The following is a 68,579-nucleotide window of genomic DNA, read 5'->3' as shown; positions in this document are numbered from 1 at the left end:
TGGTGCTGACATCCTCACCGACAGGCCATCTCCCCTGACACTGGCCCATGGTTCTTTTCACTGCACTCACTCTTTGGGGCTAGACCATGGGGGTGAGGGCTTTGTTTCCCGAACACACTGAGGGTGCCCCCAGCCCTGCCCCATGCATGAGCTCCCAGGCGTCAGCCGATCAGACTGGCACAGAGCCCTTTTCTTAGCAGGGGCCTGGAAGGGGCAGGGTGGGACTGTGAATCCTTGAGCCCTGGGCCGCTGGGGAAGATAAGTGGAGAACAGTCTGGGGAAGGGATGGGAAAAGTAAGCAGCTCCTGGAGAAGTGAGGATAGCACACAGAACCCAGGGGGCCACTGAGCGCTACCGAAGCATGCACCAGGGTCCCAAGGGAGGTAAGTGCTGTGAAGGCCATGGGGATTCTCTCCCTTCCCTGCTGAGGCATCTGATGGGGACAAGTCGGGGTGATGGCAGAAAGCATCCCAGCCCGGTGCACTGTCATGTCAACTCCGCCTGCCCCTCTCCACAATCCCAGCCAGCACCAGCCCCTCACATCATATTCAAAATGGGGAGATAACAGAGTCCAAGCCATTGCGAGAGATACGTAAGCCCCATCAACCGAGTACAAGGCCATTCTTCTTAGCATTCGATATGAGGGATATCAAACCTTTAAGACTCACAAAAGTGCAAATTGAGATCCAGAAATTGATTCCAAGAAGCACTGTGGCCAGTCTAGGTTTTGAACTCAGTTGCTCAATCGTCTCGAGCGTCCTGACTGGCCAGACAGGTATGTCTGACCACCATAAGCTAATAGCTTTTCCACTGTTTGTTTTCTACCTGAGTGCAAATGACAGCAGCAGGAAGAAAGCCTTCCTGTCCAGCAACACTCTCCTACTCCCATCTTGCTTCTCCAGCCTTGCTCCCCTCTATATAGCCTCCAGCTCAGGTCGCCAAAATTCATCACTGGTGGGGCTGAAGCAACAGTGTTGTTCCCTGGCTCTGGGCCAGGCTCCCAGGATGTGCGTCAGAAAGAGACAGTGAGTGAGATTCCAAAGCAACGTGAGTCACCAGGGAGGAGGAGAGGCCGGGAAGAAGTCGGAATGAGAGCCTGAGGGCAGACCAGAAAAAGGCCCTGGGGGCCAGAGGCTGGGCCGAGGTATCAAGAATGCTCACCAGTCCAAAGCTGGGAGTGGGGCCTCCGGCCCAAGTGGCTTATCTCTGGGCTCTGCACAGACCTGGACAGGGAGGCAACTGACCAGGAGGCTGGCCTGCTAGTCCCACCCCTGGATACAGTAACCATGACCCTTACCTGGCTCCCCATAGGCTGGCCTTTGGATCCCAGCCCTTAAATCCATGTATTGTTTCCTCACACATTCCCTCCCCCTGACCTGGCACAGGACATTGCTTCCGGACAGGGAATGGAGATAGGCCAGCTGGGCCACAGAGGCAAGGCAGCAGGTAAGTCTATGACCTGCCATCCCGAGACACCCCCCGCCCCCGCCACCTGGACCCTTTCTCTGTGCCTGGGGAAAAGAGAGGAGCTCCAGGTCTGGCTGCTCCACTGGTCCTCACCTGGTCCCTTCCAGAACTCCGGACAGCGAGCGGTTCTCAGAATGTGATCTCAGAAGGAGGAAGATGAGAAGGCAGGAGGAAGGTGGGTTAAGAAATCGGGTGTCTTATCCATCAGGGTGCAGCAGCCCCTTGACTGTGGACCAGCAACACAAGGCAGCCGGTGCCAAGGCAGAAACTCTGTGTGTGTGTGTGTGTGTGTGTGTGTGTGTGTGTGGCGATTCCTCACGCAACGAGAGTATCAAGGGGCACTGTCTACAGGGGCCAGGAGTCAGGGCAGGCCTGGATTCTACTCTCTCCTTGGAACCTCGCCAGGAGGGAGGGGGAGCAGTGGTCTCTCCTCCAAGAGCCCTTATGGTCCTACTCAATCAGAGCTGCCAGTGGCTGGAGTGGAGCGCAGCAGCAGCCCGTGCTGCCGGGGCCAGCTCAGCCCCCAGGCCTGCTCTACCTCGGCCCTTCTCTGGCCGCAGTGGCCCCTGCCAAAACCCGGGAGATCTCCGCTCCGCTGGTTTTCCTGCACCTGGCTTTTCCTCACCGCTCATTCCGGGACCCTGCGCAGCCCCTCGATGTCCCTCCCCACTCCGGGAGCTGTCTGATCCTGGCCGCTGTAGGATCCATTTCTCAAAAATAACTGAGCAGCTTCCCTAACTCTAACCCCCACCCTCTCTTCCTCCCGCCCACCCAATCTGGCTCTTCTTTCTAGTCCCACCTGGCCAAGAACCCAGGCTTGCACAAGCAATGCCTTTCCGGGCAGTGGAGAGCCCCCAGCCAGTCTGCTGTCACCTCCTTGCAAAGCAGTAGCTGAGTGAGGGAGCTCCTTTTGCTTTCGGAAGGGACGAGGCTGAGACTGAGACTTCTCGGGGCCTGCGGATGCGGCTGTCCTGCCAGGTAACTCAGACGAGGGGCCGATGCAGAGAGGGGGGTGGCTGTGGACCCAGCGAATGTGAAGGGCACAGCCCTGCGCAGGGAGTCAGACCGGCTGAGGGGCTCTGTGAAGTGACCATTTAGGGCTCCAGCTGCCCCTGTTTACAGGTGACCTTTGCCCGGGGCTCTAATTCTGTCTCCTCCTTGTGCCTCCACTTCCAGAGCATACTTCTTTATCTGCAGCTGTTAAGACCTGTCCGTGTCTCTGACATATACGGAATATATATATACATATATTCCATCAGCTGGGTTAAAAGCCCATGCCTTGAGGCATGAAAACATTCCCACATTCTTGACTTCTTCTGGGGTCGGGGTTGCGGGGTGAGTGGGGGCTGGAAGGGACTGAGGCCAGTCCCAGCTGGTCCATTTCTGCCTCTCTGCCTTCTGTCTCCCTATAGCAACCCTCCCTGATGGCAGAAAACATGTCACACGATAACCGCCCACGGTCAGAATCGCAAATCCGTGGGGATCGTCCACCAGCACCACCTGGCCTCACACATGAGTAAACTGAAGCGCAGGGATTGAGCCGGGGAAGGGGCCGCAGCACTGGGCGCCCCACGGCCACAAACTCCCCATGGGACTTGGCACATGCCGTTGTCTGGTCTGCCTCAGTTTTCTCAGATAAAGAGTCATTTTGATATGAATTAAGATCAACGCCTTACGTTCTGGGATCGAGCCCCACATCAGGTTCCTCCACTGGGAGCCTGCTTCTTCCTCTCCCACTCCCCCTGCCTGTGTTCCCTCTCTTGCTGGCTGTCTCTCTCTCTGTCAAATAAATAAATAAAATCTTAAAAAAAAAAAAAAAAAAAAAGAACAACGCCTGAATGCTCTCAAGTCAGTGCATGAGGTTGGACGGCTCTCCTCTGAGGGGCTCGGCCTGCCGGCTTCGTGACAGTGGCAAGTCACACGGCTTCTCGAAGCTTCAGTTTCCTTACCTGCCAAGTGAGGCTCATAGCCCCTCCTCAGAGGATTGTTCTGAAGTGTAAATGAAGCAGTACAGTAGCCCGACACTGGCCATATAACAGGCTTTTGCTAAATGATGATGATTATGATTAGGCTTAAGCTTCTTGACGACCGGGATCCATCGTTATCGTTTTATAATCATCGCCATCTCTAGCGCAGCATCTGGCACTAGGTGGAGTTTAATATGTAGGCGATGCTTAAAATGAAAGGTACATGAATGAACAAGCAAACAAGCCTCATTTTGCCCCGGAGTCTCAGCGTGAGTAAGCGATGTGACTGGGGTTGCATGGACAGGTCATACGCCTTTGGCCTGGCCAGGTGGCCCATGCACTTCTGTTTGCGGCGCGGCCGCGGCCTAGGCCCCAGAGAGCCGGAGTGTGGTCAATGCTCCCAGCCCCGTGGCTCTGCGGTCCCGGTTCTGCGTGCATAGAATGGTGGTTGGGGCGGCTGTGAGCCACGGTTTGCTGGAGCCGCTCTGCCACCCCAAGGCTTCCCTGTCGGGGTGTGGAGATGGCGGTGCAAGAGTGTCCTTTTGGGGGCTGCCTCAGGCCCCAGGATTCCACCCCAGGGTGGAGCTCAAGCTCCCAGACAGCTCCCAGCACATGTCTCCTAGGAGAAAGAAGAGGGTGGGTTGGGAGAAAGGTAGGGTAAGCAGGGGTGAGCTTGTCCGGGCATGTGGTAAGCCCCAAACTACCAGACGAAGTTGAGGTGTACATGCAGTGGACTTTGAGGTGGCCAGACTGTGTGCAGGCACCCCACCGCCCCTGCCACTCTGTCCAGGGACCAGTGCCACAGGCTCTCTCTCTGAAGGACTGCCTGTTCTGTGAGAAGCTTCCAACCCTGAGCACTGGCTCCTCTACCCTCTGTCTCTGTGTCAGCCCTCACCCCCGCTTCACTTCATGCTTTGCCCTGGGGGTCCAATAAACTGGGAATGGCCACGCCCTTCGGAGCAATGCTTTGGCTGAGACCAGGTGTCCTGGGCTCTGTGCTCAGCACCCTGACCCTGAGAGGGGCTGAAATTTCCCAGGATAGCTGGCTACTGACTCTGGCTGGTTGGAGCCTGAGAGAGGACTTTCAGGTCCAGAGAAGTCCAGAGACAATGCGGTTGTCCTGTTGGTCCCTCACCACTTCAGGAAAGTTCTGCCAGCTGGCCATCCTCCTCTATTTGACCAAGCCAGAGCTGTGTGCAGATATTTTTCTAGAAACCTCTGCCCAGGAGGTGGGGGAAAGGAGAAGGAAGAATGAGGGGGTGGGGCAGCAAAGGAAAGAGAGACTGAGAGGCAAGGAGGAAAGGAGGAGAAGAGAAAGGGGGCCTTAACGGCGGACGGAGTAGGTCTTGAATGGTCCCAGACTTCGTGGAGGACGTGGAGCTTTGGGAGCTGGGGGAATTCTCCTCTTTTGGTTATAAAAAGTCAGGGCCAGAGGCTCCTTAGATATCATCCAGGTCAACTACCTGATTGTCTTGAGAACTCCAAGGGGACAGGAACCCAGTTCCAGAATGCACTCCAGCGCTTTTGTATCCCTTCCTTTCTCGTGTTGTTAGAGGTCTGAGTACCTAGAAGGCTCCAGGGCTAGGGCAAAGGGGTGCCGGTGTGCTCTGCGGGATCTGGCCTGGAGCCCTGCAAGGGGAGCCCAGAGTGCAGGTGAGGGCCAAGTCTCTTCCTGGGAAGCCCCACACGATCCTTTAACCTGGGTGCAAAGCAGCTACAGCCCGAAACTCATGTCTGGTTACTGACATGCAACAATGCCCAAGGCAGGGTCCAAGTTCTGGCTAAGCTGGCCTTGACAAGAACACTGAGCCTAAGTGTTTACTAAACAAACCCTGTGCTCTTCTCAGTTTTAATTAAGATTCCCTGTTCCATGCCATGCATTCCTTTATCTGGAAGCAGTAAACAATAATATATACTCACAGTGGACCACCTCTGAGGGTCAAAATCTTTCCCATCCCTAACATGGATTGTTATCCCCGTGAGCTCTAGCAGGACCAGCTACGAAGGGTGAAGAGTGGGTCAGAAGAAAGGGGACTGGGGGCTCCTGGACACACCTCTCCCCTGGCCTCCCTCTCAGCCTCCGCCCTGCCCCCTCTAGAACACCGCAGCCACATGGAAAGCCACGGGGAACAGTTGGGGCTTTTTATAATCTTTATTTGTTAACAGTTCAGGCTATTTTTTTTCCTTGCTTGCAAGAGATGTCAATGCCTCATGAAAAAGTTGTGAAAAAAAACAAGTCTATTTTGGGGTGATCGGCCTCCTCAGAGCTTCTCACTTGCAGCTCTGCAGGGCTCCAGCAACGAGCCTGTCCTCTCTCAGAAGGTCTGCAGCCTGCTTGAAGTGAAGGATCTTGGGCCTGGCTGCACTGCAAGGGGGGTGCATTTTTGCCCCCCACTTGTAACTTTTCTGTCTACAAAGTGGGGCAGAAGTAACACCATGTGGCTTCTTTCTGCTGGAGGCCTGCCTAGTGTACTGTCCTGAGAAATAGCAGTGCAGGAGACTCGGGGTGGATCACGCATTGCCCCTGCGGCATTAATGGTGGTGGTGCTTGTAGCTCTGAAAAGATAGCAGCCCGAAAGCGCTCCCGCGTGTCCGCTGAGCAAAGAGCTGCCCCAGAGCTGCAGTATACACTGCAAGGAGGCCTCAGCCAGCTCTGGCTCCCTAGGAGGCAGGGCCAGGGTGGAGGGGCTCGGGTGGGTGGGCGGAGGGGTCTGCATGCTCAGATCGCTGCCCGCAGGGGCTGGCTGCAGCCTGGCCAGGCCAGACTGGGAGTGGATTCTTCCGCTCCTGCTTTGAGTTGCGCCGCCAGCCCCACGGTGTGGTGTAGGAAGGCTGCAAGCGGCCGGCTGGGCTTTGAAGATCCCAGCAGAATTCTCGTTTGTGTTCCTTTCTCTGCCTCACCTGCTTGTTCATTTTCTCACTGGGCACCAGGGCGAAGGTGGGCATGGGGTTTCCCGACCCTGGTAGGTTAGCTGGTCAGAACTCCACACCCTCTGTGCTGAGGGCTCGCCATAGGCAGCTGAGGTAGCCTAGGCACAAATGGGACATGGGCCCCCACTACACAGGGATACTGAGCATAAGTCTATGAGGGGGAGAAGGCGGGAATGAAGGAAGAGTTAGAGGAATCACACAGTCTCTGATCTCAGCCCTGGAAGAGGCCGTGAATAGATCATCTGGTCACCCCCTGTCTTCAGGCAGGTAATATTATTATCCCAGTGGAAGACCGGAGAGATTAGTTTCCTTGCCCAAAGTCACACAGCCAGTTCCTGGTGGAGGAGAGACTAGAACTGAGGGTGGCACCTGTTACTGCAATGCTGCTCCTCTGCTTTGGTTTCTTTTCACTCAGGGCTCTTGGGGCTCCTATTGTCCACATCCCTGCCCACACTGGGCTTGGGGGGGTCTCCTCTTGCCTTAGCTTTCTTCTGCCTCATTGTCCCCTGCTCCTGGAGGGTTGTCACAGAGATGCCCCTCCATTATCCTTTCACAACACAGTACCAACTGCTTCCATAGATATCCAGCAGGCCTCTCCAAGCCCTTCCTTGATCATTCCCTATCTCTCCTGAAATTCTAGAATTTTCTTTGGCTGAACTGGTACCAAGATTGTGACTGACCATTTAAGGAAGCTGAAGCTGAAGATCTCTGCTTCTTACTATGTTTCTAATCCCTCCTTGCTCTGCCCCCAAATATTTCCTTATTCCATTCTCAACCTTGGCGGCCACCAGCTGATATTCTGCTGAGTCCAATTTGGGTCAGGAGCTTCTTCAGTGAAAAGGAATGCCAATAGAATATAGGCCTTTCATGCTAGGAACCCATAATAGATATCCGTGCTGGATGAACTGGACCCAACCCTTGTGCATGAGAAAACAGGCCCAGAGAGGAGAGGGAATTGTCCACCGTCACCCAGCTGGCTGAGGACAGAACCCAGGCCTCCTGATGGACAGCAGACTTCTCTTTTCAAACTACCAAACCAGTTCAGAAGGTGCAAATGCCTGCAGCATGAGATAAACCATGCGCCCAGTTCTTGACCCTCAAAGAGCCCCTTGGTTCCCTGAGGTAGCCTCTGTCTTGGCCTCAAGGCTGAGAGCCCAGCCCAGTGGGCCTGGGCAGCAGGAGCCACGATCTTGCCCTGAATAGACCCTTGTTTGGGCTAAATGAGCTGGTGGCATCTCTTCGGGTAACTCACAGCATGTTTGTTCCTTCTCTCGCTGTCTTCCCCTGCCCTCCCCATTCAGTTCTGTCCAGCTCTGCAGGAGCCTGGCGGGGAGCATAGAGCAATGGCGACTCAAAGACAAGGCCCGTACAGCCTGTGGAAGACCTCTCTGGACAGCATGTGAGTAGCCAGTGGGTGGTGTCAACTCCTTCCTCCTCAAGTGCCCCACCCAAACATTCATCCATCCATCAAGCACTTGTTGAGCTCCCATTGAGTACTAGCTGCCAGACCAGCAAGAAGGAAAGTCTCGAATAAACATGGTCCCTTCCTTAAACAGTTCTCAGTACTGTGAGGAAGAAGGAGACCTAATGACAGAGCAGTGTGATTGGTATTATTAAGGGAGCACAGAAGAAGGGCAGAGAACTTTCCTGACTTTGTAGGGGGTATTCATGGTGGGCTTCCTGGAAGAAGCGACCTCTAGGCTGAGACTTGAAGGACGAGTAAGCATTATCCAGGTGACGGGGTGGGAAGAAGCACAGTGTTCAGGCTGAGAGAACTGTTTGAGCAAAGGCCCAGAAGCATTCTGTCTCTTACGAAGACCTGGCGGTGCCCCCTGAGTCCTAGACTAGGAGGCTGGGAGACTCTAGACTTTCCAGATTTGGCTCCTTCACCCTGACAGGGCTCTGCATGTTGAGATCCTCTGCTTTTGCTCTCAGCTGGAACCAGGCACAGGGTGGCGATGCCATGTGCCCCAGACTACACGCTGCTGGGGAGACGGGCAGGGATTCATGTCAGAAGACCTGTGGGCCAGAGGCTCACGTGTTCCAGGAGAGGGTAGAGAGAAGAGAGATGAGTAGCCTGCCAAGAGGAGAGAGGCTGCAACTGTGTATAAAACAAATGGAACGTGCAGGCTGGAGAAGGACACATCGAGCTAGGTCTGCATAGCTTGGGCTGGCAGTGGGGACGAGCCTTCGGAGCCACAGGGAGAGGGGGGCTTGTGGTACTGGCTGTGAGCCTGCCACACAGGTGCCTTCTTGAGGACTAGGATGGAGAGTCTTCCCCCCGACGGGGCCTCCTCACAGGCTTCAGGAAAATGGCAGCTCGTGTATCTTTGCGAACGATGGTTATGGGCATCGTTGGAGGGGGTGCCCTTTGGGGACAGGCTCAAGGGGTTTACATCACCGGGAAGGAGGAGTCACGAGAAGGCTTTGGTGAAGGAAGAGAGGTTGGAGGAGGCTCTGACTGAGAATGCCTGAAAGGTGATGTGATCAGGAAGAACTCTGGTTTGAAGAAAAGCTGAAAAAGAGGATTGCGTGCCAGAAGTGGGTCTGGGAATGAAGGCGTTGTCCCCCAGCAGAGCACCTGGCTCTGCCAGAGATGGTTTGCCCAATGTGAGCAGGCGGTGCAACTTCATTTGGCCAACCTTACCCCTTCGAACCCCAGCAGTGCAGCCTGGTTGGGTAGTGAGGTTCGCAGGCTGAGCTGACTCTGTCTCCGAAGCCTCCACAGAGGCAGATCTGGAAGCCCCATGATTTGGGGCACAGGGCAATTCTGTTCTCCTGCTCTGTGACGTACTGGGGACATCCCTGCTGCTGGGATGCGTGAAAGGTGAAGCTGACAGGCTGGTGTTCTGGAGCTGGATGGGGGCCACTGGGTATCAGTGGGAGAGGCCGTGGCCTCCTGTGGCCCCATGCAGAGATGTCATGTATGGTTCCCTTTGGGGCAGTGACCTCTAGCACACAGAGGATGGGCTGAGGCTCCTCAACACCAAACATGTGGGAAGAACACACCTGCTCGTGTTTTAGTTTCTTTCCCATGCATGTATTCAAACCAATACTTTCTGTTCTTGCGGAGACCGAATCCTAACCAGCAGGATGAAGTGGCACACTCAGTCATCTCTAACCTCTTCTCCAGCTCTGGCTAGGTTCAGAAGGAGGTGGGGGGAGCACCCACCACCAATCAGACACTTACTGAACATGGACCAGGCCAGAAAGCACATTTATCACAAATACCTTAATGGGCAACTTCCAACTGTATGCATTCATAGGTGGAAGGCATACTTCAGAGAATACAAAATTCGTTTTTATTTGGCTTTTTTGGGGCAGGATTTCTCTTCCTAATCATATTTTTGCATAAACTAGTATTAAACTGGATTTGCATTCTCAGAGCACAAGCCTGAGGGGGTTAGGTGGGAGGCATGTCAGTCTGGACTTAAAAAATTGTCCAGAGGTAATTGACAAGATGGATAAAACCAGACTGAGCTGGCTACTGTAATTACCAGTAGTCAAGATCATCAGAATCAAACGAGCTTTGAACATGGAAACTTCCTTCGAGGACTGCTCATATTACAAATGTCATCCCTTATAACCTCTTTGTTTTACAGAGGAGTAAATCCAGAGAGAGAGCCCAAAAGTGTCTTCACGGCTAGTGTCTTCATGGCATTTCTTTTAAGAGGTCAGAAGTTATTGGTAAACTCCAGGTGGCAATAGGATGGGCATGGGATGGAAGCAGAGACTGCTGAAGAGGGAGGGAGGGGGAGAAGGCCTAGATGGGAAAAGGTACAGGTGATACAGTGACCCACTCGGAAACTCATGGGACACGGCCGGGGGAGGCACAGGCTGTAGCTGAATGGCTGGTGATCAAGGAAGGCAGGCCCTCAGGTGCCAGGAAAACTCTCAAGTCAGAGCAGGGCCTGTGTAGAAAGGCTGCGTTTCTCCCTCCATGGGCCAGGGGTGGAGGCCTGGATTTAAGAGACAAGGAAAATGTGTCAAGTTACCCTCCCCGAATTCGTATCCCCTCCAGGGCTAAGATGCGGCTCAGAGTTCTTTCTCAGCCTCCCGGAGGAAAGGGGAAAACCCTGTGGGAGTCCAGCGAGGTTTTGCGCCTTGCCAGGTGGAGGGACGAGACCGCCATTGGTGGTGAGCCGAGACCCCCCCAGCCTCTTCCCTCCGGGCGGGGGAAGGGAGGGAGGGCGGGAGGGAGTGAGCGGCGCCGTGGGGCGGGGCAGGGGGCGGGACCGCCGGTCGCCCAATCCCCTTCTTTCCCCGCCCCTCCCCCGCCCCCAGACCCCTTTCCACCAACGGAGCTCCGCGGTGGGCGGAGCCTGTCACGGCAGCAGTCCTAGGTGCGATTTTTTCCCCCCCGTTCTTCCTCCCTTTCTTTCTTTTTTTTTCCCCTTTCCTTTTTTTGTGAATGAAAAAAGGAGGTCGCGAGCGGTCCCCGGGACTGCGGCGCTAGGCGTCTTCGCGGCCGCGCCTTGGGAGCGGCCGGGCGCGTAGCGGCAGCGGCCTCGCCCCTCTCCTCCTCAACGGTGCGTCGCCTCCAGCCTCCGCAGCCAGAGGACCCGCGGCGGCGGCGCGGCCCAGACGCCCGAGGTCTGGGCGGCCGTGCGCAGCCCACTCCAGCGTGCCTCCATGACACTGGGCGCCCGGGGCGCGGGGAGATGCTGATCCGGAAGAGGCAATGGCTGCAGTGCCGCGCGCGCGGCCGCTCCCGGCCCGCCGTCCGGCCTGGGCTGCTCTGTCAGAGTTTCTGATCTAGCGCGACCCGGGCCCGGAGCCTGTAGCGGCAGCAGCAGCGGCAGCGGCAGCGGCGGCGGCGGCAGCAGCAGCGCGGCGGCGCCGGCATCGTCCTAACTTGCACGCTCGGAGTGACCCCAGACATTTCACTAAAATGAGCGTGCTTAGCAGGAAGAGATGTGTTCCTTACACTAGAAATTACCCCGTCACATGTAGTGGTGTAAGTAAATGATTAATTTCTATTATGGCCGTGTTGTAAGCTGCCTGGAAACGCGCCGCTTCGCCCTCCTGTGCCCTCCCCGGCCCTATCTGCGCCCCTTCTGAACGTTTCCCCCTCCCCCCCGCCCCCGGCACTCCCTCTCCCCTTGGCTATGGCTTTGGCTGCTGGGGTCTCAGGGGGCGGGGACTAATCTTTTCCGGGTTTTTCTCGGGAAGGAAAATGACTTGATTACCTTGGCGTGTCGTGGCCTTCCTCTTTCCCCGTTTTTAAAAAAATTATTTTTAGTGTGCGTGTGTGTGTGTGTGTGTGTGTGTGTGCAGAGCAGCGTGTCAGGAATAAAGGTCCAGAGTGGTGGAAATGTTTCTGTTAAAAAACAATGGAATTTGGATGTTTTTGCTCGCCGTTCCGGAGATATTTCTTTCAGCCCAACTCCATTGCAGTCTGTGCATCAGAGTTCTGGCAAACTATGGGAGAAATGCTTAGCGTTGTTTGTTGATGTTTGAGAAGGTTTTTTGTGTGTGTTTAGGTTTGCATTTTTTGTTAATATGATCATTCACGATCCCTTTGAGCCTTGCTGTCCACTGGATCTGCAGGAGGGCTTCATCTCCCCGCCTCCCCAATATTACAATGTCAGCAACCTCGGTGAAAAGCCACCCTCTCTGGGCTTCTCTTTCCGATTCTCCCTTCCTCTCTATCCTCCGCAATTTTTACCTTCATTTTGAGGATATACCTCCCTTTTGCATTTTGTAAGATGCAGGATGTGGGATATTGGTTGCTAGGAGACAAACCAGGCTCCCAGGGAGATTCTGTCGTTTCCTTGACAACCAGACTAGGGCAGCCACAGATGAACAAGCCTCCTATCAGCTGTGGGAGGGAAAAGGGGGCTTTTCTGGGCTCTGCAAAGAGTGTGTGTAGGGTGTGGGGGTGGCACTGTTACCCGGTGAGGGTTGTAGCTAATCTGAGCGCACCTTGCCTTTGGCCTGGCTTGAGTACACAGAGCTGGGGGAGCAGCGGGCAGGAGGCTGATTGTGGAGAAGGGGACAGGGATCACGGGCCGGGGTGGGGAGCGAGCATCTATGTGACTCCGAGATCACTGAAGGAGAGGAATGAATTGGAGATTGTGATACCCAGGGCAGGAGGGCAAGGAAGCCATAGTCTGTGGAGGTTTGTCTAGAGGCTCAGAAGGAATGAGGATGAGGCAATTGTGCGGAAAAGTCTAGAGTCATTGAAGGAGAGAGTGCCAGAAGGGAAGGGGAAGTTGAGAAGCTCATTGAGTGGGTTGTATCATCATACATCAGCAATGATACAGTAAAGTAGCAATATTCTAGAGCAAAAATCATATTACCGCTGGCTTTGGCACGCTATCTCCGGTACAGGATCCCTGTTTAAGACAGGCCTGATTCGGCTAAAGAGTTTTGCCTGCTGGCTTAATTGGGCCAGTCTGTATCTTAAAGAGAGATAGAATTACATATATAGATGTGTAATCTAGCATTATATAATACCAGATTACATAAGAAGACAAATACCTCCTTTCCACCCAGGCTCTCTTGGCACAAATTCACCAAGATTCGGGAAACTTTCTTCCGAAGCTCTCATACCCATTTTCCAGAAGGGCAGACTGATGGCCAGAGAAGCAAAGAGATTTGCCCTTTCCTAGACACGAAGTTTCCTAGATCTGAAGTCAGGCGGTTGGGACAGGGGTGGAGTGGGTGAGAATGAGAAAAATAGGGAGGAAGTCCAAGGACAAGCAGGGGAAGGCTGCGGGAGCGGCTGAAGAGTGGATGGGGAGGGGCTGTTCAGCCAGAGGAGCACCCAGCAGGGCTGCTGTCTAAACTCCCGGTGGCCTTCCTACTTGTTGGTTGGCTGTCCCCTACTTAGAGAGGTGCATGAGGTGTGCAGGTGTATTTTAACTATAAACTCCCTGAATTCGCACCAGTGTTGCTCTACTGGTGTTCTGGCATCCTCCTCACTGTCCAGATGCTCCTGGGTTTAAGAACTGATGCCCCTCGTCCGTGCCTCCTCATCCCCCCTTCTGCTTCCACACCCACAGGCCATTCGAATCTAAATTTGAGAAAGAAGTTCTGCTGGCAGGTGGGTTTTGTAGTCTTTCTCCTCCAGCTATACATATTCTATTTGGGAGTCTGTTTTGTTCTTCAGCTATAGAGCAGAAACCACAGCCCAGGCGATTCCTTCCCAGTTGCCTGACTGAGACCAGGAACCATCAAAGTGGGGCTCCTGGTCCTCAGCTCAGGGGAGGAGGCAAGATGGTGGTTAGGACGATGGCTGCCCCACTGGGGAGGGTGAGGAGGGTGGCGGAGGCAGGGGGTATCTTGCAGACAGTTGCTCTGGAGACCAGGGAGGGGCTGCGTGGAGACCCATTGTTGTTTCGAGTTCAGATCCTATAGAATTCCAAGAGGAAGGAGGTGCTCGTCTCATTGAAAAGTCCTTGCTGCACTTTTTGCTTAGGCTGCTGGGATGTATCTACTCGCGCAAATGCCAGTTGCCATCGTTACTCGGATGTGTCAGTTCTGCACTCCTGCATGCTGGCATCCAGTTACTGCCCGGCAGGAAGGGAGCTGCTCTGTTGGGGCTGGTGGCCTGGCTCTCTGGCTGGCTGGCTCAGCGGTGAGGGCGCCTGGACTGCCTCCAGGACACTTAGGAGCTCAACCTTCCTTGGCCTAGGAAGGAGTCCTGCAGGCTGCTGCAGCCCCCAGCTGACTTCCTGCGCACAGGGAATGTGAGTGGGAGCAGGCCAGTGACCTAGGTGAAACCAGGTTCCCTAACAATGTCTGCCTTGGACTTACCCCACGCTCCTCTCCTCAACCCTTTCAGGAGAGTAACTGCCGCTGGGACACTGCCACTGAAAGCACCCTTGCCCTCAAGCTGAGGGTCCCTTCCTGGTGACAGCTTTTTAAACATTGACATGACATTTCCACTACAGAAGGGCCATCTGTTTGTTAATCCCCGTCTGTGGGTGGACAAGGCACTCCCTCTGTTCAGCACAGAAGGAAACTGAGGCAAGCATTTGTGCAGAAATTCAGGCCCAAGTTTCTGACCCTCTGCTTCCCCCAGCAGCCTTACAGGAGCGCCAGGGGTCAGGGGGCTTCCAGCCTGAGAATCCTCCTCCCTAGGAATGGGAAGTACGCAAGGGGGCGTATCTCACTCTCCCTGAGGCTGCATGCAGGATGCTTAGAGGGCCTGTTGGAGCAGGGCGGTAAGGCCCATTGGCCTTGGAGTGGAGTCACAGGCCCGTGTTTGTCTCCACTGCCATCTCAAAACTGGGCCTGCAGCTGAGTGAGCCATACAGGTAACGTGACAGGCTCAGAGGAGGGGAGGAGGTGGCCCATGGGCTGTTCAGGTGCCTCCAGAGGGACTGGGAGGAAAAATTCTGGCATCTCGCTGAAGGAGGCTGGGGGCTAGCATTGAAGGGTGGCCATAGGCAAGCCAGGGCTTGAAAATCCACCACCAGGGAGCAAGGGAGGGAGGCAAAGATGGAGGACAGGAGAGCGGCCACCCAGCTCTGACGAGTCCATTAAATTTTAAAGTGGCCCTGCCCTCCGGCATGCTGGGAAGGGGTGGGGACCTGGCCAGGACTCTGCCTCTCTCAGCTGTTTGTTGTTCTGTTGCCCAGAGGAGGAGAGCCTGGATGAGGAGTGCGCTTCCCAGGTGGACTCTCCTCTTCCTGGGAGAGTGGGGCCAGGCCTGGGGTGGGTTCTGCCGTGGGGTCTCTCACAGGCCTCCCCCAGCCAGAAGCCCAGCGGGAGGATGGTGGCAACAGGAGGCAGACAAGCGGCATTCGTGGTGCCGCAGCTCCTTGCAGCCTGAGTGGGCCCCCAGCTTCTCAGGCCCCACAGAACGATCATCCAGAAAGCTGCCCACTCCCTTCGCCCCCTCTCCACTCAGATGCTGGTAGAGGGGCCAGTCCCAGCTGCGGAGAGCTGCTGGCCCTGGCCCTCAGGGAGCCGGCGTGCGGAGCCACCTTGACCACCACGCTCCTCTCCCTCAGGTCCCAATTAATGGATTCTGACATGGATTATGAAAGGCCAAACGTAGAGACCATCAAGTGCGTTGTGGTGGGAGACAACGCGGTGGGCAAGACCAGGCTCATTTGTGCACGGGCCTGCAATGCCACCCTCACCCAGTACCAGCTGCTCGCCACCCATGTGCCCACGGTTTGGGCCATCGACCAGTATCGGGTGTGCCAGGAGGTAAGGCTGCACGGCCGCTCGGCTGGGGGTCCACCCCATGGATTCGGGCTTCTTCCTAAGCCGGAGCGCAGTGTCTCCAAACACGGCCCGGCCTGTGCCAAGCTCATGGAGGCCCCTGGGCATGGCGCGGGGGCAGCTAAAGAGGAAGGAGCCCCAGGAGAGAGGGCTGACGGAAGCCCACCCCAGGGGAGGGATGCTTAACCGTTTGTGTTTGGCATGGCCGAGCTGGTGCCTGAGACCCAAGCTTTGCCTGGGACACAGCATCTCATGCAGTCACAGCCCCCAGTAATGGGGAGCACTGTGGTGAAGGGGGTTGTTGGAGAGATGAGGGCAGAGAGGAAAAAAGAAGCTGTCGGCCAATACCAAAAACAGAGGCTTGTAATGTGCAGGCGAGGCTGGGAACAGGGCAGGCTCGCTGAGATCCCTTCCACCCCAGGACAGTCTACCCTCTGAGAGGCTCTTCCCTTCCAGCCGGCTTAGAGCCCACTCTTGCTGTTGGCATGCAGAGATGGCACCCAGATAAAGTGCTGTGCACAGCACATGGAGGGGGCTGCCAGGACCCTAGCCAGCTCTGTCCCTCTACCCCCATGCTGTCTGGGACCCTCGGGGATGAGTTGGCGCCACCCTGAACTGGCATGCAGAGGCCCCTAGAACCATTGCCCTTGATTCCCACTCCTCTTCGAACCCCCCCACACCCTACAGGTGCTGGAACGCTCCAGAGATGTGGTAGATGATGTCAGCGTCTCCCTCCGCCTCTGGGACACCTTTGGAGACCACCACAAAGACCGTCGCTTTGCTTATGGGAGGTAGGTAAGGCCTCTGGTTGGCTGCAGGAAGCCGGGTGGGTAGGTTTTCCCTGCCTTCCCAAGGAACAACAATGCTCTGAAATTTCAGCTGGGAGGAGGGAACAGAGAGAACAGCATGGCCGACCCTCACAGGGGAGGCAGCCTGGGGCAGTGGAAGGAGCCGGGTTTGGAGTCAGGAGTCTCAGCCCTGCTACCTATCAGCTCTGTGACTATGCACAATTAGGGGAACTGTTCTGAATTGATTCTCCTCAGCCACGGATTGTACAATGGTAATTTCTAACCCATAAGATAGCCATGAGGTCAAAACGAGAGTTTTCGAAAGCTCTAAAATGCTAAATTAGAGGTATATAAATTAGAGGTCCTATTATTACACATTCTGCGCAAGGTCATGGAGCAGATGCATATGACAGACGTGGGATGTAGTGTAGTTTGGGGTGGGTATGTGTGTTCTCCCTTGTTCCAGGGACAGTAACCTACCAGTAGCTTTCCCTGCCTATAACCTCACTCTCCCACCCCCAGATCCGATGTGGTGGTTCTGTGCTTCTCCATTGCCAACCCCAATTCCCTCCACCATGTCAAGACCATGTGGTACCCAGAGATCAAGCACTTCTGCCCCCGAGCACCTGTCATCTTGGTGGGCTGCCAGCTGGACCTGCGCTATGCTGACCTGGAGGCTGTCAATAGGGCCAGGCGACCCTTGGCTAGGTAGGGGGTGCTGGTGCTAGGGAGGGGGGAGGAGGAAGATCGAGGGAGGGGTGCATATCCATGGCTCCCTGTTCAGCCCCGAGGGAATCCACTTGGCCTCATCCCTACCCTCCATTTGAAGCAAGCCATGCAGGGGCGGGGGGGCAAAGAGAATAGAGAATGCCCGTTCATTCATTTGTTCATTTGTTCAGTCATCCATCCATGCATCCACATATCCGTTATACCCTGTGTGGGCCATCCTGGGCTAAGCACCATGGGAGGGAAGGAGAAAACGAGGTAGTCTTTGCGGGAAGGGGCTTATGATCATGCTGGGAGATGAACTCCATATATGGCCATGTTAAAAACCAGCGTGGAACATTGCATGCTAATTGCCAGAGAGGTGGTTGGTGCTGCCACTGCTTTGAGGTGGGGAAGGCGGGGGGCTGGCATAAATACAGAAGGCTTCCTACAAGAAGAGGGGATTGGTAGCGGGCCTTGAAGAACTGGTAAGAATTGACTAGACAGAGAAGAAAGGGCAGGAGTCAGACAGAGACAGATCCTGAGCAGAAACACCACCCCTGCCCCAGTCCTCTGGGGAACAGGCAGGCTCTGGAGAGCTGCCTCTCCCTGCCCTCCTCCCCCACCCACATGTTTTGTTTTCCTTCTTGAATCTACCAGGCCCATCAAGCCCAACGAGATCCTTCCCCCAGAGAAGGGTCGGGAGGTGGCCAAGGAGCTGGGCATCCCCTACTACGAGACCAGCGTGGTGGCCCAGTTTGGCATCAAAGACGTCTTTGACAATGCCATCCGCGCAGCGCTCATTTCCCGCCGACACCTGCAGTTCTGGAAATCCCACCTCCGTAATGTACAGCGGCCTCTGCTGCAGGCGCCCTTCTTGCCTCCCAAGCCGCCTCCCCCCATCATCGTGGTGCCCGACCCCCCCTCCAGCAGCGAGGAGTGCCCCGCCCACCTCCTGGAGGACCCGCTGTGTGCGGATGTCATACTGGTGCTGCAGGAGCGGGTGCGCATCTTTGCCCACAAGATCTACCTCTCCACCTCCTCCTCCAAGTTCTATGACTTGTTCCTCATGGACCTGAGTGAGGGGGAGCTGGGGGGCCCCTCGGGGCCAGGGGGCCCCCGCCCAGAGGACCACCGGGCTCACCCTGATCACCACCACCATCACCACCACCACCACCACCACGGCCGGGACTTCCTGCTGCGGGCGGCCAGCTTTGACGTGTGCGAGAGCGTGGAGGAGGGCGGGGGCTCGGGTCCTGCTGGGCTCCGTGCCTCCACCAGCGACGGGATCTTACGGGGCAATGGAACAGGGTATCTGCCCGGGAGGGGTCGAGTACTGTCTTCCTGGAGCCGAGCTTTTGTGAGCATCCAAGAAGAAATGGCAGAAGATCCTCTGACCTACAAATCCCGGCTGATGGTGGTGGTGAAAATGGACAACTCCATCCAGCCGGGGCCCTTCCGGGCTGTTCTCAAGTACCTGTACACTGGGGAGCTGGATGAGAACGAGCGGGACCTCATGCACATCGCCCACATTGCTGAACTGCTTGAGGTCTTTGATCTGCGCATGATGGTGGCCAACATTCTCAACAACGAGGCCTTCATGAACCAAGAGATCACTAAGGCCTTCCACGTCCGCCGGACCAACCGGGTGAAGGAGTGCTTGGCAAAAGGCACCTTCTCAGGTATGGATTGTGCTTAGGAGCTGACTGCCAGAGGGCAGGGGACTTCCCTCCAATTAGCCTTCTGAAGAGTCCGGGTTGGTCCGATTAGCGTTCTGAGTCATCTCAGCTGCTGATGTCCTGGAGATGCGGTGGCTCTGCTCCCGAAGCCTAGTACCCAAGCCCGAGAACTTGGTCATGTAGCTCTCTACAGCAGTGGCTTCAGAAGAAAGTGGGTTGTCTGGGCACAGTGTTGATCTTTGGGGTGGGTTCTCCCACATTCTTTCACCACATCCTCACGTGATACCTCTTCTCCTCCCGGACAGATGTGACCTTCATCCTGGATGATGGCACCATCAGCGCCCATAAGCCCCTGTTGATTTCCAGCTGTGACTGGATGGCCGCCATGTTTGGGGGGCCATTTGTGGAGAGTTCCACCAGGGAGGTAAGGCTAGGAGGGGAATAGGTGGGAAGGAGAGAGAGACTTCCACCCTCCCCACCTGAGGCATCTGCCATTTACTGGGACTTCCTTCAGCACTGACTGCGAGATGGCTCCCATAGCCAAGGATCTTATGATATTTCAAGACAGGGAATTATAGTGATGTCTTCCCTTTATGGTGTAGAAAGCACTTTTGATATATTATCGCCTATCTCACCTCACACACAACTCCTACACTTGGCATCGTGTTCCCACTGTATAAGGAAAGTGAGGCCCCGGGAAGTTAAGTGCCTGGTGCAAAGTTATATAAGTAGAAAGGAGAGGTTTGGACTTGAACTCAAGACTTCGATTCCTTGGCTCTATACGTTGTACCTTGCTTTCTCCCTAACACATGTGAGCCAAGTGGAAAAAATTCAGTGTGTGCCAACATGAATCCATCACTGTTTTAAATGTATGTCTTACCATTACTTAGGTATGGTGAAGCCCACGGACCAGGAGAAAGTTGCCATTGGACAGAGAGTTGTTTTTTTTAATTTTATTTATTTATTTATTTGACAGAGAGAGAGAGAGAGACAGCCAGCGAGAGAGGGAACACAAGCAGGGGGAGTGGGAGAGGAAGAAGCAGGCTCCCAGAGGAGGAGCCTGATGTGGGGCTTGATCCCAGAACACCTGTATCACGCCCTGAGCCGAAGACAGATGCTTAACAACTGAGCCACCCAGGCGCCCCTGGACAGAGAGATTTTTATACTCCCAGGTGTCTGTAGGAGGGGGCATGCCTGGCACAGGGGGCCACACAGGGAAGCACCAGGGTCCGTCTGGAGGCAAAGGGAGTGAAGGGAACAGCGAACAAGAGCCTTCGCTGTAGTTTCTGTGGGAAGGAATGGGTGAGGCAGGGGGAGCAGGCTTAGGACTGGCTAGTCTGAATAATTTCAGCAGGCTTTGGGGCTGTCCCAAGTCAAGCGGTACCTGGCCTTAGGGTGGCAAGGGCAGGAGAGAGTGGCTGAGAGAGTGAGCCTGATAAAGGAGGTGGTTGGGGTGTGGACATGGGATTAGTTGATTTGCACGTGAAAGGCATGCTGACCGCCTCCTTTACAAGCCGTGGGAGGGGCAACCCCGCTGGGGTCAGCAAGGCCCCAGATGCCAAAGGAGCAGAACACAGACAATAAAAAATGCTTTGTATAATCACCTTTCCCTCTAAGCAGCACTGCTCCGACCGACTGTCTCGTCACTGTTTCAGCCACTTTCTCAGGAACCGAAAGCGGAAACACAGAGTTGTAAGGGGCCTATCAGTGTATCCTTAGAAATAGTCTCTTAAGTCTGTTCTCTCCTTTCCTTTCTCACAGCTGAGCAGAGTAGCCCAGGCTGAGGCCCTCGGTATTCTCTCTTTTCCTTGAATTCCCATACCGCTAGCTGTCACAGTTAACAAGGTACAGCTTTGTGCAACTGCTTGAGGTTCTGAGGGTCCGCACGCTGTTTTCTCGCCTGGTCTGGAATTTCTTTCCTCCCCACCTCTCCCCAGCCCCGCTCCATCCTGGTCCCTTAGTAAGAGCTCACCAAACACTTGAGGGAAAGATAGGACTATGAACGACACAGGATAGCATCCTGTGACAAAGAATAACAGTTTCTTAAGATTTCTGGGAAGGAGGTCCTTCCGGAAGGCTAAGTGGAGGGGTTGAGCTGTGAGCTGGTCTCCGATCCTTGAAGCATGAGTGGGATTGGCCTCCGTGAGTGTGAGACGAGGCGCTTCTGAGAGCCCCAGGGGCCGGCCCGCCCAAGGCACTTCTCGGTACCATAGAAGCAGCGTAAAGCTCCAGATGGCTCCCATGCAGCCCGGAGAGACTTGTGTCTAATGAGAAAGCAGTTTTTGTTGCAGCACAGCCCTCAAGAGATCCCAGGGCCCCAAAGCAGCAGCTTCAGGCAGCCAGTGAGAAGTCAGCTGGTGTTGGCTTTGCTCTTTCGTACCCCACTTGCACTGACCTCGGCAAGGCCAGGTGGGGCCGGGGTGTGGGTTCAGGTGGCAGGAAGGACTCCTTCAAACATCTTCCAAGACAGCATGGCTTTGGAAGCATGCAAGTGGGAATCCAGGTTCTTTTCTTTTTTTATTAATTAAAGATTTATTTATTTATTTTAGAGAGAGAGAGAGTGCAGATGTGTGAACATGGGGAGAAGCAGAGGGAATGGGAGAGAGAGAGTCTCCAGCACACTCCCCACTGAGTGCGGAGCCCCAGTGTAGGGCTCGATCTCATGACCCTGAGATCGTGACCTCAGCCGATCTTGAGAGTCTGACACTCAACCGACTGAGCCACCCAGGTGCCCTGAACCCAGGTTCTTTGAAACTGTCAGAGCGCTGCTCACGGGTGTGGTCAGCACACGGGCTCCGTACGGGCTTCTGCTCCGGGAGACAGGCCCTGGGGGGCCGTCGGAGCTGGCACAGGGGCGGCTCAGGGGTGGCTGCCCGTCCGGTGGAGCCAGCAGAAAGCCGGGGCCTTTAGAGTTTCCCGACCCGAGCTCCTCCTTCTGGAAAGCTGGGCCTCCCTGAGGCCTTCTGTCTCCTTGCCCCGCAGGTGGTGTTTCCTCACACGAGCAAGAGCTGCATGAGGGCAGTGCTGGAGTACCTGTACACGGGCACGTTCACCTCCAGTCCCGACCTGGACGACATGAAGCTCATCATCCTGGCCAACCGCCTGTGCCTGCCGCACTTGGTTGCCCTCACAGGTACCCGGGCCCCTGGGGGAGAAGACAGGGACCCCCCCCCCCAGCCTGATTTCTTCTCTCATCTGCATCCCCCCAGGGGACAGGCTGTGAGCACCAAGGGACTGCGTTTACATAAAGTGAAATGTGTCGCTGTGTCCTGGGGTTTGGGGAGGACGTGGATATAAAGCAGCACGTGTGAGAGACGTGCTTGATGGTGTCACATGGTCGGCTCTCCACAAAGGGTTTCGGGCCCAACCGAGGGGTCTCCAGTAGATGACAGCGCCTGGTGTTCCATCAGCTTCGCCTCAGCGGGGCAACTAAGTCAAGAGGAATAGAACACCATTCCTCATTGCTCCCCTTTGGTTCTTTTCCTCCTCCTCTGCCGCATTCTTTCTTTCTTTTCTTCCTCCTCCTCCTCTTCCATCTTCACTTTCTCTTTCTTCCAGAAACAGACAATAAACATTGACCTCCACCCCTAGTTCCTTGGAAAGCCCGTGAGAGCTGGAGCTCAGCTTTTAGAATGAACCCATCACAGAGGCCCTTGGCATGGAGCAGGGCCCGAGGCCGCAGGGAAACCGAGCAGCAGGCAATGGGGATGGGGGAGGGGGTCGAGGGGTTGGAGAAGAGGAGCGGTGCTATCCGGATGAAGGGAGTCTGGGGCCACCTGGATGAAGAGGGTGATGCTGGCTGTTGGAATTGCTATGTGCGTTGTGTTGGCGTTGGCACCTTGCTGCTGTTGCTATCAGCGTCCGTGTTCTTGGGCAGGTCCGGGGGCAGAAAGCAGGGCCTTAGATATTGAGTGGAGATTCAGGGAAGGACCTGGCATCGGAGCTGCCGGGGCACTGGACCGGTGCTCAAGACGGGGACTCGTACAGGAGGAAAAGCAAAACCATGATGAGAAATTAGTTATAGGATGGGGCTTGGTCATAGGAAGAAGGAAGAAATCATTGATCAGAATTTGTTAAGTGCTGAGCCTACAGAGAGAGTCCAGGGACCCTCCTAGTTGGAAACACAGAGGGCTTTAAGGTGGGAAGAAAGAGAGAGGCTTCTAAAGATCACAGCTGAAACAGGCTGTCCACCATAGCTGCCGTGGAAAGTGGAAAGTGGTGTGGTCTTCACAGAGCATAGGTAACTTCCAAACTCTTAGACCGAGTAATTCAACTTTTGAAAGACTATCTCCAAAATATGTATAAAGATGTTTCTGTAAGTTTGCTTCATCATGGTGGGCGATCAGAAATAAGTCAGCCGTTACAAATGTTAAACTGCACAGTTGCATGGAGAGGCTTCTAGAAAATACCCACTAAGTGACTTTTCCTGGGGAACGGTCCACATGCACTACAAAGCATACAGACGTGCGTCGTGCACGTGTCTTGTCAAGGATCAGCGGGAAATGTCAAGCATGGCACGATTGGTGGTGCTCTATGTTTTGGGAGATAGGCTTTCTATGAAGTTATTAATTCAGGCTTAAAAATTTTTTCATTGTTCAATAGAGCACAAATGCATGAAACATATGTTTAGCTTCATGAATTATTATAAGGTCAAAGGACTCATATCAAGAGCTAGCACCTTGCTGGCCATCGCAGAAGCCCTCTGCCTGTCCCTGCCAGTCACAGGTCCATTCCCGTCCTCAGGAGTAACGCTTTGCCTGTCACTCCTTTCTAGGGTATTTTTTATTGGCCTCCCTTCTTGCTCTTCATACTTTTGTCTTCCGTGTGTGCATCCTTACACACGATAGCATGGTCTTATTTTTTATATGCCTTTTAAAAATTTCTTCTAATCTAAAGCTTCCTTGTTCATTAAATTTTTTTTTGCCTTGCAATTTATCTATTGGAAAAAAACCCACTGATGTTCTAGAAAATCTAGATTTTTCACTGATTGGCCATTGATCTAGGGGCTCGATCAGATTCATATTCAACTTTCTTTTGCTAAAACTACTTCATGGGTTATTCCTGTTTTGTTTTAAGATTTTATTTTGAAGTAATCTCTACATCCAGCATGGGGCTTGAACTCACAACCCCGAGATCTAGGGTCACACGCTCCACCGACTGAGCCAGCGAGGCGCTCCATTTCTGTTTTTCATCAAGAAGCTTTGTCTCTTTTTGTGATCTTTTTGTGACGTTAGCAGCCACTGAGTATCATTGCGTGGATCCATTGATTTATGAGGTGTTGTGAGATGATAATATTCCAATTCAATCGTTCCTTCTTTGTCTGTCGGAATACTTTGGAAAAGAGAGCAACTTCCCCTGACCTTCTCTGCTCGCCCAGTGGTGTGGTTCATACAGGAAGGGCAGATGAATGCTTGGTTGTACCCTTTTATTTACCGGTCTTCAAGATAAATTTGTTTCCCATCACCCTTTGCGGGTGCCCGATTAGTTTTTATTTTTAAATATTATTACGAACACACTCAATTGGTTTCAAATAACTACAGTTATCTTTATTGAAGCTGAAATACCACACTGCACCTTTTGCCAGCAAGAGTCTCTTCAGGTCGGCTCGGAGTGAGCTTTCTGGTTACGTGGAGTGACAAGGTGTTCCAGGTTCATTTTGTACAACTCTTGGCCCAGACCTGGAATCGGCCATTTCTCTGAGAAGTCTGTTTCTTATAGTTGGACGTGGTATTTCAAGGCTATAATCTGAGCACGAGGGATGCACGTTACTACTGTATTGTTTCTAGCTGTTGTTTCTAGGTCTTTTTCTAGAGCTGGGAATTAGATTTTAAAGTTTGTTTGTTTGAGAGGGAGAGAGCGGGAGAGAGAGAGCGTGAGCAGGGGTAGGGGAGGAACAGAGGGAGAGGAAGAGAGAGAATCTTAAGCAGGCTCCATGCCCGTGCGGAGCCTGACGTGGAGCTCGATCTCACCACCCTGAGATGATGACCCGGGCCGAAATCAAGAGTCGGATGCTTAAGGAACTGAGCCCCCCAGGCGCCCCCATGAGGATAAAATACCTCATGAGTTTGTACTGATGCAGTTAAACTTCAGGATTAAGAGTGCTTACTTCTTTTATATAAATGTCTTAACATAAAATGTAAGGTTTGTTCACAGTTTGTTATGAAATTTCAGTTAACACAAGCAACTAGATTCAATCCCTAGTTGTAGTTCCGAGTTCTCAGCAAACCTGAGAGTGACCAGCCTCTCCCGTCAGCATCAATGGCCGGTTCTGCTGCGGGCTTTCACCCCACACGCACCAGACTCCTGGGTGCAACAGATGTCGTTGGAACACGTCTCCGACGTGATTCTGACTAACATACACCTTCACTTCCCATCCCCACTCCGCTGGAAAGTCTTGCTGTGATCCCAGTTTCCTCACCGGTGGAGCAGACTTCACTGGCGTGTGGCCTTTCCCGGCCTGTTAGGACTTGCCGCTGGCCCTTCTCTGCCTCTGGCTGCAGGGGGTCCCTGCCAGGGGCGTAAGTGAGTGCACGTCCGTCCATGTGGTTCTTCAGCTGACTCCTGACTGTGTGTGTCACAGAGCAGTACACGGTGACCGGGCTGATGGAAGCCACTCAGATGATGGTGGACATTGATGGGGACGTCCTCGTGTTCCTAGAGCTGGCTCAGGTATGATGGCAGGGGAAGGACTTTCTCCAGCATTCTTCCTCTGGGCTCTGTCTGCCCGTTGGCCGTGACTGAGGGAGGCTGGCAGGCGGTGGGTAGGAGGGGAGCCTGCTGTTAGACTTGGTTCCCTGATTGGCCAGGGCCGTGTTGTCCTCTGAGCCGGAGGGTTCACTCTGACATGCCCAGAGGAGAGGCTGGCCGCGGCGGCCAGGGACTGAGGCATCGTCCGACCACAGGGCAGGGGACGGAAGCCCAGTCTCACGTGTGCACATGGTTGCAGCGTGCCTGAGGTCCTCGAGGACTCTTCATCTAGAAGGAGCTGCCCACCTCCTTATTCCCAAGCAAGGAAGCGAAGTCCCCCGCACGGCCCTCCGCGTGCAGGAGTTCCGCCCCTAGAGGCCAGCGTGGGAAGTGAAGCTGCAGCTTCGAGGCTCGCGGACACAGCAGGAAGTCGGCTCTCTAAGCGGGGCCATAGGCCCCTCTGGCCCTGGGCGGGCGGGGGAGGACATCTCCGCGGTGGCCTTGGAGGGGGACGGTGCCACGCGCGTCTCTGGATTTCTGTGGGTGCTGGGGGCAGGACAGAGGTGACGTGACGGTGGCGGTGGTGGCGCCAAGGAGCAGATGAAATGTTTTCTCACACTTTCATGTGGGTTCGCCTCTCGAGACGGGCTCGTTACACCTGCAGGGCTTGGCCCGTCTGCACCAGCGTTTGGCTCTGCAGACTGCCACAGGTGTCTGCGGACCCCGCCCCGGGCTCCAGCGTAGGTGCTCTTCTCTGTGTCCCCAGTTCCACTGTGCCTACCAGTTGGCCGACTGGTGTCTTCACCACATCTGCACCAACTACAACAACGTGTGCCGCAAGTTCCCCCGAGACATGAAGGCCATGTCCCCAGGTGAGCGTCTCCCGCGTGCCCAACGGGCCAGAGCTCTGACTTGACCCCGGGGCGTCCAAAAACTGCCAGAGATCCTTGGGCTGAACTTGAGCTTGTGGGTGGGGGGAGCACCTGGCAAAGGTGTATCGGCCACACGGAGGGGAGCCCAGGAAAAGAGCAGGACAGCTGGGGGCCTCAGGCAATTCACTTGACCTCTCGGGGCTTCTGTTTCTCACAAGTACAAAGAAGTGTGTTGGACTTCTGGTATTTTTCAGACCTGGTGTTTTGGAGGGGGGTATTTTGGTATTTCAGACTTCGTTGGTTTTTTTTTCAGAGTTGGTATTTTTCAGACAGGACTCCACGATAAGAAATATATTTTGTTGTGAGCCAGTACGCATATAGAAACTATGTCGGTTGTTTTTCATGCTGCTTACGGCCCACCACATTGATTTCACAACCTAGACATGGGCACAGCTTGGACCACCCGGGTCCAGCTGTCCTCTGAGGTCCCTGCGGTATCACCTCTGCTTAATTAGTATCTCCAGTCCTTCGGCCCAACAGGAGCTACACGGGCTCCCAGGACAGGTGTTGTGGCCCCCCGAGTTCCTGCCACTCTGCGGCACCCCTCCTCCCGGTGCCAGGTCATCCCGCACCCGCCCTTCTCCCACCTGCCCTCTCCTCCTTTACACCCTGCGGGCATTTTCTTTCAAAAACACAGCTCCAGCCGCAGCACTGCCCTGGTCCAAACCTTCCACACCTGGCACACTTTCCAGAATCAGTCCGAACCCCTCAGCCTAGCCTTCCCTCCAGGCTGGCCCTCTGTCCTCCTGCAGCCCTCCCTCCCCTTCCCTGAGGAGCCAACTCTGCCAGCCGTCTGTGCTGCCGCCCCAGCCGTGCCCAGCACCTTGCTGCCCTTCTCCCTCCTCACGCCCCATCCCAGCCCAGTTCGTTCCCAGCGCAGGTGAGGCCCAACTAGGTTGTCCCCGCGTCATGGAGCCCAGCAGAGCGGAAGTGCCTTTCCCCAGCGCTGGCGCTGACTTTCTTAAAGAAGTTCTGCAGCTGCACAGAGGGCTCCGAAGGCAGGGCTGGTGGTCTGGTCCCTGGCACTGGGCGTGCCCCGGACGGAGGCCCCTGGCAGGTCTCCAGGGCAGTAGCATGGGGGTGGCGGGCGGCCCCCGGACCCCCTCCTCGTCCCGGTGCTCCTCGTGCCCCTCCTCCTGCCCGCCCTCTAACCAAGCCCTACTGCGCTGTGCTCCAGAAAACCAGGAGTATTTTGAGAAGCACCGGTGGCCGCCCGTCTGGTACCTGAAGGAGGAAGATCACTACCAGCGGGCACGGAAGGAGCGCGAGAAGGAGGATTATCTCCACCTGAAACGGCAGCCCAAGCGGCGGTGGCTGTTCTGGAACAGTCCCTCCTCACCGTCCTCTTCTGCGGCCTCCTCGTCATCCCCATCTTCCTCCTCGGCTGTGGTCTGAGATGCTGCCACCCTCTTCTGACCCTGCTGCTGTCTCCCCCACTCGCCTTTGCCCCCTGCTCTTCTGCATCGCCCCTCCACCTTCCAGGGACAAGGGGACCCACGTAACCAGGACCCTAAGGGCAGAGCTCTTCTCACCAGCCGACACGTCTCAGCAAGAGAGTAGGGGGGAGGAGGGGGCCTTGTGGATCAGTACAGGGACCCCCTGCAGGGGGCCCCCCGTTCCAGAGCAGGGCGGGAAGCAGATGGCTGCTGGGAGGTGGGGAGCAGGGAAGGTGCCGAGAACTCTGGCATCTGACTCTGGGTCGGAGAAGGCTGGCTTCCTAGGGAGACTCTCCCAGCCGTGAGGCTGTGTGGCTCGGTCTGTGGAGGCAGCCCCCTCCCAGGGAGTGGCTGTGCACAGGGAGGGTCCTGCTCTCTTGGCCACGTCTTTCCACCCATGGACCTGAGGGTGACAGATGTTTTGTGGGCACTTCCACACAGCGCCTACTCAGATCCTCACCGGAGAAGTCAGGGTAGAAATTAGGCCTTCAGACCCAACTCAAGGCTTCCACATCCTGGGGTGCAGCTGCGGAGGCCAGGAGGCCACGGTGGGAAGGCTTGCTCTTGACGGGCATCCCTCCCTCCCAGGCCTGATCAAGGAGGGCAGAGCCTGTCCAGAGCTCCGGGCCCAGGAGCAGTGCCTCGTGGTGCAGTGAGAAACTTTTCCCTCCCCGTCCTTCACTACGCAGATCCAGAGATGAGAACCGAAGGAAATAGCTGGAACAGGGGGAGAGGAGAAAGGAGGAGGGGGGGTCTGGGCGCAGCAGCCCCGTCCTCTTCTGGGCCCCTCCCCCTGCCTCTGGTTAGTACAGTGGGGCAAAATTAGCAAAAAAACAAACAAAACAAAACTCCAAACAGCAGCAAAATCACCACCAACAAAAACATGTTGGCCTCTATCCCTTCAAAGAAAAAAAATAGCAGAAAAAGACCCTGTATAGCTTACAAACAGGGGCCTCCGTGTTGACGAGACAGCAGTGTAGGCTGCAGGATTGATTCCGGTGGCTGTGGGGAAAGGACTCGTCACCCGCTGTGGCTGAGGATGCCCAGGCCCTGCTCGCCGGCTCTGAGGACAGCACGAGTTCTGAGTTAGCATGCGGGGATTGACGCTTCGGGGGCGGGGGCAGGGGGGTCTCAGGGCTTGAATGTGGCATTGGACCCCTGCTTTGCCCATCATGAGAATCAGTTCTTCTCCTCGACTTCAGAGAGTGACTTCCCAGGATGTGAATGTGTTGGGGGTCCAAGGTCAGGGGAAAGGGCACCGACTTGGAGAATAGGAGTCCCTGTAATGAAGGACCACAGGACATGACCTCACTTAGTGCTGGTTCGGGGGGTGGGGTGCAAGGAAGGGAAGGAAGAAAAGGGGAGACTTGAGCAGGGGCAAAGCACAGTCAGTCCCAGGAAGAGGGGGACCAGACTGGAGGATTGTGGGGGGTAAGACAGCAGCTTGCAACCCCATGGGGAAAGCTGGGCCACATTTTACCTGTCCTGGTTTTGTGATCCTGACCCATATTTCACCCCCCACACCGTATGGCGACCTAAAAGCCAGAGGTCCACTGATGACAGGTGGAACCCTGGGGTGGGCTCCACCAGCAAGACCCTGGCTTTAGGTCCGGGGTCAAGCAAACGCAGAAACAGTTTTGTGGTACTGAGACTAGAGATTGATGGTAAGTCCTCGTCAAGAGAAGCAGCAGGAGGGGGCAGGCCAGGCAGGTCTAGGGTGGCTGCACCCCCATTGTCTGAGCCGCAGACTTCAAGACCAGAGCTGCCTCCCCTTCTCTGGGGTGGGTAGCCGGCTGGCAAGCCCGACGTGTGCTCCTGCCTGCTGAGTTCTCATCCTTGGCTTCAGGGCGAGGCTGAGGGAGCCAACAGGCAAAGGCAGGAGGCAGCTCGCGAGGGGGGTGCAGCTCTACACCCAGCACCCTCGCTCTGGGGAAGGGAGCCAGAGCTGGGGCCGTGGGGTCTCCTGGGAACTCCTGGTGAGAGGGAGAGCAGAAACCTAAAATCCAGGGGGAGGTGGAATGAGGGGCTGAGCAGCGTGGCCGGCCGATGAGGACGCAGAAAGGCCAAAGGGAGAGAGTCAGCGTGGCCAGGAGGTGCAGGGAACCCGTGCGAGAGGAGCCGCAGGACCACCCCAGCAACCAGGGTGGGCTCACCCCTCAGGGACCCACTGCCCCTTCCTAGCTGCAGCCTGGGTGCCCAGCAGGCCCAGGTGCAAGCCAGAGACTCCACCTATGGGGCTGTGAGGGAGCCAGGCCAGGGCTGGCAACCTCGCAGGAGGAGGGAGGGACAAGGGGCTGAATTCCAGTCCCCCCAAACCCTGGCATTTGGAAATCCAGGGAGACGGGAAGGACAAGTCACAAGAACACACCCCTGTACTCGTGTCACTCAAAGCTGCTTCACAGGAGCGTGGGAGGGTGGGGGAGAAAAAACACACACACCTCTTTTTATATAAGGTTTCATATTTAATTTGGTCATGAATTCATAAATACATGAGTATTTTGTACCTAATGGCCTGCCTTGTACTGTTCGATATGTCCAACAACCTCTTCAAAGGTGGCACTTCCACTGGAGAGAAGCATGAAAGGACACCAATCACCAAAGAAACACCAAGTGCCTATTGAGGTCCGAGGTCCGCTGGGACCGGATCAGCTTCGTGCTCTGACGCAGCTTACCTTAAATGAGTAAGCATGACCAGCACTGCTGGGCTCTCACCGCGGAGGGGCGCTCGGGTGAACTGAACGCTGACTGGCAAAAATTCATGACTCCTGAAGATACAAGCGCCCGGCAAGGAAGGGGCGGAAGGGGCGGCGGAGGCAGGAAACCTCGAGTCTTCCCAAAAAAGGGAACGGGCAGGGGAAGGGGGGACCCCTGGAAGGAAGTGGGAGACGGAGGTAAACAGCAAGGCCATGAGGGTTGTGCCCCCACTGAACTCCGCTAGAACATCAATTCCCCGAACCGAAGTGTTCGGGCGACCCCGGTTTGAGCCCAGCCCTACCAGACTGGGCACACACAGACCTCTGAGCCGGGGAAGCCCAAGAAGCCTGAGGAGAAGCTCGATGCTATTATCCTGCCAGGTCTGGACTACAGCTGTAGCGGGAGGAGAGCTGAAAATGAAGATGGGGCTGAAGGTCCCGCACGTGACCTGCAATGGCACATGACGTAGAACCTACCTGCCGCCTCAGATCCAGCCCATCTCCCACCCCCTCCCACGTCCATTGGGGAGAAGGAGGCCCACGCGTGGGTGCCCCCGAACGTTTGGGGGCACCCACCCAAACCCAGGGCTGCCCAAGGACACCCCTTCTCTTCACTCTCCTTACTTGGAAACATCTGCCTATAAGTAATATAAATATTCATACACCCACAAAATTATCATGTTGGAAGGAGTTCAGAGCACTTCAGAAGTTTCTGGCCATTGGATCCTGGAAAGCTCAGGCTGCATATGAGGGAGAATGGGAATCCACCCGGGCCATCCCCAGAGGTGGCCTTTTTCATCTTCTCCCTTTGTGTTCGTGCTCATTCTATGGTTGCCTGCTCCCATTCGGGTAACCTGTGCAATCACACTCATAAGCACATTGCAAAAGCTTCTACATGCTCATAGAAATATATACAAAAATATAAAAATAGGAAGATGCACATCTTGTAACACCAATAGATGTAAGCAAGGGCAAGCATGCCAACGTGACTGTGTCTTCCAATATAACAAACACAAGTAGAAAGGGCGATTCTGTTAGGATGAAGTCCTGTGGATTGAAAAGAACGGCACCCTAAAACAACTCGCTGTGCACATATGAACATACACAGGCACCTCGAACCTGATCCTGCAGGTTCACTTCCAGACCGCCCCAATGAGCAAATACCACAATAAAGCGAGTCAAATGAATCCTTTGGTTTCCCAGTGCATACAAAAGTTATGTCTACACCACACTGTAGTCTATTAAATGTGCAATAGCATTATGTTTTTAAAAACCATGTATTAAACTAAAAAATATTGCTAAAAAATTGCTAACCATCACCTGAGCTTTCAGCGAATTGTAATCTTTTTGCTGGTGGAGGCTCTTGCCTCGATGCTGGTGGCTGCTGACTGATCGGGGGGGGAGTTGCTGAAGGTGGGGTGGCTGTGGCAATTTCTTAAAATAAGACAACAACGAAACTGGCCACATGGATGGACTCTTGCTTTCATGAACGATTTCTCTGTAGCACGCGATGCTGTGTGACGGCATTTTACTCACAGTAGAACTTCTTGCAAAACTAGAGTCAGTCCTCTCCAACCTGCCAGCTCTAGCAACTAAGCTTATGCGATGCTCTAAATCTTTTGTTAACATCTCAACAATCTTTCCAGCTCTTCCCCAGGCGTAGATTCCATCTCAAGAAACCAGTTTCTCTGCTCATCCTCAAGCAGCAACTTCCCATCTGTTAGTATGATCCAGAGATGGCGGCCATTCAGTCCCGTCTTCAGGCTCCACTTCCTGTTCTAGTTCTCTTGCCCTTTCCCCCACACTTCCTCCTCTGAAGTCTTGGACCTGCCGGAGTGCATGAAGGCTGCAATCAAATTCTTCCAAACTCCTGTTCATGTTGATATTTTGACCTCTTCCCATGAATCACGAATGTTCTTAATGGCACCTAGAATGGTGAATCCTTGCCAGAAGGTTTTCGATTTCCTTGCCCAAATCCAGAAGAACCACTATCTATGGCAGCCACAGCCTTACAAATGTATTTCTTAAATAGCAAGACTTGAAAGTCAAATGACTCCTTGATCCAGGGGCTGCAGAACGGAGGCTGTGTCAGCAGAGAACAATGGTCGTCTCGTCTTACCTCCCCATCAGAGCTTGTGCGTGACCAGGTGCAGTGCCAGGGAGCAGTCATATTTTGAAAATATTTTTTTCTGAGCGGTGGGTCTCAACAGTGGACTTAAAATATTCAGGGAACCATGCTGTAACGTGAAGTGCTGCCACGCAGGCTTTGTCGTTCCATTTACTGAGCACAGGCAGAGTGGGCTTAGCATAATTCCTCAGGGCCCTGGGATTTCCAGAACAGTCAACGAGCACTGGCTTCGACTTCAAGTCACCAGCTGAATTAGCCCCTAGCGAGAGAGTCAGCCTGTTCTTGGAAACTTTGAAGCCGGGCATTGACTTTCCGCCTCCAGCTATGAGAGTCCTGGCCGGCATCTTCTTCCGAGAGAGGCCGTTTCATCTGCACTGGAGATCTGTTGCTCAGTGTAGCCTCCTTCATCACTTATCCCAGCTGGATCTCCTGGAGAACTTGCTGCGGCGTCTGCACCAGCACTGGCTGCTTCGCCCTGCGCTCTGATGTTACAGAGACGGCTTCTTCCCTTAAACCTCACGGACCCACCTCTGCCAGCTTCGGACTTTTCTCCTGCAGCTTCCATGGCTCTCAGCCTTCGCGGAATTGAAGAGAGTCGGGGCCTTGCTCAGGGTTAGGCTTTGGCTTAACGCAATGTCGCGGCTGGTTCGATCTTCTACGCAGATGGCTCAGCCTTTCTCCACATCAGCAGTAAGGCTGTTCTGCTTTCTTATCGTTCATGTGTTCACTGGAAGGCACGTTTAACCTCCTTCAACAACTTTTCCTTTGCATTCACAACCTGGCTTTTTGTTGTGTGGCTTAGCTTTTGGCCCATCTTGGCTCTTGACTTGCCTTTCTCACTAAGCTTAATCATTTCTAGCTTTGATTTAAAGTGAAAGACATGTGACTCTTCCTTCTACTTGAATACTTAGAGGCCATTTGGGGTTATTAACGGACTAGTGGACCAGTCAGAAGACACACACCATTTATCAATTAAATTCACAATCTGATATGGGCACAATTCGTGGCACCTCAAAACAATTACAATAATAACATCAAACATCACTGATCACCCAGAACAACAGAATAATAATGAAAAGATTTGAAATATTGCGAAAATTACCAAAATGTGCTACAGAGATATGAAGTCAGCAAATGCTGTTGGAAAAATGGCACCAACAGACTTGCTCAACTCAGGGTGGCGACAAACCTTCAATTTGTAAAACATGCAATAGCTTTGAAGTGCAATAAAGTGAAACACAATAAAGTGAGGTATTCCTGTAACTATAATCCACGTAGAATCTTTCCACAATTCACTTTTCACACCCAGCGTTTTGTAAAAAGGTATTCCAAGCGCATTGAAAAAGTTCTAGAACATCCCAAGAGCTGCATGTTTTTGAAGTGGAATTTCTTCAAGTATTCACCAAGTATCTGCTCTTTCTTCCAGGCTGGTGTCCACTCATGCTTCCCCTTAAAGAAGAAAGGTAAACGAGGGAAGCTCAGATTCCTGAAAAGATTATTTCCATTCGGGGTACAGCAGAGCCTGTCCCACCTTCTTAGATGCACTTTCCAGAGCCCACCAGGTGGTTCTGGATTCTCTCCTTTGCATTTCTTTCCCCTCGCATTTCCAAGGCATCCAGTGAGGTGTTGACTGAAGCACCCCACCCCGTTTTGTTGAACCAGGACACCAGCATTTCATACAAGGTATACTGCGTGCCCAAAGCACGAGCTCTGGCCACAGGGATCTCACTGTCCCCAAGGCCCATCTGCCGTATAGGTAGCCTCCAGGAATTAAAGAACACAATGTTTGGAAAGCAATCAAAAGAACAGCCTCAGCCTAGGTTGGGGGAAAGCCACAGTGAGTTGGGAGCCACTTCAGAAAGGGCAGAGGGTGGGGAATCAGGCCTAGACCTGAGTGGAACCTGATGAGCTCCCTCTGCTGGTGAACCCACTGTTCTGCATCCCTTATCGCCTTCCCATCCCCAGAAAATCAGGTGCAACTGCCTGGGCCTCACTTGAGCCAGAGGCCCTGGGGAGAGTCAAAGTCAGCAGAGAGTCCTGCCCTAAGGCAGGGCTGATAGTCCATCTGGATAGATGGGTTATGGAGGGAGAACTCATTATGAGGTACGAGACGGAGGGTGGGTGAGACTGGGGGAAAAATAGGTCCTCCCAGGAGGGAAACTGCACTAATCACGAGAGGGAGGTCCTAGGGCTGCCCATACTTGCACCTGTGAATGAGATGTGCGTGAAATGCACTGCACACTGCCATCCACAGATACGTAAGGTGAGCACTGAAGAAAAGTATATATATTTTCTGGTTGTTGCCTTGAAAAAAACAGGTGATATTCTTTTTTTTTTGAGAGAGAGAGAGAGAGTGTGTGTGTGTGTGTGCACATGGGTGAGCAGGAAGGGTGGTGAGGGGGACGGTTAGGCAGAGGGAGGGAGAAAGAGAATCATAAGCAGGCTCCATAACCAGCATAGAGCCCAAGGGCGGTGGGAGGGGTCTCGATCTCACCACCCTGAGATCATGACCTGAGCCAAAATCAAGAATCTGACACTTAACTGACTGAGCCATCCAGGCGCCCCCGCCATTATTAATTCTAATAATATAGGGTACAAACCTAGCATATATAAAATCTTATCATTTTAACATGCAATCGAGAAACAAAAATTATCAATGGGATAGTTTATATCCCTTTTTTGTACTAAGATTTGAAATAGTTAATAGTTTACAATTATAGCTCAAATTTGGTCTAGCCAGTGGGTGCCCTACTGGTCAGCACAGCTCCTTAGGTGCCCTCAGCGAGGGTGAACATGGCCCTGAACAAAAAGGGAGGAGGGTGGAGGAGGATGAAGGAGGGAAGGACAGGGAAGGGTTAGGAGATAAAGGAGGAGAGGAGGATTTTGTTTCCAGATGGTGCAGTGACAATCAGCATAAGCCCCATCCTTCAAGTATTTGCCAAGTATCTGCTCTTTCTTCCAGGCTTTATGGGACTTAGATGAAGAATACATATCGAGAGGGAACTTTGGAAAATCTAAAGTATGGGCTTATGCACAAATGTGAGGGTACAATGATCAGTAACAATGTACCACATTGACAGCCTAAATAAGGGAATGAAGGTATCTGGTAGTTTCCATGGTGGGTGAAAAGGCATTTGGCTTAAAATTAAACAAAATTCTGATTTATAAAAAATACCTCAAAGGGGAGCCTGGGGGGCTCAGTTGGTTGAGCATCTGACTCTTGAATTCGGCTCAGGTCATGATCTCAGGGTCGAGAATCGAGCCCTGAGTGTGGCTCTGTGCTCAGTGGGGAGTCCGCTTGAGATTCTCTCTCTCCTTCTCCCTCTGCCCCTCCCCCCACTCGCATGCTGTCTCTCTCTCTCTCAAACAAACAAAATCTTTTAAAAAATACCTCAAAATAGGAAGGTGTATCCATAATAATATTTTCTATATGAAAGCAAGAGTCAACATCATTCCTAATCATGAAACATTAGAAGCCTTCCCAGTGAAATCAAATCAAGACCAGAACACCTGCTTTTCTAAGCACCTGAGCACCATTCTGTCAGTTCTGGATGAAGCAGCAATGCTTCAAACAGAAGTGAGGTAGGACCAGTGCGAGAGGGTAGAAATCATCATCATTATTGTAGATACGACTACAGATTTAAAACACCCTAAGGGGGGTACCTGGGTGGCTCAATCGGTTAAGCATCTGCTTCAGCTCAGGTCATGATCTCTGGGTCCTGGGATCGAGTCCCCACATGGGGCTCCTTGCTCAGTGGGGAGCCTGCTTCTCTCTCTCTCTTTCTCTCTCTCTCTCTCTCCCTCTGCCCCTCCCCCCTGCTCATTCTCTCTCAAATAAATAAATAAATAGAAATCTTTTAAAATAAAAAAAATAAAACATCCTCAAGTTTAAACTATAATACTTGAAAGTGAATATATGTCTTGATGAATGTTAAAAACATAGCAGAAACAACATGGAACATTCTCCAGAACAGATCACATATTAGGCCACAAAACCAGCCTCAGCAAATTAAAAAACACTGCAGTCATACTATGCACCTGGGATCAAGCCCCAAGTCGTGCTCCATGTTCAGTGTGGAGTCTGCTTGTTTGTCTCCTTCTGCTCCATCTTTTCTGACCACATCACTATGAAACTAAAAGTCATCCCCAAGAAAAAAAATCTAGAAAGACCACAAACACATGGAGGCTAAAAAACATGATACTAAACAGTGAATGAGGCAACCAGGAAATAAAAGAGGAAATAAAACATTGCATGAAAACACGAGGGTCTAAAACCTCTGGGATACAGCAAAAGTGGTTCTAAGAGGGAAGTTTAGAGCAACACAGGTCTACCTCAAGAAGCAAGAAAAATCTGGGAAGGAAAGGAAAAATAAAATAAGATAAAAACAGAGAGAGAGGCAAACCATAAGAGACTCTTAATTATAGAGAACAAATGAGGGTTACTGGAGGGAGGTGGGCCGGGGGATGAGCTAAATGGGTGATGGGGATTGAGGAGTGCACCTGTTGTGATGAGCACTGGCTGTTGGATGTAAGTGATGAATCACTAAATTCTACCCTGGAAACTTATACTACTCAATATATTAACTAACTTGAGTTTAAATAAAAATTTTGGGGAAAAAAAAGAAGCAAGAAAAATCTCAAACCACCTAAACTTACACTTAAAGGAGCTACAATAAGAATCACAAACAAAACCTAAAACCTAAAGAAGGAAGGAAATAATAAAGATTAGAGCAGAAATAAATCATATAGAAACAAAAAACAATAGAACAGATCAATGAAAATAGGAGGTGGCTCTTCAAAAAAAATCAATAAATTTGGCAAACTTCTAGCCAGACTTATCAAGAAAAAAAGAGAAAGGACTCAAATAAATAAAATCATAAATGACAGTGGAGAAATAACAACCAACACCACAGAAATACAACAATTATAAGAGACTATTACCAAAAACTATATGCCAGCTAACTGGACAACCTCGAAGAAATGGATAAATTCCTGGAAATACGGAAACTACCAAGGCTGAAACAGGAAGAAATAGAAAACTTGAACAGACGAACAAATAGCAAAGAAATTCAATCAGTAATCAAAAACTCCCAACAAAAAAAGTCCAGGCCCAGATGGCTTCACAGGCGAGTTCTAACAAACGTTGAAAGAAGAATTAATACCTATTCTTCTCAAACTATTCTAAAACATAGAAAGGGAAGGGAAATTTCCAAATTCATTCTATGATCCCCACATTACCCTGATACCAAAACCAGATAAAGACACTACTAAAAAAAAGAGAACTACAGGCCAATATCTCTGACGAACATAGATGCAAAAATCCTCAACAAAATTCTAGTAAACCGAATCCAACAATACATTTTTAAAAAATCATTCACCACGATCAAGTGGGATTTATTCCTGGATTGCAAATGTGGTTCAATATATCACATCAATAAGAGAAATGATAAGAACCACATGATCATTTCAACAGATGCAGAAAAAGCATTTCACAAAGTACAACAATCACTCATGATAAAAACCCTCAACAAATAGATTTAGAGGGAACATACTTCATCACGATAAAGGCCATTACAAAAAACTCACAGTTAACATCATACTTAATAGGGAAAAACTAAGAGCTTTTCCTCAGGAATAAGACAGGGATGTCCACTCTCACCACTTCTATTCAACAGAGTGCTGAAAGTCCTACCCACAGCAATGAAAAAACAGAAAGAAACAAAATACATCCAAATCAGTAAGGAAGAAGTAAAACCTTCATTATTTGCAGATGACATGATACTATATATAGAAAACCCAAAAGACTCCACCAGACGTGCCTAGGTGGCTCAGTTGGTTAAACAGTTAAGTGTCCGACTTGGTTTCAGATCAGATCATGATCTCAGGGTCCTGGGATCAAGCCCCAAGTCGTGCTCCATGTTCGGTGTGGAGTCTGCTTGCTTGTCTCCTGCTCCTTCTCCTCCTCCTCTCTCTCCCTCTCTTTGAAAGAAATAAACAAAATCTTTTAAAAGAAAAGACTCCACCAAAAAATTGCTAAAACTGATAAAGAAGTTCAGAAAAGTCTCAGGATACAAAATCAATGTACAGAAATCTTCTGTTGCATTTCTACATACCAATAACGAAGCAACAGAAAGAGAAACTAAGAAACAATCCCATTTACAATTGCATCAAAAATAACAAGGTACCTAGGAGTAAATCTAACTAAAGAGGTGAAAGACCTGTACTCTGAAAACTTTAAAACACTGATGAAAGAAATTGAAGATGATACAAAGAAATGGAGAGACATTCCATGCTCATGGATTGGAAGAACAAATATTGTTAAAATGTCCATACTACTCAAAGCAATCTCCACATTTATTGCAATCCCTATCAAAATACCAACAGCACTTTTACAGAACTAGAACAAACAATCCTAAAATTTGTATGGAAACACAAAAGACCCCGAATAACCAAAGCAATCTTGAAAAAGCAAAGCAAAGCTGGAGGCATCACAATTATAGACCACAAGTTATATTACACAGCTGGAGTCAACAAAACAGTAAGGTAGTAGCACAAAAATAGACGCATATATGAATACAACAGAAGAGAAAACCCACAAATAAACCCACAATTATATGGTCAATTAATCTTTGAGAAAACAGGAAAGAATATGCAATGGGCTCAAGACAGTCTCTTCCGACGCCTGGGTGGCTCAGTCAGCTAAGCATCTGCCTTTGGCCCAGGTCATGATCTCAGGATCCCGCATGGGCTCCTTGCTCAGTGGGTAGCCTGCTTCTCCCTCTCCCTCTGCAGCTCCCCCTGCTTGTGTGCTCTCTTTCTCTCTGTCAAATAAATAAATAAAATTTTTAAAAAAGTGTCTTCAACAAATGGTGTTGAGAAAACTGGACAGCAACAAACACAAGAATGAAACTGGACCACTTTCTTACACCATACACAGAAATAAATTCAAAATGGATTAAAGACCTCAATGTGAGACCTGAAACCATAAAAATCCTTGAAGAGAGCACAAGCAGTAACTTCGGATACTGGCCATAGTAACTTCTTACTAGGCACATCTCCTGAGGTAAGGGAAACAAAAGCAAAAATAAACTAGTGGGGCTACATCAAAATAAAAAAGTTCTGCACAGCAAAGGAAACAATCAACAAAACTAAAAGGTATTCTACAGAATAGGATAAGATATTTGCCAATGACATATCTGATAAAGGATTAGTATCCAAAATATACAAAGAACTCATATAACTCAACACCCAAAAAAACAAATAATCCAATTAAAAATGGGCAGAAGACATGAACAGATATTTCTCCAACGAAGACATACAGATGGCCAACAGACACATGAAAAGATGCCCAACATCACTCATCATCAAGGAAATGCAAATCAAAACTACAATGTGATATCACCCCACACCTGTCAGAATGGCTAAAATCAACAACACAAGAAACAAGCATTGGTGAGGATGTGGAGAAAGAGGAACACTTGTGCACTGTTGGCAGGAATGCAAACTGGTACAGCCACTGCGGAAAACAGTATGGAGATTCCTCAAAAAATTAAATAGAACTACCCTATGATCCAGCAATCACCCTACAGGGTATTTACCCAAAGAATATCAAAATACTGATTTGAAGGGACACATGTACCCCTATGTTTATAGCAGCATTATTTTCAATAGCCAAGATATGGAAGCAGCCCAAGTGTCCATCAGTTGATGTCGGATAAAGAAGATGTAGGGTGTATATGTATATAATGGAACATTCCTCAGTCATAAAAAGGAATGAAATCTTGCCATTTGCAATGACATGGATGGAGCCTTCTCTGCCCCACCTCCCTTGACAAGGATGGTGTGGGAGCAGGACATGGGCTGGGGGCTCAGACACTGAACAAGGTGCCCTGGGGCCTGGCCACAGGGAGGGGGTCATTCCAACTCTGGGGAAACCTTAGGGAGGGGGTAGAGAAGGGAGAAAATGAAGTAGAAACAAACACATCAAATCTCTGTTGGGTTCTGCTCTGATCAAAGCTGTATAAACTCCCTGACCCTCTCCTCCTGACTACTGTCACTCATTCGAGATGCTGACCACCTCTCTGCCCCAGCTGGGGGCCCTGAAGACCTGAAGAACTGGCCTGCCCTCCTGGACGTGGTCAGGGACGTAAGGTGACCATCAGCCCAAGACAGGGGCTGTTGTGAGTCTGGCCCTTGAGATGCACAGATGAGGTGGGACATGGACGGAGATCACAGAGAACAAGACCAGAGCCAGATCCGAAAGAGCAAGAGGATTTAGGAGATGGAGGGCCTGTTTGGAGAGGCCAAGCAGGGCGTGTAGACAGAGAATGCCAGCACCTATTTCTTCCCCTCACCAGACCTTGGAGGATGGCCCTCTTTCAGGATACGTGGTCAGCCCCAGCGCAGGAGAACACTGCACACCTGCTCCATTTGGGGTCGCCAGCCATGGAGTTCCTGAGGAGGGAGAGGGAGCGGTGGGCAGCCTCGGGTCAGTAGTCACTGGCTCTCCAGGGACCGGAGCCTCCCCACTGGCCCGGGTACCTGCCTCTTGCTTGACACGCTTGAGGTCAATCCTGAGGGTGCAGGAACTGGCTTGGATCATCCCATTGGACACCAAGGTACAGACACAGGGAGGACATGGAGGGGACCATGAGATGAGAGGAGGAGAAAGAGGGAGCAAACTCCCGCTCAGTGTCCCTGACAAGAGCGGAGGAAAAATAGGCTTCTCCTGTCTGTAGGGTCAGGTCCCCTCATTCCCCCTTGTTGGGTAGGGAAGGATCTGAGCCACGCACTTCAATCCCTAGGGCAATGCTAAGTGTTCAGAGTTACACCTCCAGGAGTCGGGCCTTCTCTCAAGACCTGCGCTGAGCTTCCCTGGGCTGCGGGGGAACCCCTGTGAGGGGCAGTCTTTCCAGGCCAAGCGTCAGAAGCCCATTTGTCCCCAGGCTGAGCCTCTTCCTCCCCTCAGCCTTCAGTAACAAGGAACTTCCTGTACTCCACCTGTTCCTACAACCACAGCCAGCGCTGGAGTGTCAGAGAAGAGCAGCCAGTTGGCCCATAAGCCCCAAAAGCAGAGAAAAGAGGCATCTCGGAGAGGGAACAGGGGTCTGGGAGGAGGCAGCTTTAGCTACAGGCGAGGTCCTGTCAGGACTTTGTGGGCTGTGGCCACTTTTGTCCTCATTGGCCTTTTCCCAAGTAATGAAGTATTAAAAATGCATTTTATGGCTGAATGGAAAAAAGATTAGTATAATCCACGTCGTACTTTATTCCACTTTTTCTCCTCAGATTTCAAAAGGAAGCATTTCTGTGGGCCTCTAAAAGTATCAAGCGCCCTAGGAAGTGCCCAGTGGAAAACTCAACGTGGCCAGGAGGAAAAGGTGCTCCTGAGGGGTGGGAAGGGGCCTCCGAGGTGGGGTGTAATCTGAGAGACCCTGAATGGAGAGGAGCCCTTGGGTGGCTTCCTCAAACCCAGCCCTGCTGGAGACACTCAGGGCCCTGAGCCGTGAAGGCCGAGAGAGCCCAGCACCCACCGAGAGCACAGGGCCCAGGGCTAAGTGGGGCCTGGCCCAGGCCCAGACTCACCTCATGGCTCCAAGCCAGAACTTTTCCACCCACCCAGGCCTCTTCCATGCTGTACCTATATAGGCCCCACAAGGAGGGACAGATTTTACCCTTCCTCCAACAGATGTTCTAGATTTCCCTAACAGGTGGCATGCATGATAAAAGCAATTTCTGTTTTTATTTTATTTTATTGACCTAATACATAATTGTATGACAGGGTGTGATGAAGACAATTTGGTCTTGAAATCCAGGTTTCAGATTACACATTGGCCGTGACCGCCATGTAATCGTCACCTTGCACCCACCTCTGGGCAGGGGCTCCACACGTTCTGTACTGAGTCACATATGTTGCAGAGTAGGCCGAAAAGGGGGTGTTCGAATGATTGGTGAAATCCAATCCTTATGTGCATGCCTTATAATCTCTCTTCTGCTGCACAGGTTCCTGGGAAGAGGGTAGAAAGCTGGGGAATGAATGCCCGCAGGACACCCAGAGGCTGGCAGTGGTGGACGGACAGTCAGCTTTCAGGCACCAGTGGAACCTAAACAGAATCTAAATCTAATGCTCTACCCGACCTTGGTCTTTTCAATCCTGCAACTACCACGTCCGTTAGAGCCCAGCCCTGCCAACAGAAATATATTACAAGCCGCACATGAAATTCAAATTCATAGTTACCACCTTAAAAGAGTACAGAGAAAGTGGTCAAATTAATTTGAACAACGTATTTTTTAACCTAAAATAACCAACATATCATTTCCACATGGAATCAATATAAAACATGGAGATATCTTCTTGAATACTTCACTCAAAACCCATGCTTCCTCCGGCGTCCAGGGTGTGTGATCTGCCCCCACTTGTCCCTCCGACTTCTTCACCTTCCACTCAGCCCAGTGCCCCCTGGTTTTGCTCAGAGAAGACCAGTCCCTGCCCCACCCCCCAGGGGGCAATAGTGCTGGGGAGGGGTGAGGTGGGGGGCCTCCACCTGGCTCCCTGCACCAGAAGTGGCTCTCTGCATCAAAGTCACCATTCCCGGGGGAACTCAGCACCTTGTTTCTGCCCCACCCATCACTCAATTATCCTGAGGCTCTTTATTACATGTCTCTGACTAACGGACATGTTCATCTATCTGTCTGGATGCCATGAGCTCCAGGAGGCAGGGGCCCCTTGCCGTCCACTGACGCAGTGCCAGGCACACAGAAGACATCCAGTAAACACGCGTGGGAGAAGGGATCCTTAACCGCAGGCATCAGAAGGCTGGAAGGACACGCAGAGCAGGGGGCAAGGGGGGAAGGCCTGCAGATCAGTTTTCGAATGTACCTGCTGGACACGACCCCTCCCAGGCGCTGGGCTCTCAGCCCTGTGGGCCAGCTAAAGGCTGCTGAACTCTGTCTTGCCCGGTGGCCGGTCCTGGCTGAGGAAGTTGGGACCTGTAGGGACAAAGAGAGGACAGGTATGAGTGGCAGCCAGATTCTCCTCCCTCACCAGGCTGTCTCGCACATTCTCTCCAGCCCAGCCAAAAAAAGCAAACAGCTGGGACCTTTCCTCCAGCTCCACACTCTCTTGCCTTTGCATTCATGTTTGCCCCTTGGCCTTTGGTGCTAGCACGTGACTTACACTAGAAAAATTGTCCAGTATTTTTTTCTCTTGTAATACAATAAAGCATACTTATGCCACAAAACATGGGCACAGGAAGGTTTTGTAAGAATACAAAGCCACATGTGATGTCCTCAATTAGAGGCAGCATTCATTATTTTGTTCCTTATAGTTGTTTTATTTGACCATACGTGTGAACTCATTTTCTCTCTCTCTCTTGTGCGCAAACGCACATACACACACACGCATTTTTTTTTACAAATGAAGGTTAAGTTATGAGCACCCTTTTTAGAAATCAGGATATGGAGGGGCACCTGGCTGGCTCAGTGAGTACAGCGTGAGACTCTTGATCTCAGGGTTGCGAGCTCAAGCCCCACACTGGGCGTGGAGCCTACTTAAAAAAACAAAACAAAATAAAATAAATATGTGAAAACCAATTTTTTGAAAGCTATAACTGGAAATCTAATTTTTTTAATAAAGTGCTCATCTCTGGGATAAATAAATAAATATCAGGATATGGGATCACACGTTAAGTAATGAACTTCTAACTTTAACCTGACAAGCTTACCCCAAAAGGAGCCTGCCAGTGTCTCACAAAATACTAAAGAGTCACGCAGAAAAAGAGGAAGCAGCAATACAGAAATTGGGTCAGGGTCTCTCTGCTCAAAATGACATCATGAGGACAGCCAAAGAAACGTGACAGAATTAGCTAGTAGTACTGTGTCACTGTTAACGTTCTCAGTTTGAAGGTCGTGCTGTGGTTACTAGGAGAGAATGTCCTCATTTGTGGAAAACATACACTAAAGCACTCACGCATTGATCATGTCAGCAGCTCTTTTGCAAATGATTCAGAAAAAGGGTTTTGGCAGAGATTTTATAACTTTTCTTTAACATGGGGATGTTTTAAATTAGAAAGTTAAATTAAGCAAAAAGAAAGAAAGACAAAAGAAGGAAGGAAGGAAGGAAAAAAGAAAAGAAAATCATAAAATAAAAACTGCTTATTTGGAGCCCAGTTCAATTGACTGTATCTAAAGAAGATAAAACGCAGCCCTCTCCCACATAAAACCTGCCAAGCATTTGGTGATAGCTAAGCTCCTGTGTGTCCCTCGTGTTCTCCCTGTTCCAGGCTGGGCCTCCTCTGAGTCCAGGCAATGCGGGGTGTCCTTTCTCTTCTCCCATAATGCTTCCCACCTGTCTTCCCCATTTCTCTTCCTCAGACACTTTCCCTTAATATTTTCTTATGCACATTTTCAAGCATTCAGTTAAATCAAGGTAGTTTATAGTGTTCAGATCTCTTATGACTTTAATGAGTTTTCGTCTTATCATTCCATCAATTGCTTATAAAGGGGTCTTATAACCTCCCTTTCCTGTAGATTTTTGCTTCATGTAGTTTGAAACTGTTATTAGTTACATATACATGTATGATTAGTGACTCCCTGATGAATTAATCTTAACACTACAAAAATTCACTCTTACAAAGCTACAGAAATCTAAACTGTATGGTATTGGCATAGCATAAAAACATGGATCAATGGGACAGAATAGAGAACCCAGAAATAAACCCATACATATATGCTCAATTAATTTACTACAAAGGAGCTGAGAGTATACAATGGGGGAAAGGACAGTCTCTTTAATAAACAATACTGGGAAAACTAGACCGCCACATGCAAAAGAATGAGATTTGGTCACACAAAAATTAACTCAAAATGAATTAAAGACTTTGACCACAATACCCAAAACCATAAAACTCCTAAAGAAAGCATAGGTGGTAAGATCCTTGACATAGGTCTTGGTAATTATTTTTTGAATCTGACACCAAAAACAAAAGCAACAAAAGCAAAAATAAACAAGTGGGACTACATCATACCAAAAAGCTTCTTCGCAGCAAAGGAAACTATCAACAAAATGAAAAGACAACCTACCGAATGGGAAAAGATACCTACAAATCATATATATATATTATATATATATTACATATAATATATATTATATGTAATATATATAATATATTTAAAGAACATACACAACTCAATAGCAAAAATATAAACAATCCAATTAAAAAGTAAACAGGGCATCTGAATCACCATTTTTCCAAACAAGACATACAGAGGCCAACAGGTAGATGAGAAGATGCCCAGCATCACTCATCATCAGGGAAATGCAAATCAAAACCACAATGAGATATCACCTCACACCTGTTAGAATGGCTATTATTAAAAAAAACAAAAACAAAAACAAGAAATAACAAGTATTGGCAAGGAAGTGGAGAAAAGAAAACCCTTGTGTACTGCTGGTAGGACTCTGGAGTGGTGTAGCCTCTAGGGAAAGCAGTCTGGAAATTCCTTTAAAAATTAAAAATAAAAGTACCATAAGATCCAACAGTTCCACTTTTGGATATTTATCCAGAGAGAAGGAAAATACTAACTTGGAAAGACAACATGGAAGCAGCGTAAGTGCTTGTGGATGGATGAACGAATACAAAATGGTGACATGTATATTATCTTGTGTATGCATCCTGTGCAGTAAATCTCGCCACTTGTGGCAATATGGCTGGACCATGAAGGCATTATGATAAGGGAAATAAGTCAGACAGAAAGACAAATACCATATGATCTCACTTATATGTGGAATCTTAAAAAACAAAACAAACTTCCAGATACAGCAAGCAGATTTGTGGTTCCCAGAGGTGGGGGATGGGGGATGATGAAATGGGTGAAGGGGGTCAAAAGGACAAACTTCCAGTTATAAACAAGTAAGTCCTGGGGATTTCATGCACGGTGTGCAGACTGTAGCTAATAACATTACCTTGCATATCTGAAAGTTGCTAAGAGAGGAGATCTTAAAATTCCTCATTACAAGAAAAAAAATTGGTAACCGTGTGGTGATGGATGTTAACTAGACTTATTGTGGTGATCGCTTCACAATATATCCAAATACAAAATCATTATGTTGTACACCTGAACCTAATATAATGCCACGTGTCAGTTATAGTTCAATTAAAAAACTCCACCCCCACCACCCATCCGGCAACCTCACATGGGCCTGTTGCTGTTCCGGAACCACCAGTCCCCCGGACTTGGCACTCTCCTGTTTTATAAGAACCATTTCACACTTTCTCTTTTCCTCCAGCACTTCCTGATGACCTTGCTTCTTAACCTCAGGGAGTAAGTAGAAGCTCTCTGTGGAAAACTTCCATGTGTTCATTCAGGGAATCCCCCCACCTGCCCACACCCTCTGCCTCCCCTCCCTTTAGGACAAATAAAGTTCCCTCTCTTTTTTTCATGATATTCTTTGGAAGTCAACTTCATCTGACATTAAGATGGCCCCAGCAGACTTATTACCCCTACTATTTGCATGGTATTTCTTCTTCTATCCTTTTACTTTCAGTATCTGTGTCATGCTTTTATATTGCATCTCTAATTGACAGTATGCAGTTGGTCTCCCTCTCTCATCCCTCTAGCCTTTTCTACTTTTGAATTGCAGTGTTATATTTCAAACATTAATATGGTTGAAATAGCTCTATAAGTTACCATTTGCTTTGTTTGCCAGTCTTTCCCCCCCGTTCCTCCTTCCCTGCATACTTTAATGTTAATTACTTTTTAGAATTCCATTTTATATGTGTATTGGCTTTTTCTCTCTTCATAAATCCATCATCTCTATTTTTTTAAAGATTTATTTATTTATTTGGGAGAGAGAACACGAGAGCGGGAGGGGCAGAGGGAGAGGGAGAAAGAATCTCAAGCAGACTCTGCATTGAGCGTGGACAGCGGCTCGGGACTCAATCTCATGACCCTGAGATCACAACCTAAGCCGAAACCAAACCTAACCAACTGTGCCACCCAGGCACCCGCATCTCTATTTTTTTTTTTTTAATTTTAAGTAGGCTCCATGCTCAACGTGGGGCTTGAATTCACCACCCTGAGATGAAGAATGGCTTGCTTCACTGACTGAGCCAGCCCGGCACCCCATCCATAGTTGTATCAGGAATATGCAGTTGGTACAGGCGGTAAAATACACAGTTTGTGTCTATTGAAAAGGTTTCAGTCTATCGAAAGTTTCTTAAAAAGAGATTTATTGAGGAAGAATTGACACGCAATAAGCCGCACATAATTAAATCACACAACATGATAGATTTTGACCCGTGTCTACATCCGTGAAACCGCCACCACAATCAGGCTAACGGCCGGGCATCACCCCCAAAGTTTCCTCTTGCCCCTTGATAATCCTCCCCCCTGCCCTGCCTCTTTTGGCCCCTGGGAACTATTGACCTAGTTTCTGTCCCAGTGGATTAATTTGAAGTTTCTAGATTTTCACATAAATGGAAATAGAGAGTACGTACCCTTTCTCTTGGCTTCTTTCACTCTGAAACATTATTTTGAAATTCACCCATGTTGTTCTGTGCATCAACACCTCATTCCTTTTCATTGCTGAGTTGAACTGATGAATGAATAATGTAGTGTTAGCATAAAAAGTAAGAGACTTATAACAAGATAGATCAGTTCATCACTACTCCCCATTCTTTTTACAGTAGCTGTCCGAGGAGTGGCCTGTATGCATGTTATAAACCACACAATGTAACAACATTTGATTGTGTGCACTTTTGAGAAATTAAGAGAACATAACACTCCTTTTCATTTGACTCCATATTTCCTACTTCTGGTGATCTTTCTTTCTTCTTTCCTTAGCAGGCAGGTTTCCGTTGGTTGTCATCTGTTGGACCTGGAAACTTCATTCAGTCTGCTGGCAATGAAATGCTGCTATCTCCAAAATCACATTCATATGCCTAATTCTTAAGCCCTTTTCTACCCATTTACTCCTAGATTTTGTTGATGACCTCTGCCAGCTCTCAGGTTACAAAACCTAGAATCCACCTTGAGTCCCTTCCCTCCTCTTACCAAACCCAAGTCATCCTGTGCCAGTGTTATCATTGTTTCCCTCACACCTGTGTCTGCTGCCACTTCCCTCTTCAGGCTGATACAACCTAACCACTTACCCTAACCACTAGGACCTGTGCCAAATGCTGCTCAGGTCATGTTTGAGTTCATACATCTAGTTCGCCATCCAAAGATCAAACAATTTTCTCTTATAAACAAATATCTTTACAAGTTCTAGTTTGATCAGGGATCACCCACTGAAAAGTTGACACCTGGCTCCTGGAACCTATGGCCTTGGGCAGTCCTCGGGATAATATTCACTGACTTCTGTTCTGTCCTCAACCTGCCTGTCCTATTTCCCACTACCCACATTAACATACTCTAGAACAGGACAAGATCATATCCTTATCAGTACAGAGAATTAAAACCCAAGTTATCCACCCATTCAGGGAAGGAGGTCTGGAGCCTGGTCAGCCATACTGGGCAAGGAGCATTAGGAACATGACAAGGCCCTTCCTTTCCTTAGGACAGATGTGGGTCACAGGAAGCTGAGGCAGAGTCACAGATCACCTGACGGTTGACAGAAGTGAAAAGGGCTTGGAGGGTGTGCCTAGGCAAAGGTGACAATGCCACAGGTGGCAGGGACACTGGTGGACATAGAGGGGAGAGTCCACACAGACAGGATCGGGTAAGAGAAGTCAAAGTAATGGGTGGGACAGAGAATGAGACATTCTAGTTTGTAGTCAATTCTGCTTGATGAGACCAAGGACACGGCCAGAGATCTAGGCTGTGCCAACCTGCAGACAGGCTCAGGGGTGAGTGTGTGTGCCTGTGTGTATGTAAAAGAGACAGAAAAACAAAGGAACACACGAAGAGAACAGAGCTCTGTGCATGTTAAGCGCTGTTTGTAAGTACGCGTTGTGACGTACAAACATTAGCCATGAGGTTGACTGTACTTAAAACCACATCCTCCAGGCCAGCAATATCATAACCTGGGACCTTGCAAGAACTCTGTCAGAGTTCAAATACAGGTGAATAACATTCCCTGACACCATTACAGCCTCTCTGGAGGTGGGATCAGGTGAGGGTGATGAAACTCCATGTCATTTTCCTTTAGTTATTTAGGTCCCTGGCCTCATCTCTTCCACTCGACTATGAGCTCCCAGGAGTGGGATAAACATGGGTCATTTGTTCCCCTCCCCAAGACCCCAGACTTTACCTGAGTAAAGGGCTCGTCAGCTGCTTGGTGGGTTAATAAGAACATGCTCCCCTAGGACACAAGGAAGGTGAGCCTAGGGATGGCCTCCTTGTAGTGCCTAAGGACAGTTTCCAAGCTGTAGCACAAGGAGAGGACCCAAAGGGAGCCCTGTGACTTCTCTTGAGGAGACACAGGCAGGAAGGAGTTCCAAGGGGCTGAATGCAGGGCAGTGAGCTGGAAGGAAGCTGCACAGAGAGTGTTCTGGAGGTGTGCAGGGGAGCCCATCCAGTGCGTGGGTGTATGCTGATCTGGGCATGCACAACAGGGACCCACCTCCGGCTGAGGAGAGACCATCAGAAGTCAGTAGGCTGGGGCGCCTGGGTGGCTCAGACAGTTAAGTGTCTGAATCTTGATCTCAGCTCAGGTCTTGAGCTCAGGGTCATGCGTTCAAGCCCTGCATTGGGCTCCATGCTGGGTGTGGAGCCTACTTAAAAAAAAAAAATTCAGCGGACTGGACAAGGGTTGAGGCTCACCCAGGGCCGGGAATTGTTTTTGTTCCCATTCATCTCGATGGATGAACAGCATAATAGGGTTACTGGCTGGTTATTAGAAGTTTCTTATTAGAGTCTTAGTAGTTAAATTTAGTCCAAGTAAGTTAATTGTAGCCCAGGCATAAAGTTTCAAAGGTAGTATCAGATGATTGGACTGGTATTCAGTTTTCTTAACTTTGATGAGAACAATACCCAACATTCTTTAAATGAACATTATAAAATTCAATTCCCAACAAAGTAAAATTGACAATCATCTAATAAAAATTATTTTTAGATTATATTATTTATTATTTAGATTAGATTATTATTTATCATCTAATAAAAATTACCAGACATGAAAAAAATTGGGAAAACATCTCCATAAACAGGAAAAAAAGTCAACCAATAGGAACAGTCAAGAACATGAGAGAAATAGTGGAATTTAGGCAAAAACGTTAAGACAGCTAGTCTAGATCTTCTAAATGCACTGAAGAATGTACAAGAAATCATGAACACTATCACAAGACAAATGGATGATATTAAAAACATCCAATGAAACTTCTAGATATTAAAAAAGTACAATGTCTGTAATGAAAAATAAACTGGATGGGATTAAGAGCAAATTAAGTCCTGCATACTATTAGTGAGCTTGTAGACAGAGCAACAGGAACTGTCCAAAGTGAAACAAAGAGAAAAAGAAGAGAAAAATGAACAGATCCTAAATTAGCTCTGAAATACTATCAAGGATTCTAACATAAATGCAATTGGAGGCCCATTAAAGAGAACAGACTACCAAAATATTTGAAGAAACAATGGTAAAAAAATCTTCCAAATTGGGGGCGCCTGGGTGGCTCAGTTGGTTAAGCGTCTGCCTTCGGCTCAGGTCATGATCCCAGCGTCCTGGAATAGAGCCTTGTGTTGGGCTACCTGCTCACTGGGGAGTCTGCTTCTCCCTCTACCTTTTCTCCCTGCTTATGCTCTCTCTTTCTCTAATAAGTAAATAAAATCTTTTTTAAAAATCTTCCAAATTGGATATAAACTATAAAGCCAAAGGTCTAAGAAATCCAATCAACTGCAATATCTGTATAAAGAAAACCACACGGAATGGTTAATTTTATGTCATCTTGACCAATATGAGGATAAGTGTGCCCAGATATTTGGTTAAATATTATTTCTCTATGTGTCTGTGAGGGTGTTTCCATAAGAAACTGACATTTGAATCACTGGGCTCAATAAAGCAGTTTGCCCTCCCAAAGTGGGAGGGCATAATCTAATCTTTCGAGGGCCTGAATGGAACAGAAAGGTGGAGGAAGGGAGAGCTCAGCCCTTCCTGTCTAATTGCTACAGCTGTGACATCCATCTTCACTTGCCCCTGGAGCTCCAGGTCCTCAGGCCTTCAGCCCAAATGAGAATCTATGTATTGGCTCCTCTGGTTCGCAGGGCGTCAAACTCTGACTGAATTAAACCACCCACTTTCCTGGTTCTCTAGCTAACTGGCATCAGATTGTGAGACTTTTCAGCCACGACATTGGTGACCAACCACCTGCAGCCTCATGGACGGATACATCTCCTGCTCACTCTTCAAACTGTACCTGTGGAAGGCACTCACCAGAGGGACAACTGAAAGCATTGGGACCCAGCAGACCTGTGGCCCTGCAATGCTATCACTGCCATCACTTGGTGTTTGGGCTCCTCTTGGTGTTTTTGCCTAAATTCCATGACCCCCTCGAGCAGAGCTCTGCACCCCGTTTTTCAGAAGCTCCTGCTTCTACCTCAAAGAGCCCATACTAAGATGCCAACACAAGCAGGTGGCAGCCACAGCTGGGGTGGAAACCATATGTTCTCTGACCCTCCCACATCCCCAAGGATGTGATTTGTCCCCCCACACAGCCTCACACAGGTGCTCACACAGCTCTCAGCAGTTTACTAAGGGCCCTGCAGACTTTTTTTCTCTTTCCCACTTTACACATGAAGAAGCAGGGCCAAACCAGGGGCAGGAAGGACCAGAGTGGGGCCACTGTGTCTAGCTCCAATATAAGGACCCATACAGTCTAACTGAGCTTCCAAGCTTCTGGACCTCACAGGTCCTACTGTCAAAGAGAGAGGGAGTCAGAGGGAAAGACCTAGAATAGAAGTGGGACCCTTCCAGCACATGCAGAGTAAGGATCTGGGGTTAGGAAAGAGCTCAGCACTGGGCCCCATCTGATGTAATCCTTCCAACAGCTTGAGGACACAGGTGACATCTCATTACAGGTGGAGCTGGGGCCAGTAACTGGCCCCAGGTGACATAGTTTCAAGTGAACAGCTGGGATTCCAGTCCTCCTGCCACCTAATCAAGGTCTCCTGGTCATCTATTCCCAGAAATCTCACAGGCCCTTGAAAACCTCTGGTAGCTGCAAGGAATCAAAACCATAACATCGTGGTGCATCATTTTTTACCTTTTAGACTAGCAAAGAATGAAAGTTTAGTGTAACAAGGGTAAAAGGAAACAGGTACACTTATGCATTCCTTTTTTTTTTTTTAAATTGAGACTTATTCTGTGGCCTAACGTGATCTATTCTGGACAATGTTTCATATGCACTTGAAAAGAATGTGTATCCCACTGTTTTTGGATGAAATGTTCTGAATATAGCTGTTAGGTCCATCTAGTCCAATGTGTCACTCAAAGCCACTGCTTCCTTGTTGATTTTCTGCCTGGATGATCTATTCACTGATGTAAGTGGGGTATTAAAGTCCCCTACTATTATTGTATTGCTGTCAATCTCTTCCTTTTTGTCTGTTAATAGTTGCTATATGTATTTGGGTTGCTCCCAAGTTGGGTGCATAAGTATTTACAAATGTTATAACCTCTTGCTGGGTTGTTCCCTTTATCATCATGTAGTGTCCTTCTTTGTCTCATCACAATCTTTGTTTTAATGTCTACTTTGCTCCCCTGGCTTTCTTTTCACTTCCATTTGAATGGCAAATATTTTTCCAGCCCTTCACTTTCAATCTGCATGTGTCTTTAGGTCTGAAATGAATCTCTTATAGGCAGCATATAGATGGGTCTGGCTTTTCTATCCATTTCAGTCACCCTATGCCTTTTGATTGAAACATTTGGTCTGTTTGTATTTAAACTAATTATTGATAGGTATGTACATATTGCCATTTTGTTACTTGTTGAATGGTTGTTTTTGTAGTTCTTCTCTTGCTCTCTTCCCTTGCAATTTGATGGCTTTCTTTCTTGTTGTGCTTGGATTCATTTCTCTTTGTTTCTTGCATATCTATTACAGGTTTTGGATTTGTAGTTACCATTAGGTTCATATATAACATCTTACATGTATAGCAGTCTATATGAGTCGCCCTAGTTTGAACCCATTCTAAAAGCACTAAATTTTACTACCCCCCACCACATTTTATGTGTATGATGTCACACTTTACTTCCTTTTATTTTGTGGATTCCTTGACTGATTTTTGTAGACATAATTGATTTTCCTGCTTTTGTGCTTTAACCTCCATACTAGTTTTATAAGTGATTAATCTACTACTTACATCATATTTTTTCATTTACCTGTGATTTTTTTTTCCTTTCATAATTTTCTTACTCCTGGTTATGAACTTTTCTTTCCACTCAAATAAGTCCTTTTAGCATGTCTTGTAAGGCTGGTTTAATGGTGATGAACTCCTTTAACTTTTGTTTATCTGAGAAACTCTTGTCTCTCCTTCCATTCTGAATGATAGTCTTACTGGGTAGAGTATTCTTCATTGCAGGCTTTCTTCCTTTGAGTACTTTTTTTTTATAATAATTTTTTATTATGTTATGTTAGTCACCATACAGTACATCCCTAGTTTTTGATGTAAAGTTCCATGATCCATTACTTGCGTATAACACCCAGTGCACCATGAGTACTTTGAATATATCATGACACTCCTTTCTGTCCTGCAAAGTTTCTACTTAAAAATCAGCTGATAGCTTTATGGGGTTTCCCTTGTATGTAACTGTTTTCTGGGAGCTGCTTTTAAAATTCTCTCTTTATCACTACTTTTGCCATTTTAATTGTGGGTCTTGGTGTGGACCCCCTTGGGTTAATATTGTTGGAGGCTCTCTGTACTTCCTGGATCTGGATGTCCACACTTACACATTTGTGATGTGAATGTAAAATGGGCACAAACTTCTTTTGGAGAAGAATTTATTGATATAAAAACAAAATCCTAAAATTATTTATCACATCGATACAAGTATAATTACTACCACGATTTTGGAATTAGCAAAAACAGAGCTAGTATATAATCTAAGCAGCTATGCACAGGAGGGAAACATAAAATAAACTATGGTTCTCTCATGCAATAAAATACTATATCATTATTTTTAAAAATAAGATAAATCTGAATGTACTGACATGAAACAGCTAATGTAATTCGTTATTAGTTCCATAATTTTAAAAGTTGCATCTTGAATACATAGAAAAAAGGCAAGACTTATGGGAGGCTGACAGGGGCATTTGGCATGCCAGAAGGCTTAGGCTTACATTCCCCAAACCATCAAATCCATATTTTTGACCTTGTCTACACAGGGCATCCTTATATTTATCCTGGAGACATACAAGCCTGACTAAAATAAGTCATTCATAAAGCAGTATAAACATAGGCCCTACCTAATATAAACGGATATTTTCTTTTATTTATTTATTCTTTTAAAATTCTTAACTAGCATTTTAAAAAAGATTTTATTTATTTATTTGAGAGAGAGAGAGCACAAGTGGGGGCAGGAGAAGGTAGAGGGAGAAGGTGAAGCAGACGCCCCAGTGAGCAGGGGCTCAGTCAATGCGGGGCTCAGTCCCAGGAACCTGAGACCATGCCCTGGGGCAACAGCAGACGCTTACCTGACTGAGCCCCACAGGTGCCCCTAAACCGATATTTTAAAAATAAATACTGAAATGTTACTGCTTTTCTTAATTTATTGTTAATTTGTTCAATGGAAACATTTACAATTTTGTGATTCCTACAACCTCAATTTTGGTATTTTTGTTTTTGTTTTTGTAACATATAAGTAACCAATTGGCTGGAGTTTCCATTAGCCTGGAAAGTAATTCCAAGGAAGTATATATTTCTGTAAGTGTCTTCAGGATGCACACCCTTACCGGTTTCAATCTCAAAATCAAAATCAAAACAGGAGCTTCACACCAGTCTCCTAAAATAAAGATAGATCTGGGGTCCTGTTGTGTGATTATTGGTGGTTTACCTTGTGAGCCCTGTATGTGTTTCTATGGATGGAAGTGACTGGAAAAAGTGTGGTAAATTGCTCATAGTGGCCACTGGGGAGTACTGAATCAAAGGGAGGTAGGGAAGTTGCTTTTCTGTAAAAATCAATGGGAAAAATAGACACAGTGGGCATATTTTAGAATTTAAACTGTTAACCATAAAAATAAAATTCCTAGTTATTTTACCAGCAGAAGCTGCGTTTATTTGAGAGTAGCAGAGAATTGTAATCCAGAACAAACAAGCCAGGGCAAAACGATAGGCAACTTCCCCCAGAGAAAAGCAGGAAGTTGGGAAGCTCACATAAAAAAAGATAAAAATAAAAGCCTACTTGATTTCACTCAGATCATGATGTCCGGGGTTAGGATTGAGCCCCGCCTCAGGCTCCACGCTCAGTGTGAAGTTTGCTTGTCTCTCTTCCTCTGCTTCTCCTTTCTCTCTCTCTCTCTCTCTCTCTCTCATTAATAAATAAATAAATTAAATCTTTAAAACAAATAAAAAAGAAACAAAAAGTCTATTGGAGTAAACTGGAAGCTAGAAATATGGTGGCTTCTCATTGGCTACATTGTGACTGTCTCTCATTGGCTGGGCTGGAGGGCAGCCTGCCTTCCTCCTGCTGGAGTAGTAAACTAGTATCCACTGCAAGATCTGTCTTTTTCTGTTGGGTCTGCAGTTGAGAAGGTGTGGTAGGGCAGGAGAGTTCCCCTGGTTGAACTTCCTGATTCTGTTTCAGTGAGGTTTGCCTTTATTAATTTTCATAAAATAGAGACATAAAAAAGAAAGGGAAGGGGCTCCTGGGTGGCTCAGTTAGTTAAACATCTGACTCTTGGTTTTGGCTTAAGTCATGATCTTAGGGTCATGAGATCAAGCCCCCTGTATGGCTACATGCTCAACATGGAGTCTGCTTGAGAGACTTTCCCCTCCTCCCTCTCCCTCCTGCTCTGCTTCTCCCCCCACTTGCATGCTCTCTCGCTCTCTCTCTCTGAAATAAATAAATAAATAAATAAATAATAAACAAACAAGTAAGTCTTTGAAAAAAGGGAAGAGATAGGCACATCAAGGTTTGCTAGTGTCAAACTAAAATTGTCAGGAAGCAAGAATTTAAATAAAAGCATTTATTTAGGATCAAAGAATTATAATTTGGGGCACATAGATTTAGATGACAGCCCAAGTAGTGTCTCACTAGGGGGCAAAAGTCAGGGGTTTCTAAAGATAAAAAGAAAAAGCTTGTATATGTTGTTTACAAGAATTTTGATTGATGTTGAAAGAGGACTTCCAATACCAACTTTCTAATTGATTAAGTTCTTCTTTCCAGCTTATCTTTCCTCACCCCAGCTTATCTGATCACTCAGGCAAAAGACCTCGCTGGCTAAGCATTCAAGCCATGAACACTCCATGTGACTGACTCCAAGACAATGATGGACCTGACCTTTATCACCCAGCTGAACATACCCACCAACCTTTGTCCAACGTTTTCCTTACATAAACCTAGAATTATTTTCAGCACTGTGTAGACTGTTTTGAGGACGCTAGTCCACTGTCTTTTTGGTGTTGGCCTCCTTGAATAAATTCCTTTCTGGTTTCACCACCCCTGGTCTCTCTGCCTTTGGATTTTATCAGCAGGGAATGGCTGAACCTGGTGTTTGGGACACCTGAGCCGATGCTCTTGCACCCTTGAACCAAAGCTACAGTGTTGGTGGCAGAAAGCTAATCTTGGCTAAATGTAATTGGTTGCTAAGCCTATCACTAAGCAAAAGCCCTTTACTGTAACAAGTTGTAGGTGATCTTGCAGAATCCTTATAATTTTGCAATTAGCTCCAATTCAAAAATTCATGGTTCTACCTAGTAAGAAGGAGGAAGACCTACATCTCTTGAATGGCCTTCTGACTCCATTTTAAAACCCTTTGACATAAGGCACTCCATTTTGTTTCACCTTTCACACAGGGGAGTCTTCCTTGATTCTGGAATTCATTTCTGGGGCAGACAGACCTGCTTGGGACCAGGGTGGGGGGACTGGATAGGTGCTGTTGCCTAGAAGGCTCTTCTCTGGCTCCGCCCACTGTCAGTCCTGCCGCAACTTGCCCCTGCCCCTGGTGACCCTGGCAGGTACTACCACTGTGCTCCCCACTCCTGGCCACCAAGCCGACCTTCCTGAGCCAGGAACCATAGCACTCACTGGCAGCAGGACACCAAAGACGAGGAAGACAAAGGTCCTGGGGCCACTAAAGGGCGGCCTGGCCCCCTCAGCTGGCATGAGGTCTGAAGCTCACCTTTCCCTTGGCACCAGAGGCTGCCAGTGTGCTCTGCCCCACTGCCCCAAACCATTAGGGAGTGCTCCCTCTCCCAGCCACCTGGCCACCAGGCACGTTGCAGTCAAAGGTTGCCTCTGTCCCCACACACTGCTCTCTGCGGGTTCTGTGTGAATGCCAGAAGCTTCACCAACTTCCGCGCCAGCTGGTATTACGCAATCAGTGCGGAGCTAATTGGAGACACTGTGCCTTCTGCGCAAGCAGGGAAATTAGGCTCAGGGTCAGCACTGAAGGCCTTTCCTGATCTAGGTCCTTTTCTAGGGCCAATACCTCACTCCTTCATAAACCCTGAACTTCCTTCCTCTGACTACCATTTTCTGCTCACTTTCAGCTTCTGCTCCTTATCAACCAGGTGCATGGATGTCACTCATCTAGAGTCACTTTGCTGTTCTGTCCCAGTGTGAGGCTTGATCTTAGCATCTCAGTAGCAGCTGCCTGGCAGGAAGTAGGCGGGTTGTTGGAATGGACACAGAGGCCATGACCAGTGGCTCTGAATTCAGATTGTCAGTAGGCTTCCACATCTTCACCCATCACCACTTTGCACATTTGGGTAATGCCAGGTCCATCATCTGTTTTTCTGTCTCTGGTTTTCATGCTCTCATGTCAACCCTACAGCTCCTGCTTCGAGTCAGGCTCTTCTAGCTGTCCCCACACACTCAGTGCTCTGCTGGATCAAGTTGGTGGGTGTGGTGGGGTCCAGTATTCCAAAAGCCACACAAGTCTAGATCCTTCTTTTGTAGTGCTTGCAAAGTGATTTAAGGGCTGGACAGTGAGTAGGAAAGGAGGGAAACCAAGGGAGCTTCCAGCTCCACCCCTTACATCAGTTTTGTGTGTACAATGGTAGAAGGAGTTCAAGTTCATTTTTCTTCATACATTGATCCAGTTGTTCCAACATCATTTATTGAAAAAAACTTTCTTTCCTCATTGAATAGTCTTACCACCTTTGTTGAAATTCAATTGACCATCTATATGGTCCATTTCTGGACTCTGTATTCTGTTCCATTGATCTATTATGTGTGTCAATATAGCATTGTCTTGATTGATGTCAAATATTTTTCTTAATCTATTGAGATAATTATATGGATTTTCTGCTTTATAAAATGATAAATCAAATTGGTGGACTTCACATCAATAGATGAGTGGATAAAAAAGATGTGCTATATATATACAATGAAATATTATTCTGCCATAAAAAAGAATGAAATCTTGCTATCTGCAATGGCATGGATGGATCTAGAGAGTATAATGCTTAGTGAAATAAGTCAGTCAGAGAAAGACAAATACCATATGATTGTACTCACGTGAAATTAAAGAAAGAAAACAAATGAGCAAAGGAAAAGAGAGAGAGACAGAGAGAAACCAAGAAACAGACTCTTAACTATAGAGAACAAACTGATGGTTACCAGAGGAGAGGTGAGTAGGGGGATGGGTGAGATAGGGGATGGGGATTAAGGAGTGCACTTGCTGTGATGAGCACTGGATGATGTATAGAATTGTTGAAAGACTATATTGTACACTTGAAACTAACATAACACTGTATGTTAACTATACTGGAATGAAAATAAAATAAAATAAAATAAATAAAATAACAAATTGATGGACTTTACAATGTCAAACCTACCCCGAATTCCTGGGCTAAAGTTCACTTGCCATGATGTAGTATCCTTTTTATTGCTAGATTTGATTTGCTGACACTTTCTCAAGGATTTCTTTGTGTGTGTATCTATTGTGTATATATTGTGAGGGATATTGGTCTATAATTTTCTCTTTCTGTAATGTCTTTGTAAGGTTTAGGTATCCCACTGAGCAGGGGGCCCAACACAGGTCTCCATCCCAAAACCCTGGCAAATGCTTAATTGACTGAATCATCCAGGCACCCCTGACAAGTCAAGTTTTTTAAGGAATTTGTCTCTTATCTAAGGTGTCAAATATATTGAAATAAAGTTTCTCACACTGTTCCCTTATTGTCCTTAATGATCATAATGATATCTTCTCTTTAAGTCTAATTTCAGTAACTTGTGTTTTAGACAATTTATAATTTCAGCTTGCTCTTTTTCACCAGAGAATCTCAGCCTTGTAATTAGAGTGTTTATTCTAGTTACATTTATTGTTGTGGCCATACTTGGAAAATACAATGGGCCACAATTTCTCTTCATTTTACCTTTTTCTTAAAGGATATTTTCACTGGACATGAATGAATAATGGGGAAATAGGGTTTTTCACCACTTTGAAAATTCTGGGGTTCAATTTTTTTAGTCAGTTTTCATTCACTGTTCTTTTGAGTGCAAAAATTTTTTTCATGCACAAAATTTCCTCTTTGTCATTGACTATGATGTGCAGAGGTGTTATTTTCTTTATATTTATCTTTCTTTGGAGCTTTCTAAGCTTTTGGAATATGTAAATTGATTTTTTTTACTACGTTTGCTACAATTGCAGCCAATTTTTCTCACTTGTTCAGCCATTTCTTCTGACTCTCCAACTTCACATATATTGCATGATATTACCCCACAGGTCACTGAGACTCTGTTCCCTATTATCTTTCAATTCTTTTTGCTTCTGTTCTTCAGACTGAATGGTTTCTATTTACCACTCTTCAAGTTCAGTCATTCTTTCTTCTGCATGTTCAAATTGTTAATAACATTCAAGTGAATTTTTCATTTCAGATAATGGAATTTCAGTTCTAAAACTTCATTTTGGTTGTTTTATAGTTATCATTTCTATGCTGAGATATCCTATCTTCTAATCATTTCGACAATCTTTCCTACAGACCTAATGTATATTTTAAAATCTCTCCCTAAAAGAGATTCTATTATGAATCAGAGCTAAGAACCACTGGACAGGCATGAACTCAACCTGGAAGGAAGAGATATATAATGGGGAATATCAGTAGCAGGCAATGTTAAAATGTTTATTAGCATCTGCATATTGTAATTTCATAAATATTTTTGAGCTCTCATTATGTACCAGGCATAATATATACAGAGATGAAAATATGTAGTATTTGCTCCAAGGGACTGGCAATCTAGTAGAGACAGTAAAACAACTATAATAAAATGTGGTATTAATGTGACATATTAAAAGTGCTCATATCCCTAAGGCCTTTTATCTTCTTTGGAGGAAAAACAGTAGGATAATCAGGAAAAAGAATGTAGGAAAGGAGAAGGGAAGAAAAATGAACAGAGGAATGTGTCATACTTTATTTATAAAGACTTCTTAAGGGAAACCTAAAAGACAGCAGAGGATAGAAAGTTAAGGACAAGAGAGGAAATTTTAGCTCTGACCCTAAAAGCTATAGCAAATAGTAAATACATTCTAACTCTTTGCCAGATAAAAATAAAACCTCACAATAAAGGCTTATTTAGCTCAATTCCTTTTACCAGTACATCATGTCCAGTTTTCAACAAAAAAACAAGATGGCATACCAGAAGATAAACAAACAAACAGTGAAGAGTTTGAAGAGATAAAGCCAGCACCAGAATGAGAGACCAATATGACTGAGATGTTGGAATTACCACAACAGTAATTTAAAACATGCTATGATTCTAGAAGAAAAGTGAACAAACTGCAAGAACAGTTGGGAAATGTAAACAGGGAGATGGAAACTTTTAAGAAAAAGAAATCAAAAGGAAATGCTAGAAATAAAAAATACCAAATGAAGAATGCTTTTCAGGGGCTCATGAATAGATCGGACATGATCAAGGGAAAAATCAGTAAGCTTGAAGAAATGTCAATAGAAACTTTTAAAACCAAAGCATAAAGGCAGGGGGAGAATGAAAAGGGCAGAACAGAATATTCCAGAACTGTGGGACAATTAAAAACAGAGTAACATATACATAATGGAAATACCAGAAGTAGAAGAAAAAGAGAAGGAACAGAAGAAATATTTGAAGGAATAATAACTGCAAAATTCTCTAAATTAATGATAGACAACTAACCACATATCTAGGAAACTCAGAAAACACCAAGCAGCATTTTTTAAAAATCTATGCATATGCATGTCATACTCAAGGTGCAGAATATGAAAGAAAAACTATTAAAAGAAGCTTGAGGGACAAAGTACGTAACCTATAAAGAAGGAAGGATAAGAATTATAATGAGCTTTTCTTCAGTAACCATGCAAGCAAAAGAAAGTGTAGTATAATATTTATTTTGTTTTGTTTTGTTTTGTTTTTGTGGTCATATATGTTTTTATGTTTTTATAATGATTTATTATGTTAGTCACCATACAGTATATCCTTAGTTTTTGATGTAATGTTCCATAATTCATTATTTGTGTGTAACACCCACTGCACCATGCAATATGTGCCCTCCTTAATACCCATCACTGAAAGTGGAGTATAATATTTAAAGTGTGAAACAAGGGGTGCCCGGGTGGCTCAGTCATTAAGTGTCTGCCATTGGCTCAGGGTCCTGGGATCAAGCCCTGCATCGGGCTCCCTGCTCCACTGGGAGCCTGCTTCTTCCTCTCCCACTCCCCTGGCTTGTGTTCCTTCTCTCACTGGCTGTCTCTCTCTCTGTGTCAAATAAATAAATAAAATCCTTTTTAAAAATTAAAAATAAAAATAAAGTGTGAAAGGAAAAAACACACCAATCTAGAATTCTGTATTCAGCAAAATTATCCTTCAAAAGAAAAGAGAAATAAGACATTTTTGGATAAACAAAAATTGAGATAACTTGTTGCCAGTAGTCCTGGCTTGCAAGATACCTTTCTAAAAATTCTTCAAAAAGAAGGAAAAGTATTTCAGTCAGAAGTTCAAATCTGTATAAAGAAAGAAAGAGCATGAAAGAGAAGGAATAAATGAAGGCAAATTAAAATGCTTTATTTTACTTATTCTTATTTGATCAAAAAGATAGTTTGTTCAAAATAATAATAGCAACAAAGTAGTGATGATAACTTTTTGATGGGTGAAATAAAGGAAGGCAATGTTATAAGGGATGGAAGGGAGGAAATGGTACTACACTGCTATAATGTACTTGCACTACCTGTGAAGTGACTAAGTGTTATTTGAAAAAGCACATGGGACTAGTTTTAAGTGAATATTATAAACTCAAGTGCAACTACTAAAGAATATAAAAAAATAAATAAAACATATGCTAACAGAGAATAAAAAATGGAATCACATAAAAGGCTCAGTTAAACTCATAGAAGCCAGAAAAAGAGTGGAAGTGAAAAACTAAAAACAAAGAACAAAGGCAATGAATAAAGAACAGTAACAAATACGGTAATATTAATCCAACTTTATGAATGATAATTTAAAACATCAATCATCTGAATACACCAGCTAAAAGACAGAGACTGTTATACTGGATAAACATAAACACCACCTAACTGTATGATGTCTTCAGGGGGGAGAGGGAGAAAGAGAGAGAGAGAGGCAATTTAGACAGAGGTAGAAAAAAGTAAAAGCAAAGAGAAAAATACACCATGCTAACACTAATACTAGAAAGATGGAATACCTATATTAATTTCAGACAAAACAGACTTCAGGGGGGGGAAATTATGAGTGTTACAAAGGAGCAATATATGATTTTTTAAAAAAGTCAATTCTCCAAGAAGACATAACAATCCTTAACGTATATGCACCTAACAACAGCGTCATAATATATGTGAGGCAAAAGCTAATAGAAACGCTAGGAGAAAGAGATTAATCCACTATTATAGTTGAATTCTTCATCAGCCCTCTCTCAGATCCATCGGGCAAAAATCAGTAAGGACATAGCTGAACTCAACAACATCAATAAATGTGATCCAACAACAGCACAACACACATTTTTATCAAGCTCATATGGAACATTCACCATGATAGACTGGACAATAAAAAAAAAAACCCTTAAATTTTAAAGAATAAAAATCATACATATCTGCTTTTAGACAACAATAAAATTGAACTAGAAATCTACAACAGAAAGATAGATGGAAAATCCCAAAATACTTAGACATTAAACAATAACTTCTAAATAACACATGGTTGATAAAAAGAATGAATAAGAGAAATTAATATTTTGAACTAATTGGAAATGAAATAAAATTCATTAAAATTTGTGGGATGCAACAAAAACAGTGCATAGAGGGAAAATTATAGCAATGAATGCAGACATTAAAAAGAAGAAAGATCTAAAATCAGTAGTCTAAGATTTCACCTTAGGAAATAAGAAAAAGAAGAGCAAATTAAATTCAAAGTAAGAAGAAAAGAACAAATAAAAATCAGAACAGATATCAATACAATTGAAAATAAGAATATTTTCAATAAATATTAAAATAAAGAATATTAACAAAACCAAAGCCGGTTCTTTGAAAAGATCAATAAAATTGACAAACCTCTAGTCAGACTAACCTAAGAAAAAGAGGGGGAAGTTGAGGGGGAAGGGAGAGGGAAAGAAGACACAAATTACAAATATCAAAAAAGAAAGAGGGGCCATAACTACTGATCCCAGAGACATTAACAAAATAAAGGAATGTTATGAACAACTCTATGCCCATAAGTTTGATAACCTAGATAAAATGGACCAACTTCTTGAAAGACACAATCTACCAAAACTCATACAAGGAAGAACAGAAAATCAAAATAAGCCTATGTCTATTAAAGAACATGGATCAATAACTAATAATCTTCAAAAACAGAAAGCAACAGGCCCAGATGGGTTCATTGGTGAATTCTATCAAACATTTAAGATAGAAGCAGACAGGTCACCTGGGTAGCTCAGTCGGTTAAGCTTCTGCCTTTGGCTCAGGTCATGATCCCAGGACTCCAGGAGCCTATTTAAAATAAAATAAAATAAAATAAAATAAAATAAAATAAAATAAAATAAAATCACAATACTGTTTATACTAGCACCCCCCTCAATGAAATACTTAGGTATACATCTTAAAAAAAAAAAGTATGATCTACATGAGTGAACCTATAAAACTCTGATAAAAAAAATAAAAAAACCAAAATAGTAGAGAGGTATTCTATGTACATGGATAGGTAGACTCGATATTATCAAGACATCAGTTCTTCCCAATTTGGAAAACATAGACATAGATCTAAAAGAAATCAGGAAAACAACATGTGAACAAAATAAAAATATTAACAAATAAATAGAAATTATAAAAAGACAAATAAGAAGATGGAGCACTTGAACAACACTATGAGCCCATTGGACCTAACAGACATATATAAAACATTCCACCACATACAGAAGAATACTCAAAGACACAAGGACCATTCTCCAAGAAGGACTATATGTTAGGCCACAGAACAAGTCTTGATAAATTTTGAAGGTTGAAATCATACAAAATATCTTTCCTGATCACTTGGAAGGACACTAGAAATCAATAGCAGAAGGGAAATTGTAAAATCCACAAATAAATGAAAATTAAACAACACAATTTAAACAATCAATGGGTCAAAGAAGAAATCACAAGGAATATTAGAAAATACCTTGAAACAAATGAAATAAAAAAAAAACAACATATCAAAACTCATGGGATGCAGTGAAAGTAGTGCTAAGAGGGAAATTTATAGTGGTAAATGCTTATAGCAAAAAATTTAAAAGTTCTAAAATCAACAATCTAAATTACCTTGAGGAATTACAAAAGGAAGAACAAATTAAGCCCCCAAAATGGGGAAACAGTAGAAAATAGAGAAACAGGGGCGCCTGGGTGGCACAGCGGTTAAGCGCCTGCCTTCGGCTCAGGGCGTGATCCTGGCGTTCCGGGATCGAGCCCCACATCAGGCTCCTCCGCTATAAGCCTGCTTCTTCCTCTCCCACTCCCCCTGCTTGTGTTCCCTCTCTCGCTGGCTGTCTCTATCTCTGTCGAATAAATAAATAAAATCTTAAAAAAAAAAAAAGAAAATAGAGAAACAGTAAAAAATAATAATAATAATTAATTAATTTAAAAAAATCAATGAAACCCAAAATTGATTATTTGAAAAGATCAACAAGTGGACCAGTTTGTCAAGTGGACAAACTTTTAGCTAGACTGACTGAAAAGAGAGAGAGAGAACTCTACCAAAATTAGAATGGAAGTGGGAACATTAGTACTGATTATATAGACATAAAAATAATTATAAGAGTACCATGAAAAATTGAACACCTCTAATTGGATACATAGGTGAAATGGACAAATTACTAGCAACACAAAACCTGCCAACATTAATTTATAAGGAAATAGAAAATTTGAATAAACTTATAATTTGTAAGGAGATTGAATCAGTAACTGAAATCTCCAAAAAGACCTAGACCACATGATTTTACTACTTAATTCTACTACTCAAAAAAAATCTAAAGAATCAATGTGATTGTTATCAAAATCCCAAAAGTGTTTTTCACAGAAAGAGAAAAACCTATCCTAAAATGGATGAAATTTCAAGGGACCCAAAATAGCCAAAATAATCTTGAAAAAGAAGAACAAAGTTGGAAGACCCACAGTTTCTGAGTTTAAAACTACAGTAATCAGAACAGTGTGGTAATAGCAGAAAAAGACATTTAAACCAATGGAATAGTATATCAAGCACCCCCCGAAAAACCCATCATGTATATAGTAAAATAATTTCAACATAAGTCCTATGATCATTCAATGGGCAAAGGACAGATTTTTCAATAAACTGGAAAACTAGATACCCATGTGCAAAAGTATGAAGCTAGACCCTTACCTTACACCATATACAAAAATTAACTCAAAATTGATCAAAGGCCTAAACATAAGTACTAAAACCATAAGACCCTTAGAAGAAAACAGGGGAAAAACTTCATGACATTGGATTTCACAACGATTTCTTGGATATGATACCAAAAACACAGAAAACAAAAGATAAAATAGATAAATTGGACTTCATCATAATTAAAATGTTTTGCTGCAAAGGACACTAGCAACAGAGTGAAAATGCAACTCACTGAATAGGAAAATACAGATTTGCAAGTCATGTATCTGATAAGGGGTTAATCCAGAATGTATTTTAAAAAATGAACAACTGCTACAACTCAACAACAGCAAACAAAAAACCCAATGTTAAAAATGGACAAAGAACTTTAAAAAAAATGTTTATATACTCATTTATTCGAACCCATCAACGCATAGTTCAAGAGTTCCATGCTCTACTGACTGAGCCGATCAGGTGCCCTCCAAAATGAATAAAGAACATGAATAGACAATCCTCCAAAAGAGATACACAAATGGCCAATAAGCACATGGAAAGATGCCTAACATCATTTATCATTAAGAAAATGCAAATCAAGGAGTGTCTGGGGTGGTGCAGTCCGTTGAGCATCTGACTCTTGATTTCGGCTCAGGTCCTGATCTCAGAGTCATGAGATCAAGCCCGGTGTGGGGCTCCATGCTCAGTACGGAATCTGCTTGGGTCTTTTCTCTCCCTCTTCCTCTGTCCCTCACGCTCTGCCTCTCTCTCTCTCTCTCTCTTTCTCTCTGTAAAATAAATCTTAAAAAAAGAACATGGAAATCAAAACCACCACGATATACCATTTCATATCTATTAGGGTTGCTATTATTTAAACAAACAAACAAAACAAAATGAAATAATGTTGGCAAATGTGGAGAAATGGGGACACTTGTGCACTACTGGTGAGAATGTAAAATGGTTGCAGTCACTATGGAAAATCACGTGGCAGTTCCTGAAAAAAAATTAAAATAGAATTATCATACTGAAACAGCAATTCCACTTCTGGGTATACACCAAAAAGAATTAAAAGCAGGGACTTGAACAGATATCAGTACACCCATGTCCATAGTAGTATTACTCACATAAGCAAAAAAGTGGAAGTGTTTCAAATGTCCATGAACAAATAAATGTATAAACAAAATTTGGTTTGTATACACAATGGGATGTTATTTAGCCTTAAAAGGGAATGGATTCCTGACACGTGCTACAACATGGAAGAGACTTGAAGACATTATGCTAAATTAATCGACCTCTCACAGAAAGACAAATACTGTAGGATCCCACTTATATGAGATACCTAGGATAGTCAGATTCATAGAGACAGAAAGTAGAACATTGGTCATCCAGGAGCTGGAGGGAAAAATGGGTAATTACTGTTTAATGAAATAAAGCTTCAGGATGCAAGGGAGGAAGAAGATCAATGACGGTGCTGGTTGCACAACAATGTAAATGTACTGACTGCCACTGAAATGCACATTTAGAAATGGCTTAAATGTTAAACTTTATTTATGTATATTTTACCACAATTTTTTTAAAAGATGAGCTCATCGTGGAATAAGGTGGGCTTCTAATCCAACATGATCACTGTCCTTATAAGAAGACATCCTTCTGAAGACACAGAATATAGGGAGAATGCCAAGTATTGCAAGCCTGGAATAGCTGGGGCCACCAGAAGCTGGAAGAGGCAAGGCAGGATCATCTCCTAGAGGTTTCAGAGGGGGCCTGGCCCTACCAACACCTCTAGCCACAGACTTCTAGCCCCCTAAACTGTGAAATAATGAAATTCTGTTGTCTTAAGAAAAATAAATGGGGGCGCCTGGGTGACTCAGTTACTTAAGCATCTGCCTTCAGCTCAGGTCATGATCCCAGAGTCCTGGGATCCAGCCCCACATCAGGCTCCCTGCTCAAGGAGGAGTCTGCTTCTCCCTCTGTCTCCACGCACTCCCCCACTCCCGCTCATGCTCTCTCTCTCTCTCTCCAAAATAAATAAATAAAATAGTCTTTAAAATGTATTTCCGC

General features: G+C 47.4%; 1 protein-coding gene across 1 annotated transcript; it reads left to right on the top strand.

Annotated features, from left to right (window-relative positions):
- The first annotated feature begins 10,679 nt into the window (after positions 1 to 10,679).
- On the top strand, positions 10,680 to 30,280 carry RHOBTB2 (Rho related BTB domain containing 2). The gene is made up of 10 exons (XM_040626505.1): positions 10,680 to 11,322; positions 15,329 to 15,530; positions 16,233 to 16,336; positions 16,856 to 17,041; positions 17,699 to 18,720; positions 19,023 to 19,141; positions 21,700 to 21,850; positions 25,298 to 25,386; positions 26,171 to 26,276; positions 27,514 to 30,280. The coding sequence occupies exons 2-10, from the start codon at positions 15,339 to 15,341 to the stop codon at positions 27,729 to 27,731; spliced, it is 2,187 nt and encodes a 728-aa protein (XP_040482439.1). The 5' UTR covers positions 10,680 to 11,322; positions 15,329 to 15,338; the 3' UTR covers positions 27,732 to 30,280.
- The last annotated feature ends 38,299 nt before the right edge of the window (positions 30,281 to 68,579 follow it).

Source organism: Ursus maritimus, unplaced genomic scaffold, assembly GCF_017311325.1.
Source record: "Ursus maritimus isolate PB19 unplaced genomic scaffold, ASM1731132v1 scaffold_11, whole genome shotgun sequence".
Classification (NCBI taxonomy): Eukaryota; Metazoa; Chordata; class Mammalia; order Carnivora; family Ursidae; genus Ursus; species Ursus maritimus.
Note: the sequence above shows the minus strand (reverse complement) of the source record. Positions and strands in the feature narration are given on the sequence as shown.

What these genes read in the sequence shown, in the direction of transcription:
- RHOBTB2 (XM_040626505.1), top strand. Translation starts at nt 15,339, where the DNA reads ATGGATTCTGACATGGATTATGAAAGGCCAAACGTAGAGACCATCAAG. An exon ending in AGTATCGGGTGTGCCAGGAG is followed by an intron (nt 15,531 to 16,232) that starts GTAAGGCTGCAC and finishes CACACCCTACAG; the next exon opens with GTGCTGGAACGCTCCAGAGA. An exon ending in CGTCGCTTTGCTTATGGGAG is followed by an intron (nt 16,337 to 16,855) that starts GTAGGTAAGGCC and finishes TCCCACCCCCAG; the next exon opens with ATCCGATGTGGTGGTTCTGT.